At 36.8% G+C, this 60,948-nt stretch overlaps 1 long non-coding RNA gene across 1 annotated transcript; it reads right to left on the bottom strand.

Moving 5' to 3' along the window:
* Window positions 1-4,087: 4,087 nt before the first annotated feature.
* Window positions 4,088-41,011, bottom strand: LOC112650940 (uncharacterized). Its single transcript, XR_003130531.3, has 3 exons — window positions 40,373-41,011; window positions 33,187-33,284; window positions 4,088-4,228 (listed from the first exon to the last, which is right to left on the bottom strand). It is a non-coding gene; the product is annotated as an uncharacterized LOC112650940 (long non-coding RNA).
* Between the last annotated feature and the right edge of the window lie 19,937 nt (window positions 41,012-60,948).

Genomic DNA, 60,948 nt, shown 5'->3' with positions numbered 1-60,948 from the left:
ATATTGGTTCAGTAATTATTAGCAAATGCACAATACTGATGTAAGATGTTGGAAATAGAAGACATTGTTTCTGATGACCTGGCCAATTTTGAGGAGTACTGGTCATGCATTTTGTATAGTGTCCTGCTATTGGGATTTTCTGGTGTTTTCCTCATAATTACACTGGAGTCATGGGTTTGGGGGAGGAAGACAACAGAGGAAGAGTGCCATTTTTTATCATATCATATCAAGGGTACATACTACAAATAACTATCAACACGACTTACCACCCACTGCTCCCGTTGACCTTGATCACCTTGATCATCGTCTGTAAGATTTACTCTTTACTCTGCCTCCCTGCACTTCCTTTCCATGCTGTACTTTTTGGAATGAAGTCACTATGTGTAGCCTACACTTACAGAGTGGGAATTCTTTGGAATTCTACAAGGGAGATTTGTCTTTTCTCTTCCATATGCTCTCATATTCAATAAATAGTATATATCAGTATGAACTCATATGCATACTTTTTTCTACGTTGGGAAATAATCTAATTTTGTGCGTTGCTCCTTATTCCAGCTTGGCCATCAGTTGTTTCCTGTATCTCTGACACACCTCCATCAGAAAGAGAGACAGTGTGTGTTTCAGGTTCATCGTATATATTTCCTGCCCCAATTCTAGAATCAGTCATTTCTCTAAGGAGCCTGATTCCTTTTGTTGGAAAATCATATTAGAGACCAAGGTCTGGAACCATGTCTTCTCATTACCATGGGGCATTTTATTCTATTTATTTAAAATTCAAAATGACATAGGGTAAGGTGGCTAGTGGCTTCTGCATTGGACAGTTCAACTCTAGTCTTTATTCTTAGGAATAAGGTTATATGACTACAGGATATGTAAATGCTCAACCTTACAAGATAACTCTTAATTGTTTTCTGAAGTGTATTTGCTACTTTAAACTTCCCACAGCAATGTTTGAATTCTTGTAGCTCCACTTTCTCTCTAATACTGTGTATTCCGAGATTATCACATTTATGCTAGTATGGTGACATCTTTGTTTTTGTGTCTACTTTTTTTTCCCTAAAAAAGCAATTGAGGAAGGAAGTCTTTCAGTTTGTTTTTTTTAAACACTTCTGTACAGATTTGTACATTAGCAATAGAAACAGAAAGATTTTTAACTGCATGTTCATATGCTTCCTTTATTTTGATAAGGAATTAAAGCAATTTACAAAATGGCATGAAATAGAGAAGTATTTACTTTGGTCTAATCTGCCTCCACAGGGAGCACCCTTTTCTTTAGAGAAGTAATTGTCTACTACAATAATAGCCTTATGTCAGTGGTATTTTGGAGCGATGAAAAAAATCTGAGTGTTGCCCTACATTCAGTATGGCTGTAAAGAAAGTGTCAGCACTACAAGAAAGCAAGATGATCTATACACTGAATTAATAGGCTAGAAACAGAAATTGGGAAGCATTCTTGTCTTAAGGAAATGGAAGATTTTGTATATGTCTCCACTTCTTTTTCCCCATCCTCCAACATCTGGAAAGGGCTGGCTTGGGCTTGGGGATAATAGTGTTTGAAACTCACATGACAGGATGATGTCAGCTTTTACTGGTTTAAAAATACATGCTATGACAAGATAAAGCAACATCAACAATAAATTGTTGGAATAGGGATAGAGTAAAATTGGAGGGGAAAAAGTGAAATAAAACAAGGATGAGTATATTTACTGCAAGAAATATGGAGTAAGATGATGCATATATATGAAAAGTAACCAACTGAACAGGGAACATAATGGATTACACTCCGTAGTGACCATGAAATTAAGAAATAAAAACAAAAAAAGAAACAAGCTCCCTACCCGCCCCCCCTCCCCCCCCCCGACTGCTCAGGAAAAACACAATTTTTCTAGAGGCACAAATAAATAATAGAAAATAGAAGCCAAAAAAGAAGAACAATAAAAAAAAAGGTGTTGCCAAAAAAAAAAAAAAAAAAAAGGTGTTGCCTAGTAAAAATCATTTACTTCTAAATCCATGTCAAATTTTATTCCTCAGTTCTTCCTCCATATAACTGAGTGCCAAACACACAAGCTGAGTAGTAGCTGGACACCTTTGGAGAGCAGTTGCAAGCATCACCTTCATTTCCAACTTCAACACTTTACCCAAAACTGCATTTTTACAAAGCACAGATTCTCATTTATGTGGAAAATAGTTTTATTATACATAGTGGGAAAACTGTATACTGGGTCGGACAATGTAGATTGCTTAATTTATTGGCTAGAAGAATGTTACTTAGATTATAAATGTTTGTAATTAAGAAACCATTAATATCAGAGTCTATTTTTGAAGTAGAAATCCTCTTTCATCTCTTCAAAATTCATTATGAAATTACCACCAGTTGGATCTAGATCCCAAGCAGACAACCTGCAGTTCCTTAATCAGCTTTCTGACCACTGACATGTATGATTGATACAAATGTGATTGTATGGGGAAAACAAGTATGATGCTTAACTGTAAGTTTGTCCTACATACTTTTTATCAAGTGAGGACATTCCTTTCTATTCCTAGTTTGCTTAAGATTTTTTTTTTTTTTAATGAGGAATGGATTTTAGATCTTGGCAAATGCTTTCCTGCCTCTATTGAAATGACTGCATGATTTTCTTTTTTAGTTTGCTAATATAAATTACATTACTTTTTAAACAGCTTTACCTATATATCAAACAATTCAATAGAATGGTTTTTACATTCAGACTTGTACAACCATTACCAATTTTAGATAATTTTTACCATTCCCTCCCAATTTTCTCTTTCTTATGTCACCACCCCCCATGCAACCACTGATCTATTTTCTGTGTAATGTCTTTGCTTATTCTAGATATTTCATATATGTAGAGTTTTATAATATGTGGCCTTTGTGATTGGTTTACTTCATGAGGCATAATATCTTTAATTTTCATCCACGGGGTAGCATATACTTCATTTCTATTTTTGCTAATAGTCCACTGTATGGCTATACCATGTTTCATTTATCATGCATCTGTTGATACACTGATTGACTTTTGAACATAAACTAGCTTTGCATTCCTGGGATAAACCCTACTGGGTTGGGATATTACCATTTTTACATATTGCTTGATTCAATTTTTCATCTATGCCATGAGGAATGTTAGTCTGCAGTTTTCTTTTGTAATATTTATGCTTAGTTTTGGTATGATAATGCTGACTTCATAAAATAAGTTGGGAAATGTTCCCTCCTCTACACTTTTTTAGAAGAGTATACATAGGCTTGGTATTATGTCTTCTTGAGATGTCTGGTACCATTCATCAGTGAAAATATCTGGATTTGGAGTTTTATTTATGGGAGGGATGTTAACTCTAACTCTTTCAATAGATGGAATATCTTCCAAGGTCTGTGGGAAAATGATTAGGAATCTTAGGTATTTTTTCTTAACCCTGACATTTTTGTTCTTCTCATGCATGAGCCTTTATTATTTTTATTTTTAATATCTACACTTCTTATAATTAATTTAAGGAAAGGGTTTCCAGGTTCACCATATAACCTGACAACTTGACTTCTCTTGTAGCATGTCTGCAGGGAAAAGTACAAAGACCAAAGGATTTGAGTGGTGGGTCCCCTCCAAAGTCATTTTTTCTTACCATAAATCAATAAATTGATATTTTTATTTTATATGTTAGTTTTGTGAGCTTGAGTAATGTGCCTGCCCCCCATCTTTGCACTGACAAATCAACAGCATCAACCTACAAGAACTTGGGCTATAGCAAATTATTTAAGAGTCTGCAACCATATAAACCACTGGGGAGTTGAGAAGGGACCTTTCTTTAGCTTATTCAACTCCTTTCCCTCTATGTTTCTCTCCCCAATCAAATCCCTTACCTATTTGAAATTCTAAACCTATAATATGAAATATAATTCCGAGGGAAAATGGTTTAGCCCTGCTTTTGATTTGAAGGAAGGGGACAATATATGTAAAAGTCTTGAAAATAAGTATTCAGCAGATAAAAATTCAAATTCTTCTTGGATCTGTGTTCTGCTTAAGGCATTACTACATGAAAAGATATTGCCCTGAAAAGAGAAATCAATACTAACCTGAGAAAAACCCAAGTGAAAACATCCTGAATGAAGTCTGGCATTCAATAGAAAGTTCACAGTCATGGACCTCTAATTGTCCAGTGAAAGGAATACTGATTCTTGACCTTCTTTAGATTATAGACCATTAGAAGAGTTTTGTAACTGTAAACAAGAAAGGAAGGATCAAAATGAGAAATTGAAGAACCCTCTAACAAGCTACTGAAAGTTAGAAGACAAAAAATGTTCAGAATAAAACTCCAAACGTATCAAAATATTAAGTTCTAATATGTTTTCTAAATAGTAAGCACAAGAATAAATTACTTTTATCATAGTTAATTGATCTGTCTTACATAATGTATTGAGACTTGTAATTGTCAGGAGACATGTGTACGACACATAAAGCACACACACACATTAAAGGATTTTATCTTAGAGCATTCCTTTGAATTGCAAAGGGAATTTATAATGCCACTCATGTCAAAGTCCTTAAAATGGATGTTTAATATTTCCTCATTTTCTTATACTTAGATGCCTTTCAAAGTTTTATCATTATTATTTTTTATTTTACCCCAAATATGTCCAATTCTCCTTTTCATCTCTTTCTGCTATCTGCAAAGTATGGTACAAAAAACAAACTACATCTCATTACCATAATACATACTTAAAGAAAAAGAAAACTAGCTAGCTCTTTTAAAATTATAAAGTTGGACCCTTCTATGTATTGGTGAGGATTTTCAAACCTCAGAAAATCTCTTATGTCTGTGAGTAGGAGTATAAACTGGCAAGTGAATTTGAAGAATAATTTAGTAGTATCTAGCAAGGTTGAAGATGCACATATCCTATGACTGGCAATTATGTAATTTATGCCCATGAACTAAGAAGATATATAGACACTAGAATATTATTACTATGTTGTTTGCAAGTCATCTGAAAACGACATAAATTCTCATCATTATGAGACTAAATTATCATATATTCTTATAAGTGACTTTTACCAACAGCAGCTTAAATAAATAAACCAGAACTATGAGTGTCAATATGTATAAACCTCAAAAACAAAACTTGAAGCAAATAAAGCAAGTTGTATAAGGCCATATAAAGAATGATACAATTTATATGTAGTTAGGATAATTTCTTTTTTAAAAAAGATTTTATTTATTTATTCATGAGAGACACAGAGAGGGAGAGGAGGCAGATACACAGTTCAGAGGGAAAGGAGGCTCTTCGCAGGGAGTCCAATATGGGACTCCATCCCCAGACCCCAGGATTATGCCCTGAGCTGCCAAAGGCAGATGCTCAACCACTGAGCCACCCAGTAGTCCCAGTTTGGATACTTTCAAACACTTTCTAGTCAAAGTATGAAGACAGGAAAGGAATGAAAAATGTTCAAACCAGGGTAGTGATTTGAGAGGTGCTACATTTGTATCTGTAATGTTTTGTTTGTTAATTTTCAGGGGTACACCTTGTTGATTATGTTATTTTTTCTTTTCTTTTTTTTTTTAAGATTTTATTTACTTATTTATTTATTCATGAGAGACACAGAGAGAGCGAGAGAGAGGAAGAGATGAAGCAGGCTGTATGCAGGGAGCCAGACGTGGGACTCGATCCCAGGTCTCCAGGATCATGCCCTGGGCTGAAGGCAGCACTAAACCGCTGAGCCATCCAGGCTGCCCGATTATGTTATTTTCTATACACGTTGTGTGACTGAAAATATTTCATAATAGGAAAAAAATTTCTTTTAGGCTATGATTCCTGTAGGGCATGTTGCCTCAAGTAAAAGTATTTGCTTTATAGGGAGTTAATTCTCTGGCCCTGAAATATGAAAGACCTACTCTGTTAGGATATGTATTTGTGATGAAATACAGGAAACTTGAAAAATGTAACTCTGAAATACCGTTATTGAAAAATATTTCATAATATTCCAATGGTCTCTATTAACTTAGATACAAGTAAGGCGAAGAGGGGATGTCTTTTCATCAATTTGCCTCTCCTTACTTTTATTGCTTGAGACGGTACAGCCATCCAACACATATATGTACCAAAGCAAGCACAAGACATTATTTTAAGTGACATGATGCACATAAATGTGAAGAATGACTAAACAGATGGTTTGTCTTTTGTACCATTGTTTTTATATTCTCTCTCTCCACTCCGGTCAATCTCTGCCTTCCCAAAGTTTAAGGTTCTCAGACTTGTACACTTTCCAATATCCCATGTTCTAAACTTATCATCACCCCTTTATGCGCAGGGAACGAATCTAGTGCTGTGCTGGAGGCCTCTCCTCACTGCTAGACTGGAGCTGGGCTCCCTCAGGCCTGGGGATGGGGTCCCTCTTCCTAGGATCACCTGCCAGGCCTTGTGACTGTGAATCCTTACATCATGATTTAATGTGATGTCTCCTGGGAGACCCTGGCCCCTTGGGGAAAGAACAGTGCTAGACTCCCTTCCTCTTCCATGGAGAGAAGAGTGGTCTGACTTTTCCTGGGATCTCCGTGAATGTCCAATTATGGTCCTGAGGAAGTATGTTTGGTGAAGCAACCTCCCTGGGTACTTTTGCCAGTGCTGGAGTAGCTTCCTCTTCTGTACCTGGCTCAGGGGGCTGAGGTTTTGATACATTTTCTAATAAAGAACTTTGTCTTGCCTCTAAAAAAATATTAAACTTATCACCCGTTTACTAGGAAATGAAGTTCAATGAAGGAGTTAAGCAGGAAGATTTCCTAGGAGGATAGACCTCCGTTAGCATTGAGACAAAGTACCTTGGGATGCACACTATAAATCTGACAAATTTAATGGACTAATTAATATGACAACTAATTGTTCTCTTAGTGGAAAAAATTGGAAATCAGACTAGGTAAACTAAGATATTTTCCAGCTCCAAAATTTACATAATTCCACTTTATTTCCCCCATCTGCAATATCCTACAATATTACCAGGTAGTGGTAAGTAAATATGGTAGAAGAGACAGAGATTTAAGAGTATGAGTCACAAAATCTTTTTTCAAGGGACTTGCATCCGGGAACAGATAAACAAAACAAAAGATACACAACAACACACAATAAAATATGTGATATACTGCTAATTCTCCAAAGTGATTTGCTATTATTAATCCTAAGTACCCTATCCTGGGCACCTTTATAAGCCTTGGAATCCTGAGAGACGCATATTAATTATCCCCATTTTATGTTGGTAAAGTGAAGACTCAAATAAATTTAAGAAAAGATAAGTTACCCAGATAATAGGATGCAGAGCTACAGTTTAATTCGGGTTGTCTGGATACAGATGATGTTTTGTTCACTTGCGTTACATACACTCTCCAATGGATCTCTTAAAATTATTTTTAAATAAGAAAAGTAATCTGAGACTACGTGCCTATGGCTATTAAACACAAATAGCAACAAACACAGGCGTGCAAGCAAGGTGCCCTTCACATTCTCCTTCACCTCAGCCTCCTCACCTTTTTGCTTCACTATTTGGGATCGTGCTATACATACTATTCTGTGACCTCTTTTTAATGGAGGAAAACACATCTTGTAGTTATTTCCTATTTGTTCATATAAACCTATCTCCATATTCTATAGCATAACTTAAACACTTCCTTATGTTTGGACATAAGCTGTTTTCCAATTTTTTCTTGTAAACAATGCTGTCATGAACATTTTTACTTATTTCACTTGGACTTCTCTATGCAGACATCTATGCACAACATTTTCCTGGAAGCAAGGTAGTGCGTCCTTTGATCTTATGAACAGCAAATCCTATTCTCGCCATCTCACTCACCCCAAATTTAATTCTTTAATTTTCCTGTTCTTTTTCCTCCCTCCTCCCTCCTTTCTTCCTGCCTTCCTTTTTTCTTTTGTGAAGATTTCTCCCTAATGTCACGCTCTGAAGTATGCTTTTTCACTAAATTCTTTCTCAACATCTCTTGAAAACTTGCCCTGGGATGAATTGCCACTTCAAATATTTTGTCTTAAAATTTAATTTTTTTTTAATTGTCTTAAAATTTAATGTTAAAAATGGTCACAGAGCAAACCAGTGTTGAGGGTTAATGCTTTATACTCATTATTATATAAACAAGATTTGTTTTCCCGAGGGGAATTATGAAGAATTGATAAATAAGGATTCTCCCCCCTTGAACATACAATATCCATTGGTAAATGTGAGTTTCTTTGAGTGTATAGAATTTCAAAAATGTTTTGAAGAAGAAAGCATACAGTGGAAGTAGTGAATACAAAGTGGATTTCTGAGTCAGAATTTCAGCTCTGCTACCCATTGGTGGTATGGATTTGGGCAAATCATTTATTTCATTGCCTTCGTGTTCTATATGTAAAGTAAGAATAACAATAACAATAATAATATTAAATGTTTTCAAATTTGGCTTAAGGCAGCATTTTCCACAGTGGTTTCACTTAAACCTAAAAGTTTCATGATCAAGTCAACATAAGAGACTCTGGGGAAAATAGCTTTTGCATTGTTTTGTTTTCACTGTAGATTTCCTCAGATGATTTAATATGTGAGTGTGTTTGGGGAATTGGAAAGTCAAGATACAATGTGAAGCAGTTCCTAAATTACCTAATTCCCCAAATCCTATTCTTTGAAAAGAATGCTTTGGAGGACTTGAGTTGCAAAAAACATATTTTGGGCAAATGCCTGTTTAAGATTAAAAAATAATGCCTACAAAACTTCTGGAATATTTTAGATACTCAATAATGCTTATTATTACTATCCTAAATCAACTTTTAAATATAAAGCAAAGGGCTATATAGAAGAGCCAGAGAAGAGGGGATGCAGCGAATAATAATTAATAAAGAACCCTTTTCCCAGAAGATTTTAAGAAAAACCTTACGCAATAAGTACACTTTAAAATGTAGCAGAGATTTAGAGAATTTAGAAAGTGAATGTCAGAGGAATTAGTCTTCCACACAGACATATTGAACTCCCCCTGTCTTTTCTACCATGGTCCCATGTGTGAGCATATTAGCTTGAGAGTAAAGAGCTCTAAATAGTCTGTGAGCACAAAGAACAAAGTAGTAGACTGATGGCCTCAATGACAAGGAACAGAACAGACATGAAAACAGCCATGTTGAGAGTGGGATATTGAACAAAGAAATTGTAGGTGCTGTTTATTCTGAGGGTTTGATCTATTTTTTTTTCACACATGGACAAATTCTGGTGAAATAATGATCTCTGTTGATAATTTATTAATTCAGGGCATTTGCTTTAAATACAGTAGGAGTCTATGGATTATTTCTGGTATCTTCTAATTGTCTGGTGCCCCTGATATTATTCTATTGATTGCACTTTTCCATTGTGTGTCCCAAAGGCAGAGAAGGGCAAACAGCAATCATGAAATATGAATGAGATGCCTCATTAACCTTTGGGCTTTTGAGTGCTTGGAAGCATCTAATCTATGTCATCGGCAAGAAGAGTCTGGAAGCACTGTAGGGGGTTGTGGGGCGAGAGGAAGGGCAGTTTACTTTGTGGTTGGTAAACTCTATGCCAAGCGCTGGCATGGTGCCTGCTCTGACACAACGGGATCCTGCATTGCACTAGAGATGCTGAGATTTTAGCAAACACAAATGTAATATAGAAAGCTTGCTGAAATTCAGAATATCAGGCTCATCTCCAAAGATTCTGACACAGCAGCTCAGGCCAGATTTCAGGCATCTGCATTTTAACAAGCACGGAGGTGATTCTGATGCAGGTGATTTGTGGACCACACTTTGAGAAACATCACATTAGACCCATTCAACAAAGAGTGAGTAAGCTGACAAAATTTAGATTTCTTGTAGTTTTTACCAGCGTACGTAGACCTGTCTCCTTTGCATCTCTTTTTCATTTAGAATAAATTTCCAACCGAAGTATGTGATACTAGCATTACGGCTGTTTATTCCATATCAACAGAAGCTACTTTGTCAACATTGGGTTGTCATTGAGACCATTTAGGGCTTTTTCCTTCAAAATTTACAGTGTCCTTACAGCTCTACAGTCATAGTGCTATGATGTAAATAGGACAGTGTCTATTTGCATCACATAATGTGTTACAGGCAGAGGACTCAAGAGTTTAAACATTTTCAAATGTTAAGAATGCCACATGACTCTGAAACTTGATTATATATAATCAAATGGTAGATAGCATATTATGATTCCATGTTGACCACAAGAACAGCACAAGAAGACTGGAAGGCCAATTTCCGAAAGAGCCAGTAGAAAGACTTAAAGAACATGAAAGGGAAAATTATTTCCAATCATCTGTCCTGAAGCAGCTCTACCTTTCCTTCTGGTTCCCTCAGAACACACCCACAGCATCTTGGACCAATGTCACCCAGGGTGGTGATGGTCACCCAGTACCCCCTTCCCATCTTCTCTTTTCTTTGTTTTCAGAAATCCCACCAAGTCCATAGCCTAGTCCTTTTATGGCTGCAAGCTTAGTTAATTCCTTGTAAACAGTTACTTTCTTATACCACCAATACAAACTGTTACTGTTGGCTTCAGTTGTCTCCTGGCCCCCTTGCAAGCCTGCCACACGCCTCGGGACAATCTGTAATCATCTTCATCTTTCTCTCTTCAATTGAGAAGGTCAATGAATGACTTAGCATGACTGTTACACGTAGAAATTATGACAGAGAGGTACATTAGAACCAGAAAAAGGAAAGTCATACATTGAGAAATATTAGATGTAATAATAATTACAAGCAAAAGAGTGTCATCAGGACATAAAAGGCCTGGAAAATGCTCAGAACATTTTCAGAATTCCTAAAATAGTTTCCATCTACCAGCTCATTCTCCACTAATTAAAATTACTTTGCCTCAAGGAGCTGCTTCCAAGATAAACTATGTTTGGTTAGATAAGCTATATTCAATTTTATTATTTTTCATTTTAATTCAATTCCAAGTTGTGTTGCTTGGTTTCACACAAACACACACACACACACACTCTCTCTCTCTCTCTCTCTCTGGTTTCTTTTAATACATTAAATTCAGGATAGACCAGGTTTTCTTGGGACAGTTGAGAGATTTTGCTTCACTCAGAAACACTGACTCTGCAGGAAAAACCGTTCCAGTTCTAAAAGCTATCTTTCAATAAATTCCTTAATACAACATAGGAGAAAATCCAAGAGGTTCAGAAAGGACATGAGGACTCATCTAACTGAGCTCCTTCATTCCATGGAAACTGAGTATCAGAAAGGTTAAGGTCGCACCACTAATTAGTTTCAGAGCTGGCAGTAGAACCCACGATATCTCTACACCACGCTTCGCATTTGTACACTGGGTTTGTCTATCGAGGAATCATCTTGATTAATTATTTATTGCATACACCAAACAATGATTGTGCTACTACTACGTGTATGGATCTGTGCTGAGCATCTGAAACACCAGGATGGGGCAAACAAAACAATTTCTGCTTTCATGTCTTTCACAAGGGGATTTACAATATGTTTTTTTTTTTTTCAGATAAAAAGGAATCTGTATCTGAGTGCATGTATTTTCAAGCAACCACTTCCAGAGCCCAATAATAAATGAGTCCATGTTCAGACAAAATTATAACCAAAACCTGTGGTTTAGGGCAACTGTAGAGATTTTTTTGATCTGGCTCAAAACCTCTTTTAAAAAATTATTTCATCAATTAATTAATATAACTCACCTTATTCTTGAAATATTTTGGTTATATACAAACATTTCTTTTTCTTCCTTTTTATATGAGTCAAGTGTTGCCTGGGAGAAGCATGGAGGAAGTAGCTCAGAAGATTTAACATGATGAATGAACAAATACTTATCAATGCTTATTATATGGTCCAGAGACTTCTGTAACTGAAAGAGACATGCCCCCAACCCCACCACCTCCATGGAGCTTGTGTTCTAGAAATGGAGACAGTTAATGAATAAGAAAAAAAAAAAAAAACATTTAAAAATGACGAAACAAACAAAGAGATTTCAAATTCTCATAACTGTTGTAAAGTGACAAGCAAGGTAATGTGGCAGAGGGAAGGCCAAATAAGAGGAATTTGCTCTAGATTAGATGTTAAGGAAGGGTGTCGAAGAGACGACAGTAAAGTGGAGATGTGAAGGATAAGAAGGAACCAACCAAATAAACACCTGGGGGGAAAGATCTTCCAGGAGTTTAATGGCAAGTGGAAAAGCATGAAATGGGAAAGGGATGGGTGGCTGGGGCTTCCTGGGCCCGGAGGTGAGGATGGAGCCAGAGGTAGAGAGGAGCCACACAGCTGCAGGGCATGGAAATCAACTCCCATTTTATTCTAAGTGTTGTAGAGGCTGTTGGTAATTTTTTTTGTTTCATTTTACTTTAGATGCAGTAAAACAGACTCTTTGAGACATGCAGTCCTGTGATTTTGGCAAATGCACGAAGTGGTGTACTGACCCCCAGAGTCACGAAGCAGGCATCATTTTACCCCTCAGCATCCTCACATGGCCCATCTGTCCTCAGCTCCTTCCTTCTCTTTCAATCTGTGACAATCCTGGATCTCTGTCCCTACCTGCAGTTTTGTCTTTTACAGAACACCATGCAAATGGAGTCACAGGATACATAGCCTTTTGGATACAACTTCTTGTTCTTGGAACAATGCATTTGAAATTCATCCATGTTGGGTGAATGAAGTCCCTTCTTTTCAACTGTTCATTAACACTGTATTGAATGGATGTCCCGGATTTGATCAATTTACCCTTTGAAGAGTACCTGAATTATCTTTTAAAATATTTTATTTATTTATTCATGAGAGACAGAGAGACAGAAACACAGGCAGAGGGAGAAGCAGGCTCCATGCAGGAAGCCCGATGTGGGACTCGATCCCGGGTCTCCAGGATTATGCCCTGGCGTGAAGGCAGGCGCTAAACCACTGAGACACCCAGGAATCCTCGTCTTTGGAGTTTAAAAACAAAAACCATGAGGCATATCTGGATGGCTCAATCGGTTAAGTGTCCAACTCTTGACTTCGACTCAGGTCATGATTTCAGGGTCATGAGATCAAGCCCTGTATTATGCTCTGCACTGGGTGTAGAGCCTGCTTGGGATTCTCTCTCTCCCTCTCCACCTACTCCCCCAACTGCAGTCTCATGAGTGCATACTTTCTCTCTAAAAAAAAAAAAAAACACCCAAAAACCAGAAACCCAATCTATGAATGTTTATGTAAAAGGTATTTGTATGAACATTATTTCTAGTTTTCTTAGGTAAACACTAGAACTGAGGTTGTTAAGTCTTATTGTAAGTACATGTTTAGCTTTAAGAAAATGTCAAAGTATTTTCTAAAGTAGCTATAGCATTTCATATGCCCAATGTTTGAGAGTTCCATTGCTCTGCATCCTTCTAAGTATGATATTAACAATTAAAAAATTTTTTAGGGGGATCCCTGGGTGGCTCAGCGGTTTAGCGCCTGCCTTTGGCCCAGGGCCTGATCCTGGAGTCCCAGGATGAAGTCCCACGTCGGGCTCCCTGCATGGAGCCTGCTTCTCCCTCCTCCTGTGTCTCTGCCTCTCTCTCTCTCTATGTCTATCATAAATAAATAAATAAATAAATAAATAAATAAATAACTCTTTGAAAAAAATTTTTTTTAGTCATTCTAAAAAGTAATTGGTATCTCATTGTGGTTTTGTTTTACATTAATGATATTGAGTATTTTTTTCTATCCTTATTTGCTATCTATAGATCTTCTTTGATGCAACATCCACATCTGTGGCACATTTCTTATTGAGGTGTTTGCTTTCTTACTGTTGAGTATTGAGATCCAAGTCCTTCTGAAGACTTTTCGTTGACTGATCTTCAAGTTTACTGACTATTCTCAGCTGTGTCATGTCTATGAAAGGCATTCTTCACTGCTGTTATGGTTTTTTTCTCTCTCCCCCACTTCATCCCTCCTTCTTTTTCTCTTTTCCCCTTCTCCCTTTCTTTCCCTAGCTCCCTCCCTTCCTCCCCCTCTCCTTCCCTTTTTCCCTCTTTCCTTCCCTCCCTCCCTCTCATCCTTCCTTTCTTCCTTCCTTCCTCTGGTAACACTTGTCATCTGATCTTGAATTTGTAAGAATATTTTGGAGCTATTTACAGAGTTAAATTCCCCATTAGGTAGTTCCAATATCTGTGTCGTATCTGAGTATGGTTGTATAGATTGTTTTGTATTTTGGCAGTATGTTATTCCTTGTTGTCTTTTTATTTACCTCATGATTTTTGTTGAAAGCTGGATATTTTGTCGGGGACAGTGGAGTCTGACATAGGTTTTATGCCCCGTAGTGAGTATGCCTTTCCTTCCACACCTGGTGGGTTTAAAGCCATGAACTTGAAATTTGCTTAGATTTTGTGTCATATATGGATGGGAGTGATGATCCTTCCTGGTCTTTATATCCTGAGAAGAAACCCAGAAGCAAGCCCCCATATTAAAACATTGTAAGCATGGAAATTACACGATTTGGTTGATTTACATTTAAAAATTATACTGGCTCAGTGTTGACTGGATTGAAGCTGGGCAAAAGTGAAAATAGGAACACCAATTAATTTAATAAATTACTGAAGTAGTTAAGGTGATGAATAATCATGGTTTGGGTTCAGCAACATGTTGTTTATAAAATTCAGTCTATTTATCAAATTGACTTAACAGCACTGCATAGGATTAGTAAATATAAGCCAGTTGAGTGTTGAGATGTCTGCCAAAAAACCCTCCATGATTCTATTTCCAGAAAAGTTGATCTGTAACCCCTATTCATAGCAACAATTACATAGGAGTAAGCTGTCTGTCAAAAATCACTCCTAATTAATGGGAATAAAACCACATCACTTGCCTAAATCAGAGTATCAATCCTCCCTCTGCATCCCTCAAGGGCTGCTCATGTAAGTTCAGATGGTATCCAAATACTTGGTCCAGAATTGGGGCCCTTTTACCTATCTGCTCTCATCTGTCACTCTTCCTTTTGTTCACTAAGCCCCAGCCACACCAGCTTCCTTACAGGCTTGCAACATCATAAGTCGATTATCACTGTAGAGTCTTTGCTACAGCCAGCCAACCCCTTGGCCTGGGCTATTTATACCTCTGACAAAAGATACTGAGATTTATAATATATCCAGAAGAAAGTGGATATCAGATTTCCATGAAACATCTTATTAGCTGATAAAGCTATAATATGGAAGCTGTTATACATTGCCACATGCTTTATTCAGCCAACCAGCCACAGATGACCATGAGCACAGTGTTGAAGAAAGTAAATAATCTGGAAAGAGTTGATTAGATCAACCAGTGACTGTGGTTCCTGGACCATTATGGATCTTCTTCAACTGCTTTAGGGAGCCTGATACAGGGCTTGATCCCAGGACCCCAGTATCATGACCTGAGCCAAAGGCAGACACTTAACTGGCTGAGTCACCCAGGTGCCCCTCCCTCAATATTTTCCTTTTTTCTCCCTCAGCATTCTTATCTCAATTTTGTGTCAGAATCTGTTCTTATTCCTGATCCTTAGGGATAAAATCAAGATTCCCTAGAGGATGTATTATGACAATAAAATTTTTTTAAAAAATATTTTTATTTATTCATGAGAGACACACAGAGAGAGAGGCAGAGACACAGGCAGAGGGAGAAGCAGGCTCCATGCAGGGAGCTTGATGTGGGACTCGATCCCGGGTCTCCAGGGTCATGCCCTGAGCTGAAGGCAGGCGCTGAACCGCTGAGCCACCTGGGCTGCACTATGACAATAAAATTAAACATTTTTGTATTTGGTAAAAGCCAAGGCTGCATCTTCTTGTGATTTTTTCATCTGCCTCCCTACCCCTACTACTTCTTACACAGGAGCACCACTGTTTAATATGAATGGCTAATGGTTGGAGTTGATATGGGGTACTAAGTAGCATAAGTTGGGTTGCCAGATAAAATTGTAATCACTCCATTTTGAATGGAGCAACAAATGAAGCAACAAATGCTTCTATAGTAAAATCATGTTCCAACTATTTATTTTATTTCTTAAATATTTACTTATTTATTTTAGAGAGAGAGAAAGCATGAGCACATAGAAGAGGGGAGGGGCAGAGGGAGAGGGAAAGAAACCCAAGCAGACTCTTTGTTGAGCATGGAGTCCTACCTGGGGCTCAATCCAAGGACCCTGAGATCATGACCTGAGCCAAAACTGAGAGTCAGATGCTTAACTGACTATACCACCTAGACGGCCCTGTTTCAAATATTTAAATGGACTTAGTAGTAGAAAGAGTTCAATTTTCTTTGAGGTGAAATATTTTCAAAAGAGTTATAAAAATCAGCCAAAATAAAATTTTTTCACCCCACACACAAAAACATATTCATTGTTTATCTGAGACTCACATTTAACTGGGAGCCCTATTTTTCTATTTGATAATCTGGGAACTTTAGCCACATACACTGTGTAAGCTAGCTTCAAGAAACTTACCAAGCAAGGATCCTTTTAAATTTAGCTTTCTGTTATTTCGTTTAAAAAAATGAGTGCGTCAATTACATTGTGTCATCAAGAATCTAAATTGACATATGTCAATTAAAAAAAATCAACTTATTCTGTTTTTGTAATCAGTCAAATATTTAGATTTCTCATGTTCCCATCTAGATCTATTCTGTGGCCATATATAATTTCATTACAGACATACTGTAGAACTTGTCATATCCTCTTTCAATTAACATCACATTATAAACATTTTCCACTTTGCTAAATAGTTTCATATTTTTAAATTTAACAGCTCAATGTTTTTATGATTTTTGTATTTAGTGAAAAACCTATTATTAGATATTTTGGTTCTTTATAGTATGATATACTATTGCAAATAATGCTATACAATAATATTACATACTGTAATTCTAGTATTGAATGTTTCTATGCATGTGGTTTGCTTTTACTTTTGGATAATGTATTCAGAATACCAACAAATATAAATATTTGATCAAGGGTTATAATCATTTTAATAAATCTTTCTAGATCAATTCCTAAAATGTTACACTAACTTTCACTTCTACCTGCATTATATAAGAGTTTCAGTTCATATATATATTTTATCAGCAGACTCACTGATGTTATATATATATTTGATAACTATAGTTTTAAGATGTTCTTGAATCACCTTTTGGGATTTAAATATTTTTATTTACATTTTGATTGAGTATGTATTCAATATTTAATGTATTATAAAGAAATTTTCTTAAGAAGTTGTCTCTTTGATTTTTAAGTGTTAAACACTTTTATATTACTTCTTTCAATTATCTACCTTCAGAATTAAGAAACTTATATTTTTAAAGACTAAATAAGCCTAAAATTTATCTTCTGGGATTTAGGATTTTATTTTATTTTATTTTATTTTATTTTTTTGGGATTTAGGATTTTAATTTTCATGTTTAACCATTCAACTTTTTTGGAGTTTAATATAAACTCCTCAATACCATTTTTCAAATGCAAAAATATTTCTGTGTAGTTTAGAAAATTAATATTTTGAAAGTAAGAAGAAGGTGGGGTTTTTTGGACATAAAGGTGGTGTGGTTTGATGAGCAACAGTCATTTGGAAATGGCAGCCTATGGTACATGTTGACAGATTTATTAAGAGGAAGTGGATAAAAACAAAAAAATCCAAGAGAAACTTGTTTGTAGTACTATTACAAAAAAAATCCAAAAAAAAAAAAATCCATGTATAAAAATTATACCTGCAGTCCTCAGAAATCTTTTCAGAAATAACCCATTCTACACTGAGATTTAAAAAGTTCCATCATTATATTTAAATATGCTTCCCTAAACATCAGAAAGAATTAAATTAAAATCACTTTAAAAAAGTTAATAATTTTTAGAGTGTGTAAGGAAAGGAAAAATTGTGATGGAATCTAGAGAAAGTGTAGTCACTGAGTATAAATCTTTTCAAAGTATCCTCATACATATATAGTTTCCTTCCTTCTTTCCTTTCTTCTTTCCTTCCTCCCTCTCATCCTTCTTCCCTCCCTCCCTATTTAATATTTATTGACAGCCAGCTACATGCCAGTGTTTGAAGGTATGCAAATGATGGATACAGCCTAGTTAGGGAAAGGCAGGTAAAGGAAGGATTACAATATGGTAAAATAAAAATAAACACTTGGCAATGAGTAGAGAGGATGGGTTTGGGTGGCTTTTGGGAGATTATGCCTCAAGTAACTTTAGAATATGAAGACCATGGAGAATCTATGCAGAAGAGAACAGTAAATCAGACCCCTGTTATTCCATCTTGCCCAGAAACCAAGAATCATTTTATGATCAGGAAAACTGAATTAAAATCACCTTTCTTATTTTTCCTGTTTTTATTCACTGCTTAGCTTTATTGTTTTCATGCATTCTTTGTCTTCCAACAAAAAGACAGAACTGAGTGATCTGAGATTAGGGGACAGAGACCTTTCTCATCAACGACAGATGTGTTTGCGTTCTAACTTATCCATCAGGGTTCTGTTTTGTTTTGTTTTTCATTTTGTTGTTGAGTCAATGAGTCCATGAGATCTAACTATTTTTTGTGGATCAAGATACAGTTTCTCTAAACGATAGGTGATATTTGGGGGGGAAAATTCTACATCTGATGCCCAACTGAGCTTCCTTTCACCTCATAGTATCACCTACTTTGTAGGCTCTGGCATGATTACAGAAACCCCTGAGGGAAATGCCTTCAACACAGAAAAACAGAACATCTGAGCAGTTTGAGTTAAGGGACTCTGCTATTCTATCCATAACTGAGACAAAAAGAGAATGTAATCCTTGCTTAAGAAAGAGAACTGAGACAAGCTGGAAAAAGTCTTGAGGGAGGAAAAATCTTTAAACTAAAAATAATTCGATTTTAAATCCCATGTTGAACAAGTGAAAAGACGAGGAAAAGGCAAGAGTCTTGAGCACGGAGGTTATGCGAATGAATACTTTATAAGCTTTACTGATCAAAAAGGTAACTCCTCATTTCAACCTACTGGCAGAATTGAGAATACTGGAATTCAAAAAGAAATCTTTTCAAGATATTTGGACTTGACTAAAATATAAAACAGTTTTCCCATTACCGTTCTCTGTTAGGGCAAATCGATTCACTTGAACATAGCCTCATATTCCTTGAAGTTTTGATGTCCATTTATTGGACAAGTGGTCCTCATCTTCGAAGCCAAAAGGAACAAATAGCAATTGATCTCTCCTTTCGTTAGGAGAGTCTACACTGTGGAAGAGGCATACGTGAATGTTACATTTATCTTCTTTTTGAAGCAATGATGCACTTTAGAAGCATCATTAGTAATTAACTAAATCCAGTAGAGTGCTTGGTATATAGTGACATTCAGAGGCTTCTCCAATGAATCAAAATGTGAATGAATGCTAGTAAAACACAAGTTCATTTCTATGAGCTGATTATTATTTCCTTCATCAAGAAATCTTATCTTTTTATTTAGGACCATAAAAAAATTTTTGTTAGGTTACATAAAGTCCAATGTAATATCCTGGGGACTTTATTAGACACCTCATCATATTTAGATTTTATTTAAAATTGTATTGCATTGAAAATAATTGTTTTAATTTGGGGGAAAATTATGTATAGGACTGGTGATAATCTTTCCCTAAATCTCAATTACTGTAATGCAGATCTATTTTAATTTTGATATATAAAATGAATTTCTAATTTTGATACACAAAATGTTTTTTTTTTAATTTTCTGATAACTTATTATTGTCTAAACTTTTTTCAATCTCAGTAATCTCCTTATTGCTTTAATTTTTCAATATTTCAATATGAGTTTTGCTGGAAATCTCGGTTTGATTTATGACTCCCTAAATCTCATTATATTTACTCTCTAAGCACTTCAGAGCATCTTGGTGGGCAATTACTTAGGGAGCTATGCTAAACGTAGGAAGAGGGGAAAAAACCCACATTTGTTTGTTTACTTTCTTGTACAGCATTTTACATATACTATCTCATTTCAGTATTTAAATGTTCCTATGCAATATTATCATCTTTATTTTATGGATGAGGAAATTGATGTGTAGAAGTTAAATAACTTAGCCCACAATATATAAAGTGGCAGAGTCCTTATTCAAACCCTGGTGTCCTTGAATCCAAAACCTATTTTTTTAAAAAATCACTTTGCTCTACTGTCTCATTATATGGCCAAAGATGCTTTCATGTGGGCACTAAAGTATACTGTCTTGCCCCACCTCCCACAAATACTCCATGTAAGGTTATGATTTTACTCAAGTTTCTTAAGGCTCTGATAAGACTATCCATGTGCACCCAGGTGAACGTTTCATTCAAAAGGGTTTAATAAAAAGGCATTTCTTTAATAAACAATATGAGGCACATCCTCGTATTATGTGGCACATCCTGAGCCTTACATGGTGAAAGATTAATGATGAGATAGATACAGTACTAGCTCTCAAACGATTTCTATTCTATTTTGGTTAAGTTAGGTAAGTCAGTTCAAGAAGATATTATGGATTATAGCAAACAATTTTGGGAGGTTTTTCCTGCTTAAAATGTTGCCCAATTTTCTGAAAAATTTTCTTTATCCACAGGGTTTGGGTCCTGACACTCATGTTATAACTTTGTTGCTTAGCTACTAGTGGTTGATCCTGGGGTCCACCTGATTCTAGCTGGGTCAATCATCCTCTTTCAGTATGACAATGAGCTCTGAATGCTACTAAATCTCTGTATGTGTTTAGACTGTAAAATTAACCACTAAAACTGTGTGGCAGTCACAATACAGTATGTAGACAGAGGGAAAAAAGATAAGACTGGTTTGTAGAGCTAGAAAATAATAAAACAGAAATGAAAAAAAAACAAGATGAGAAAGAGACTTCAACATCTTTCTTTTTAGCTCAACTTCTATTTTGAGGATGGCTACATTCATGTCTTTTCTATTTTTATAATTACTCCTTAAATTTTTCTGTAGCTGTTTTCATACATTACAACCCCAAAAGCCTCAAATAATACATACTATGATTAACAGCCTGGCCTGGATATAGAAGGCAGTGAAGGCTGGGAGATGGGCAAGATTCCTTAATTCTAGCTGAGTTCTGAACAATGGGTAGTGTTTATCAGCTGGATAGACTGGGAAGTTGGGAAGAGAATTCTAAAGACAATTGGATAGAAAAGCAAGAACCCAGAACTTGATGTAATGATTTAGTGACTGAACTCTCTGCCTGCTAATCCTTAACATCCTCAACCTGAATTATTATGTTCTTGGGTATGTAGACAGGGCATAGAAAAAATGGCTTTAAAAGAATAAAAAGCTCCAGTCATTCATTACATAGAAGTGCTGGCCTGAACCTGAATGATGGGTTCTGGTAAGGCACAAAATCCAGGAAATAAATCAAATGGCCATAGTGAGTTGAAAGGTGAGTGCATTTTATATACACGAGAGGCGAAAAAAACCCCACATAGGTGTTTTCCATTCTTGTCCTCTGTTGATCTAAGCAACAACCTAGATCCTAGAATGTCCAAGACATTCTCATTCTAGTGATTTCCAGATTTTCTTTGGTCAATACCTGGCTCAGTTACTAAATGGAAGAATATGATTGAGCTTTCTGGATTCTATAAGATTTTTTAAAGCTGAGATATATAGAAACAGCCAGAGAAGATCAACAAGATTCTTGTCTCTAACATATTTTACTATATTTCACAGAGTATTATGTGTCAAAGTTTACTTTCTACTTCTCTCCTGCTTCGCATTCATTTCTGAAGTGAGGAGCGCCTTGGAATAAATATGCAACATTTTGTAGTAGAATAAATGTAGTTGATTTATGCTGTGAAAGGCTGTCAATAATAATTTAATGTCTCATAGATAGATAGATAGATATTCTACTCTTAAGAATCTGAATATCTGATTCTATCCAGTGATTCACTGAATAGATTCAGCAGCAGAGTCCCTCACATAACTCCTCCAAATGCAGCCTTGAGTCCTGGGGTCAAGGGGAAATAGTAGAAAAGACTCAAGGAACATGAAAGGAGAGAAGAGAAATGATTTGAGGGAAGTAAACAACACGTAGGCAGCAGAGGTGCATCTGTATGGGCTAAAGAAGATACCTGCACATTCTCATTACTCTGTGCTCTCATGATTATCTAATAGCAAAGCTGTTTGTTCTTCTGGTAATGAGTTGCCCTGCAGGTCCTTCCAGACATTAGCAACTGAAAAGAGAATAGACTCTCTTCTTCCATGATACAATCTCCTTCCTGTCTCTGTCTTTCATCTTGTGATTAACCCTGTCCTTTTGGAATGTTCACATTCTGGTGGAGCTAATGGCAAGCAAATAGGTAGGTACCAATTGACATAAGTTCAATTTAAATTGAAACTGCCATTAAGAATGGCTAAGGAGTCTCTCAGTGTTATTGCCACTTTAAAACTATGCAGTGGCAACCTGTGAAATGTTTACCAGTGTGATAGTAGTTCATTTTAATTTGCATTTCTTTAATGTCCTGAGTTTTAACATCTTTTCAAATGTTTACAGGCCATTTCTGTTATTCTTTGTATTTGCCTTTTATATCAGTTACCTTTTCATATTCTTTATAAGATTTTCTATCACATTTTTTTCCTTATTGGTTTGTCAGGTTTTATTTTTTTTTTTTAATGTGTTAAGAAATATATTTTTATTTTTTATTTTATTTTATTTTTTAATCTCTTTTTGATTTATTTATGACAGTCACACACAGAGAGAGAGAGGCAGAGATACAGGCAGAGGGAGAAGCAGGCTCCATGCACCGGGAGCCCGACGTGGGATTCGATCCCGGGTCTCCAGGATCGCGCCCTGGGCCAAAGGCAGACGCTAAACCGCTGCGCCACCCAGGGATCCCAAGAAATATATTTTTAATCTGTCATTTTGTTATAAATATTTTTTTCTCCTGGATTGTTTTGTCTTTTGACTTATTATGAATATACACCCTGGAATAAATCTAGTAAGATTAATATAAGAAGGTGGTAAGCTAGCTGAATAAAAAATAGCCTTACAAAATTCATTAGGTTTTATCTGTACTGGAAATAATTCGTTTGTATGGAAAATGAAAAAAAAAATCAAACAATAACAAAATTGTAAAATACTTTGGAATAAACTTAGATTGCTTTGTAGCTCTATACAAAAAATATCTATACATTGTATTAAGAAATATAAAATGATCTGAACAATGCTCAACTCATGCTATGTTCCAGAATGTAAAAAAATTATTTTGTATCCCCAAATATATGCATTTAACAAAGTGCCACTTCATGTGTTTTTATTTTTGAGACAGAATACCAAATCTAAAATTCTAATGGACAAATAAATATTGGAGAATAGCTCCCAAAGTTACGAAAGAATCACATAGTGAAAGAGTTCTTGGGTTATCAGATACTGAAACTATCTACAGAATCAGAGTAATAAAGAAGTATGATAATAGAAAAGCAATAGCTAAATAAAGTAGTAGAAAAAACAACATCCAGAAATATATCTAGTATATACAGACATGTAATATGTGACAAATGTGTTACTTTAATTCAGTAATTGAAGAGGGTGACTTATTTCATAAGTGGTGCTGACAAAGATGGCTCTTCATGTGGAAGAACAGAAGCATAGACTCCTACCTCACAGTATGCAGAAAATAGAATGTAGCATGGATAATAATGTTAAAATGAAACAAAAAGTCTAGAAGAAAACATAGACACTGAAAAATTGTGGAGTGAAGGATACTGTTTAAAGCAAGAATGCAATTCTGGAATCTTTATTTAATTTTTATTTTTTAAAGATTTTACTTATTTATTCATGAGAGATACAGAAAGAGAGAGAGAGAGAGAGAGGCAGAGACACAGGCAGAGGGAGAAGCAGGCTCCATGCAGGGAGCCTGACATAGGACTCGATCCCTGGTCTCCAGGATCACTGAAGGCAGGCGCTAAACCGCTGAGCCACCCAGGGATCTCATGGAATCTTTAAAACAAGAGGCAAATTTGACTGCACAATGATTAAAATTTGTGTAAATCCAAAGAAAGTATGTTAAATGAAAAGCAATAGTGTGGGGGAACCATGTCCAGTATTTATGTCAGATTAAGGTTAAGATGCAGAATTTAAAAAATATATATTTATTTACTTATTGAGAGACAGGGTAGGGACAAGAGAGGGAGAGAATCCTCAAGCAGAACTCCCTGCAGAACACAGAGCCCAATGGAGGGCTCAATCCCAGGACACTGGGATCATGATCTGAGTTGAAATCAAGAGTTGGATGTTCAATTACTGAGCCACCCAGGTGCCCCAATATGCAAAAGCTATGTACTGACAAGAAAAAGAGAAATAAGTAATACAAAAGAGGCAAAGTATATAAATAGGCAACTCAGCCAAGAGGAAATCCAAGTGCCAGTAAATTAGTGAAAAGATGTTTATCCTCCATTTTAGCAGTAATATGCAATTAGAAAATACAAATTCTACTTTTTGCCCATTAGATTATCAAAAAATAGGATGTGATGAAAATTCATGCCGTCAAAAAGGTGGGCAACAGGCACTCTCATGTCACTGGTAGTTGGAGTCTCTCAGGTAATAACAATAAAAATTAGTAATTAAAAAATACATGTACCCTTTGAAATAGCAATCCCATTTTTTGGTGACCATTTCTTATAGAAATAAAGACACTGATTTTAAATGCTAATTAGTAGATAATTGCAATTTTATTCTGTAAAAGGATATAAGAATATTACCTTACAATAAAATTTATTGAATTATTTTTGTGGTGACAAAAACCCAAGAAACATTAACATTAACTCATACAGAAATGGTTTAGAAATTGCTCAGCAGGTTTGAGAATCAATTGGAATAAACCAGGGTTTTTTTTTTTTTTTTCTTTTCTTTTTTCTTTTTTTTCTTTATTTTTTAGAAGACCATTCTAACTGATCAATGTCCAGAAAAAACAAAAACAATTTTTTCCAGTTTTACTGAGATACAATTGACATTTACCAATTGTTTGTTATTTTGAATGTCATTGGTAAATTATATGTGATATCACATAGTTATCACAAAATGAGTTTGATCTATATGTATTGACCTTAAGGGATGCCCATGTTTCTGAGTGGGAAAACTAACAGAGAAATGACTATTTTATGATCTTGTGTTTACAACAGAAGATTAAGAAAAAATTAGATATAATTCCTAGATGGGATCTAGGAAAAGACAGGGTGAAGAAAGGAAAAACGCTTTAGCCAAATGGAAAAAATGGCACAATGCTAGGAAGAAGTTCTACCTATGATATTACTTCTTATGTGCATATTGACAAGAGTAGAAGGCATAAAATGAACACATGGAGAAAGCACACTGGCATGTTTAAAGCTGTGAACTCTTCTGTACTTTGAAAACTCCAGGTTAACTTGATTTTACCCAATATTTCTCAAACTTATTTCACCGTAGCTTTTTTTTTAAAATCAAATAACATTTAATATCCAGTTGAAGGGCACACTGTGAAAATGCTGCTCTGAAAAGTGGTGATTATGTGATGATACGTCCCCTCTATGCCCACATTCCAATGTGAATCCCCTAGTAGGCATCTGTTAATATTTCTTAGCTTATAAACTTGCAGTTACCTTTCAGCTTCATAATGACTCCCAACCCTAAAACAGGCCATGCAATAGTTGTTTCAAGCAACAGCAGTGCAGACTTGGAGTAAAGGGCACAGCCTGGGTTACTTAACCTTCTCTAAGTTTCAGTTTCTTCATCTGTACAATGGGAATGATAATCCCTTGGTTTTGTTGTAAGGACTCAATAATGGAGCACATGTAATTCTCCTGACACAAAGGAAGTGGTCAGAAAGTAACAGCAATTACTGTTGAGACCTATGTTTCCCGTCTCCCTGGTTGTATTTTCAACAACTTCTTGGATAAGGAATCAGAGAAAGCCATCATCAATACTCCCCCAGCTACGTTCTCCACAACCAGTTTTATTGGCCAGACATTACATGAAAGAGAATACACTAAGTAGCTGGGTTGGAAATCTCACTGTGATGGGATCATTAGCAGTATTTATTTTATTGATCACCCTGTGGCAAAGACTGCAGTTTGCTCCCTAGTATCTGTTATCCCTGTCTCCTTAGTAAAATAATTCCAGTTTTATTCTGGATGGCAATGTACCCAGCTAGATGACCACACTGCCCTACTTCTCCTGCAGCATCGTAGACTTATAGCAATGTGGAACTCTTGGGACTTCCTTGAGGACACCTAAAAAGAACTGGGAGAAATCTCTATTTTGCTTTCCCCTCCTTACTGGGTAACAGAAATGCTTATGCAAACACTGGAACTCCAACAATACTATAGGATGAGATAATCTTATAAATAAAAGCCACCTGCTAGGATAGTATAACAGGTTCACAAACCCTATGCCCCTTTTTTTTTTTTTTTACAATGGAGCTGCCATATCAGCTCTGTTATGCCCATTTCTGGATGTCTCTTATACAAAGGAGAAATAATCTGTAGTATCTAGGCTGTTCTTATTTTGGGGTTCTTGTTATATGCGGCCATAACTAATGTAGCTGATATATTACCACTTCCTGAAGTCCTGAAGTTTAAAGGCTGTTCAGGAACAAGGAAGAGGTTTAAAAAATTATACTGAAATGTGTTAAATATTTTCTGAGAAGAGCAATACAAAATTAAAAATTATGATATCAACCACAATAATTCATGGCACAATTTTGGCAAAACTGTTGGCTATGCCAGAGCAGGGTCTGGATCAATTTTGCCACAAAGTGTTCTAGAAATGTTCAATTGAGGTCAAGGCTTTCAAGCCAGCTGCAATGGTAATACAACAGAGGGTAGCAAACAGACAACCATGTAGGCTGCAAGGGCTGGTGTCCTAATGTTTCCTGAAGCTTCAGGAACTCAAGGCTCAGGAGGAAAAGTAAAAAGGATACGAGACAGTAAGTGAAAAAGATACAAGTAAGAAAGTGAAGGCTTATAGGGGTGAACCAGCTTAAACCTAGGATCAGACTGATTTACTTCCAGCAGCACCCAGGACAGCGACAAGGAATATATGGAAACTTGGATCCTAGAAAGCAATAAAGGTAACTTTTATTAAGCTAATTGGTTACCATTACCCATCAGAACCTCTGGTATGAGGTTAAGAACACAGATCCCTGGGCTCCAAGCCAGATCTATTTAATTAGAATCTCTGAGAATATATTCTATGAATTTTAAAGTTTTCCAGAAGACTCTGCTGTACAACCAGGCAGAGAATCACTTAGTTCATGTACAGTTTGTCCCTCTTTAATTCTCTTGTTTAAGCCTACAAAAACCACATGAGGCTAATTTGTTTTCTCCATTTTGGAGATTAAAAAAATAGAGCCCAAAGGAATTAATGTAACATCTCGAATAATCCAGAAAAATGTAGCATTGCTTATGGGTTATTTGCTTCTAGAATCCTTTGCAAGCAGAGTAGGTTATACACAGGTTAATTTATCTGGGCTTATATCAATTTATTAGGTTTTTAGGGGTGAGAGAATCTTGAGTTTGTTGTGGAAATTCAAGTGTAAAAATGCAGTTTTACCAACTTTAGCATTTTTCCAATGGTTTTCAGGTTCTGATGAGGGTTATGAAGAAAGAGCATGAAGTAACAAAATTATAGAAGGAGGATCCATTGTTGCATCGTATTTGTTATTGGGAATTTAAATTATGAAGCAAAGAAATCTCATTTTAATAGAGAGACTGCACTGTCTTACCACTTGCAATCTGGTAAAAAAGAAAGAGTTGCTTATTGGTCAATGTTGATTTTAAAAATACTAAGTGTGGGTTTATCTTTGATCACATACAAATGTGCCAGAGAAAATAAGGCCAATATCATGCAACCTCCAAATGGGCCTATGAGAATAATTACACTTACAAAATATATAATGGATAGCTGTAACTAAGGATGGACGGTGTTGAGAAAGAGTTCAGCCGGACAGGTTCAGTTCTCATAAACTCCACTGAGGCAATTATAAATAGTTTTCCATTTCCTGTAAGGGGTATAGTGCCCAAGTGTGTCAGTTTTGTTCATCAGAGAGATCTGCTCCAACACATCAGTAATAAAACCTCTCTTGATCTGAAGACTAATATTTCAATTGCCTGAAAGTTTCAACTCCTATTGAGTTATATTTTAACAATTTTTATAGTCTCTTTAGTAATCTACTGATACATATGTACTTTGCTCACCATGAAGAACAGGCTATGAGTGAAGCTGTAGATCTGTCTCTGCTATTTCTGAGAGCCTGGAACGGCTGTCACCATTCAGCATGAAGCCCAACACAAACACCTAGTCTTCCCAAATCCGAGTCATTTCATTTGCAAAGTCAAACATGAGATCAAAGATAAACCCACACTTAGCGTTTTTAAAATCAACATTGACCAGTAAGCAATCCTTAGAGCATTATGGACTAAGAGGGGGAAAAAAATCTATTGAGATGAAAGTTTCTATAATGAGAAATTCATATATGCAGAATTCTCCTGTGTATACTGTATACTCACAGTGAGAGTATATAGCAGGATGATATAAAACTATAAACTGATATGAACTCAAGATACAAAACACATTCATGTAAATACATGTTTATGTAGCAAAACAAACTAGAAACCACTAGAGTGAGAAAGATGTAACACATTTAAAAAAAACTTTTTTGTCATTATATAATTAATTCCATATCTTCTTTTATTTCTTGACATACATATTTCTATTTATTGCTGGTAGTTTTAGAGAAAGTTGCCTCTGGTATTTTAATTGACTGTAAATAATGAATATGAATATAGTCTTTGACTATGAATTGAATTATTATTTTCCATTCATAATGCAAGATTCTTAACTCATTCTCTTTATTTCATGCAATATTCTTCAAGTCGGAGTCTTCAAAGAAAACTTCACATGAACCAGAATATATTTTCTAATTTATTTGGCCAAATTAAAATATATGACATAATTTTACACCTAATGTTAGATGATATTCTTCTACACAGTTTTCAGAGAGACTATATGGTATTTGGTAAATATCAGAAGTCACTGTAAGTTTTACTGCAATGAAAATCAATGGGAAAAGTCTTGTATTTTTCCAAATTTATTGATATATAATTGACATATACCATTTGGAAGTTTAAGATGTACAACATGCTGATTTGATCGTTGTATATATTGCAAAATGATTGCCACTAGAAAATTAGTTAACACATTCATCGTCTCACAAATTACCTTCTTTTGATGGTCAGAATACTTAAGATCTATTTTCTTAATAATTTTCAAGTATACAACATAGTGTTGTTAACTATAGTCATCATTCTGTATACTAGATTCCTAGAACTTATGAATCTTAGAATTGGAAGTTTATAATCTTTGACCAATACCATTTCCCTTGCCCCCCAGCCCCTGGCAAGCACCAGTCTACTATCTGTTTCTCTGAGTTTGGCTTTTTTAAGATTCTGCATGTAAAGGAGATCATACAATATTTGTCTTTTCTTTGATTTATTTCACTTAGCATAATGCCCTTAGATTCATCCACATTGTTGCAAATGGCAGGATTTCCTTTCTATTTTTGGCTGAATAATAAGGCTGATCTATTCTATATCTATATAGAGATATAAAATCACATTGTCCTTATTTCTTTATCTATTTATTGTTGATGTACACTTAGGTTTCCATGTCTTGGCTATTATGAATAATAATGGCAATGAACATGGGTGCAGACAACTCTTGGAGACAGTGATTTCATTTTCTTATATATTTCTGGATATATACCCAGAAATGGGATTGCTGGATCATATGGAAGTTCCATTTTTAACTTTTTGAAGAACTTCAATACTGGTTTTCTCAATGGCTATACCTATTTGCATTCCCATCAATGCTGCACAAAGGTTCCATAACATCACCAGTACTTGTTTTCTCTTGCCTTTTGATAACAGACATTCTAACAGGTGTGAGATGTCATCTCATTGGGGTTGTAATTTGCATTTTCCTGATGTTCAGTGATGTTGAGCTCCTTTTCATGTACCTGTTGGCCATTTATGTCTTCTCTAGAGAAATATCTATTCAGATCCTTTGCCTGTTTTTTAATTATTTGTTTCTCTGCTATTGAGTTGATGAGTTCTTCCATATTTTGGATATTATCACTTATCAGATATATGGTTTGCAAATATTTTCTCTATACTGTGTTGCCTTTTTGTTTTGTTTGTATTGCTGCACCGAAGCCTTCTAGTTTGATGTGGTTCCACTTGATTTTTCCTTTTGCTGCTTATGTTTTTGTTTTCATATTCAAAAAATCACTGCCAAGACCAAAGTTGGGAAGCTCTTCCCTGTGTTTTCTTCTAAAGTTTTATAGTTTCAGGTCTTACATTTAAGAACTTGATCTACCACAAACTAATTTTTCTGACTGGTGTTAAGATAGGGGTCCAATTTCATTCTTTTGCATATAATATATCCTGTTCTCTCAACACCATTTATTGAAGAAACTACCCTTTCCCCATTGAGTATTCTTGGATTTCTAGTCAAATATTAGTTGACTGTATATGTGTAGGTTTATTTCTGGGCTCTCAATTCTGTTCCATTAGTCTATGTTTGCCGATATCTGTTTTCATCTATGTCTTTTTTTTTTTTTTGCCAATACCATACTATTTTGATTATAATAGTTTTGTAATATAATTTGAAACCAGGAGGTGTGATATCTCCCGCTTTGTTCTTTCTCAGGATTGCTTTGGCTATTAGGGGACTTTGTTGTTACACATAATTCATAGAATTATTTTTTTTCTATTTCTGTGAAATATGTTATTGAAATTTTGATAGAGATTCCACTGACTCTATAAATAGCTTTGGGCAGTATGGACATTGGATATATGATTATTAATTCATCTCCTGTTTATAGCTCTTAAAGTTTTATTTAACTTTTCATTATATATATATACATATATATAATTTTTATATTATAAGCAATGATAGAACTCTTTCAGTTTGCTTGTCTTTCCCACTTGACAGTTGAAACACTCTGTTTTTTATATATCCACTTTTATATAAATCTTTACATATATTTTTTTTTGAGAGAGAGAGAAAGAGAGAGAAGGGAGAGAGAAAAGGGGGAAGAGGTGGAGGCAGAAGGGGAGAGAGAAACCCAAGCAGGCTCCATGCCCAGCACAGAGCCCAACAAAGGGCTCAGTCTCACGACCCTGAGATCATGACTTGAGCTGAAATCAAGAATTAGATGTTTAACCAACAAAGTCACCTAGGTACCCCAACTCACTTTTATATTCTTAAAAAGTTAAGCTGCACTTAGTATATATTAGGACCTCAACTTATATAGGTTTAATAAATGAATGAATGAATGAATTCATTACTCTCATGTTGAGCATATTTAACTGATAAACTCTGTTGAGCATATTTAACTGAATGCTTAGTGAGATAGAGATAGATCTAATGAAAGATATAGAGTGAAAGAAATTGTACTCTATGAAACACTGATTTGAGTATGAAGAGCATATAAATAACAGAAATCTGTTCACAGTACCATTAAGTATGAGAATATTTCTTGGCTATACATGCACACAAAACCTCCTGAAAATGGGAAGTACTTGAGCAATTTAGTAAATACATATGTGATTTGCCTGGGTATGTCTATATTGAAAGTGGAAGTAAGTAGGATACTACCAGTTTAATCTTAGGAACAGAATGATTTACCATGGCTTGCAAAAGCAAGCTCAAGAATATGCATTTTGCATTAGCATAGTTTATGTTCACCTTGATGATATAATTTTAAGGCCTTGGTAATACCCCCCTCATAGAAATATCCCTCCAAGAGCTTATCACTGATGCCCAACATTCCACTGTTGTCAGATAATCCCTTTAGGTTACTAAATTACCTTTGAAATGTGTATACTCTTGAGAAATTATTTTAATAACTACAAGACATTTCAAGTGAGAGACATAATGATGACAGCTATGGAGGATACAGGAGAGAAGAAGAAAAGTAATTTGTGTCTGAGAATGAGGAATCAATGGCAGTACTATCTGTCACCAGATTCCATAGGCCAGAAGAGACCATGGGTCTATGTGCTACCTTAATAAATGCGACCCTTGGTGCTCACCTTTAGTATTAATGATTCATCGATTGCAAAAGAGAAGTACATGCTGATCCCTCACAAATCCCTAGCTCCAGTTCCAACCTCTCTTCCAAACCGTATGTGCCTTTTGATGCTCTTCAGGATACCTCTATTGGGATGAGGTACAGATAGGTCAGACTCAAACTTCCTTCGACAAACTTTGAATTTCAAATATCTATTACAACGGACCTTACAATGCTTTTTATGTAACATTTGCTTAATACATATTTATTGAATGAATGAATATAGGACTTTTGTTTAAATTAACCAGCTTGGACCAGAGGTTATTTTTGGATGACATGTGAACCTGCTAAATCATAGATTGCCAAATCCAGAGAAGATTTCAGCAATCATCTAATTCAGCCCCCGCCTTTCACTTGTGAAGAAACTGTGCACTTGGAGGCAAGTAAATTTCATCAGGTGGCAGACATGGGAATAGAATGTGGATCTTTTGACTCTAAATCACAAGTACACAGTCATTTGGATCATTCATTGCCTAATTAGTTTCTGGTTTAATCCTTCCTTCATACCCAAAAGCATTATTCAGCTTCACAGCTAATTTATATCAATATCAACTTAGGTTATTAATCCCTTTGCTGATTTTAGATTCAATTTACATCATGAAGTCTCATTTTTTACACTATTTCCCTTTTCAGAAAAAGCACACTGAAATTATTCAAAATGTCCCTTAGTTAACGATACAATTTTTGAATCTCCCCAGAAAATATGCTCAATTTAAATGGTACCAATTTCATCTCAATGCACAGAAGTCCTTGTCACTTTGTAAAATATCTTGTGCAGTGGGAATCACTTTTTAAAAAGGTCAAAAATCTTTAGGGTTTAGTGAATCAATACCATCTATTGAGGGATGAACTAGTGCTTGCCTATTCATGACAGAAGATGGACACATTATTAAAAGCAATATAAGATGTCTCTAGGAGAGTGGTGACACATTTTAATTTCATGTAGAACTGGATACAAGCTTGCTACACTTGAACAGATAAAGAGATAAAATGTAAGCCTAAGAATTTTGGAGAACAGGAAGCCTGAGGCCAATGGCAAGAGAGGATAAGTGTTATAAAAGAAAGCTGATTAAAAACTCACTTTGTAACCTGCGATCACTTCTTCTCTTGAAGCAATCAAATGTTCCAAGCATATGCTGGTGCCATGCTCTGTGAACACTGAGGTAGGTCATTGGTGAACTGTGAAAAACATATTGATGAAATATATAAGTAGAAGTATAAATGATTTAAATCTAATTCCTGTCTAACTCTGAACGAATCTAAGAAAGTTTAGCTTATGGCAGTTTGTCACAAGAGGGTATGTTTAAGTTATTTTTTATTAAAAATAAAACATGAAATTTAATAAAAACATGTTGGAAGTAAAATGTTTGTTTTTACTTTTTTAGTCTATTGTACCCATGGATTATTATTTTAAAACTCTTAAAAAAACTCCACCTTCCTTTTTAATTCTTCCCATGGTTATAAACAGTAGTATTTTCCCCAGAGCTAAATTCATGCTTCCATATTCCAACCTAAACCCTAATATTATTAGACAGGTAGGAAATAGAACAATACTTAAAGGTCACTGTCAAAATTTAGGGGTAAGTATTCCTTTATTGTTTACAGTTTGAGGTGCATGGCCTCTCAGATCACGTTTTCTGAATGTCAACTTTGTGCACAAGAATTACACTTTGAAGGACATAGGCTGTCTCCTTTTGGGAAAAGAATGGAACTGCATCTGTGCCACACAAATAGTATATTAGAATAATAGGCTAAAATTGAATTCAATGAACTTAACTGTAATTATTTTAATGTTCAAATTCCCCCCAGCTTTTAGAATCCTAGAAGTCATGGGCTGATAAGACCTCTATGGTTTTCTGCTTTTCTGTAATTTTCCAGCTCCAATGTCCAACTTCTGCTTGGGACACCTTTAGTGATGGGTGGTAATGACTTCTCAAACAGACCCATCCTTCTTCAGACAATCTGCATTTTAGAACTCTCTGCCTTGATTTTTTAAAAAATTACTGACCAGTGTTGTCTAATTGGCATGATGGTAAATCTCTGAGACACATCAGAAGCCTTTTTTTTTTTTTTTTTTTTAATTCTGTGAGACCAAGCTGAGATATAACAAAAAGAAAAACTTGGACTTCCTGGAGGATAGGATATATAGTCAACATGATAAAGTATAAATCATGCTAAATGAAGCTAACAGATCTGACCAAACATAGATCCTCCTTCCCCTCCAAATACATAAACAGTCTGGTCATCAGAATACAATTTACACACAAATATCTGGTCTAGTCAATCCAAGGACATCCCCAAGAGACCAAGGAGTCTTAAAGCTTCCCAAGGTCTCTCAATCTCTCCTCCTGAAACAGAAACCTCCACCTCTTCATTATCTCACAGGAAAGCTATTTAGATGTTGACTAGCAGCCCCATGGAGCTCTCTCATTTCAACCTATGAAATCTCCTTGTTTGAATTTTCTTTTGGTAGGTACAGTCATTTCTTTGCTGTTGAGAAGAATGGAATGATGCATGTTAGCATATGTCCAACCATCACCCTACTTTTAGGATTAACCTCTTCTTTAGGTTACTGTCTCCCTCATGTTGCCCATTCTATTTGTCCCCTTCTCCACCTCTGGATAGTAGAGAAGAAGTTCACAGCTTTGGCCCAGCAGGAAGCGAGCAGGTGATTAGCAAGTAGGGCAGGATTGCAGAGCCATGGGTTCCAGAGGCTCAGTAGGAACCTATAGGGCACAAGAGGGGCAGAGGGTTGTGGGGGCCGCAGAGGGAATTGGGGTATGAGGCTTCTACAGTGCTGGTGCTCTTAGAGGGGCTCAGGTTCCCATGGAAAGGCCACACCATGTGGAGGCTGCAAGGTGGATGGATAGACAAAGAAGCACTCTGTATCAGTGTCTCTGGCAGAACCAGGCTGATACCCTCACACCCACACAGAGACCCCAAAGAAGAGTGTCCCTCCTGCATCCTCAGATGCTGTGTTCACTCTGAAAGAGAAGTGCTCAAAGGGCTAACAATAACAGTATCATAGAGCAGATAGGGAAGGATGCATTTCAAATTGAGAGCTACTGATTTGATGACTGGCAAGGAAGATGAGGTGCAAAGGGATTCAAATTGACCTTCTTGCCCTGCAGGGTGCCCTTTGTGGAATCCGAACTTCCTGCTGGAGGCCTTATCTCCCACTGAACTTAGGAGGTCAGCACGAGGCCAGAATTGGACAGAATGTGAGCAAGATTATAAGCAATTGGAGAGTTAGAAAACGTAATATGTGGAAATATGAGACATTTTACTCTGTTTGAATAGATCTTCCTCAAAGAACTGTGCATTTGTTTGATTTTTTGGAACAACGTCAACAAATCTTTAATGATAGTGGATAGGTCCATGACAGTTCTGGTTGTAATACATCCAATTCTAGGTTTAAATCTGACTGTAGATTAATCTGTGAATCAACTATAAGTAATAGTGTTACTATGAGAAAATAAGCTTTATGTTTAAAAATCATCAATTTGTGAATAGAATATAGTCCGTTTTTAGCCTGGGGAATGCCTTTCATATCAACTAAATATATGGTTGATATGATTCAAGTGTAAATCAAAGCTACCAGAATACAATAACAATGCAGTAAATACCAAGTTGTTATTCATTAAAATTTGATTTGGGGGAATATCACACATTGTTTTCCAGTAGTGAGGTTCAAACAATAACATAATTGTGATGATTGATAGGGGCACCATTAAAACTTCAGAATGACTTTTCTTCATGGAATAAAGGTTCTAAACTTCTCCATAAAATGTTGTTGTTATTCTGAGCAACTGCTGCCACCTTTTAACAGTCTCTAGCCCAGAACAATAAAAGAAAACAATATTTCAAGAAGTAATAAAACTATATGACAAGTAATAAAGAAAAAAATGCAAAATTCTAAGGTGCTGTATTACTGAATACAGACATTCAAGTTTAAAGCATTAAAAAAAATGCCGTTTCAATAGGTTGAAGCCAAAAAGAAGCACAAATTTAGAAATTAAGACTCAAGCTAAATTCCAAACTCAATATAGAAATTATGGTACATGGATCCTCAAACTGTATAAATGAATTGCACTGAGGTGATGTAGAATATGATGTAGTGAGATAAAACTCATTTGTTGATACCTGGAATCTGGGAGTTTTACTGCCTCACTTCATCTCTAGACACAACAGGACAGAAGGTGCCCACAACTGATGGTGTACTTCAAAGCAATTTCTAATGTATAAATTTCAGGTATCTAAGTTTTGATTATTAAAAGATATTGGTTTCTTTGTTCTTTTTATTTAAATTAAAAAAAGATTTATTTGAGAGAGAAGAGAGAGAGAGAGAGAGCATGCATGAGTGGAGGGAGGGGCAAAGGGAGAGCAGGAAAGAGAAGCAGACCCCTACTGAGTGTGGAGCCCAACATGGGGCTTGATCTTGCCACCCTAAGATAATGACCTGAATCAGAAGTTAGAGTTGGATGCTTAATTGCCTGAGCCACCCAGGTGCCCCTATTAATTCTTTTAAATTTTTCTCTAAAAATTTATTTTGAAATTATTTTTCTTAAAATATTTATTTACTTAGAGAGAGAGACAGAGAGAGAAAGAGAGAGAGAGAACATGAGAGAGCATGAGCAAGGAGAGGGGCAAAGGAAGAAGCCAGCTCTCTGCTGAGCAGGGAGTCCAAGGTGGATTTGGGGCTCGATCCCAGGACCCTGGAATCCTGACCTGACCTGAAGGCAGATGCTTTACTGACTGAGCCACCAAGTGCCCCTGAAATTCTTTTATATTCATAGGAAATTGGAAAGATAGTACAGAGTGTTTCTGGTACCCTTCACCCAGTTTCCCCTAATGGTTCTATCTGACATAGTTATTACAATATCAAAACCATGAAATTGAAATTGGTCCATTGTATGTATAGTTTTGTATCATTTTATCACATTTGTAACTTTGTGTAGCCACCACTGCAGTCAAGATATAAAACTACTCCATTACCACAAAGATCTCTCTCTTGCTACTCTGTAGAGTCATACCTGCCTCCTCCTCCCTGCCAATCATGAACTGCTTTTCATCTCTATGATTTTGTCATTTGGGGAATGTTATATAAATGGAATCATACAGTGGATGACCTTTGAGTGTGGCTTTTTTCCCTCATAATCATGTCCTTGAGATGTATCTAAGTTATGTGTATCAATAGTTTGCTTATTTTTAGTGCTGAGTATTACTTATTCTCACAATGGCTTTTGACTGATTTAGATTTTGGTTCTTGGCATGATCTCTCTTGCTCTAATGAGGTGTGGGAAGATTTATCCAGGTATCACTAGCAATTCAGCGGACTACAACAGCCAGAAGAAACAAAATACTAGGAGAAATGAAGATGTATTTCAAAATCTTCCAGGTTTGGAAGGCAAAAGTTGTTGAAGGCTAAAAAGTCATAGGTAAATATTTAAAATATTGCTTTGAAATTTAGAATTCAAGAAGTGTTAGAAGGAATATTCTATATGATATTTATATAAAGAACAGGGTTGGATTAAACTGTTTTTTATAACAAAGGTTAGTGAGAAGGATATTTCCCTTAGAAATTACGTATCAAACCGATTCAACGTCACTTGTATTCCTTCTTAGGACACATTTAAATATTTGCACTTTAAAGGAAAACATTTCTTTTCATAAATAATATGAACAGAAACATCAGTGGATAAACTTTGAATCTCTTTCAAAATATGCAATATTATAGTTGAGACCTTAGGAATGATACTGAGATCCACTACCCAGTGGCAGTATATCCTAACTGCATACTTCAAACTTGTGGACCTTGTGAATTGGGGTAGGAGAGGGTGGAAGCTTCTACAGATCTAAACCTGTAAACCCTGAGGTTCAGAGGTGGCATAAACTTCACACTAGCTAGTTGTGGTCGCTAGGTTGTTCCTATCTGTGATTAGGCAAAGGATGTTGAACACATAGGGTTACTTTTTTTTTTTTTTTAATATTTTATTTATTTATTCATGAGAGACACAGAGAGAGGAGAGACATAGGCAGAGGAGAAGCAGGCTCCCTGCAGGAAGCAGGGAGCCTGCTGCAGGGAGTCTGATGCAGGATCTGATCCCAGGACCTTGGGATCACAACCCGAGCCAAAGACAGACGCTCAACCACTGAGCCACTCAGATGTCCCAACATCACTGATCTTCTAATAAAATGCTTAGTCTCCTCCCCTCATAATAAAGATTATTTATTTATTTGAGAGAGAGAGAAAGAGAGAGAGAGAGAGAGCACAAGCAGAGGGAGGAACAGAAAGAAGAAGGGCAAGCAGACTCCATGCTGAGAACAGAGCCCAAGACGAGGCTCAAACTCAAGACCCTATGATCATGACCTGAGCAGATCAAGAGTCGTTTGCTCAACCAACTGCGCCACCTAGGTGCCTCTGCTCATCTCACAATAAAATTCATGCTTTGAGTCTTAGCCCATGTATTATTGAGTCCATTCTTACTTTCTTACTCTTAAATTAAAACAGACAACTTAGACTTGGCAGATAGCTGAGGAAAACCTCTTTTATTAAAGAGAGAGGGAGAGATTAAACAGATGAAGAAGGGAAAAAGGAAACTTGGAGGAAACAGAGGAAATGATTAGAATACACACAAAGAGGAGATGATTTAAAAAACATCATGACTATCCTGAAAGAACTAAAGGAGCTATTATAACCATGAAACAAGAACAGATGAAACTAAAAATGCTGACATAGGAAACAAAGACCTCAAAATTAAAAAATAAGACAGCAGAAAAAAATAACTCAACAGTAGACACTGGAAAATAAAATTAATTTCCCAGAAAACAGAGCTAAGAAATGGAAAATAGGAGAAATAATAAATAAGTTAGAGAACTACAGCAGATACATTATATAAATAATAGAAGTTTCAGAAAGAAAACAGAAAATGAAGGGAAAAAATTATCAGGCAATGATTTTTTTTTTCAGGCAATGATTTAAAGAATTTTTCCTGATCTGATATACATGAGTTATTAAGCAAATAGGCCCAATGAGTGTCTAGAAAAATGGGCAAAATTTCACCTTCACCAAGGAAAATTATCTAGACATACCAGAACCCTTGGGGGGGGGGGGGGAACCCAACTAGACACTAAAAGCTGGAGAACAAAATTCTAAAGGAAAATGATTTCCAATCTTATAATTCTATACTCAGGCAAGTTATCAATGGAGTATGAAAAAAAAGTAGGTATTGCTAGATATGTCAGTTCTCAAAAATTTACTACTAGTGCATCCTATCTTGGGAGATACTGGAAAATATCCTTTATCAAAATAAGAAAGTAACCCAGGAATGAGGAAGGTATAAAATAAAAAACAATAAAAAAACTCATTGAGAGGAGAGAAAAGGGAATCTTTAGGAGGGGATGGAGGTTTAGTAAACAACTGGTCCATATGGGAACACCTCAGATGACTCCAGAGGATATTTCTTAAAGAAGATGAAATTGATAGACTACCTTATATATTTGTTATTTACTAAGGAGAGATACAGGATTGCCTGAATATTTAAGGTTAAATTGATAATTACCTAGAAAATTAGACAAGTATGCAATTATTAACCCAGGAAAAACAAAGAGGTGTACAGTGAGGTTGAGTAATCATAGTTTATTGTGCAACTCAGCTGGGAATAGTGTTTACATAGTCCTATCAACGTATATGTTGACTATTGATTTATATTATGATTAAACTATAACAAGAGTACATGGAGATGAGGGACAGGCAAGTACAGAGTGGTGGGAGAGAAAATAAAGATTCATCCTCATCCTCTGTAATGGGTATCCTTTTGAAAACACTAAAGCTAAATAGTCAAGAATTAGTAAGCATGCTATTTAATAATATCAAAGTAATTTTTTTAAAATGTCAGCTTGGAAAGAATTGAATGTGGCTACCTAAGGAGAGGAGGGAATGGGACAAAGGAGAATTGGTCAGGGAAGTTATTTTATATAACAATAGTACAGAAATATTTAAGTTTAAAACATAGGCATATAATTTTGATAAAAATAAAAACTTTATTAAACAAAATTTAGAATTGGGCTCATCTGAGGAATACTCATGTCCAAATTCTGCATGTAATTCTACGTTTACTGACCTACAGGCCTGATAAGGCCCAGTCTGCTGTTTATCAAGGAAAACAGTGGCATGCATTTTAGGCAGACTATATGATAAAATGATTAAAATGATGAGTCTACAATTTTGGCAGAAGTAAGTACTGAGTGACTCTTTTAAAACTTACATAGACTATCCTTTGCATCCATGTAGCTGGAACCATGCCAACAGTGCGGATAAAAAGAAATGACCAGCCAATAATTAAAGCCCATGGTTCAAAGAACTCCTTGATCAGTTCTTGGGTAAGAACATCTTCCCCAGGCATTTGTTTCTCTTTCTGTTTTTTTCCAATTAGGCTTTTAAATGAAATTTTTTAAAATCAGAAAGCATTGTAAGAACTCAGAAAACAACTTGCTTCCATATAATTGAAAGAATATGCATCTGTCTCAGTTGAGGAGAAACTATGCATGTATCATAAAATCTTCTCTCTGGAATGTGACAATTTCTTGGTAAATCATAAGTTGCAATTTCCTTTGAAGTTAATCGTTTAGGAAATAAGATGCTTTTCCGTGATTTCTTGTACTGTCTTAAATTAGTAACTGAATATAACTAGGAATTCTTTCAGGTCATTAAGAAACATTTAAATAAATTTTGCTTTTAGAGGAAAATAAAGTCAATAAGTTGGTCAGAAGCATTAGGCCAAAGGGGTAGACTGAGTCCATGTTTAGGTCACTTTGTATATCCTTCTATGCCTAGCCAGTTACTTCAAAGGGAATGAAGTGGAAGGATACAAATGATCAGTACAAACATATCAGTGCTCTTCATGGACTAGGGATGTTCTATTAGAATGTGTGTTCCTATGGAAAAGAGAATAACACTCAGGTCATTGTTATGGCCTTAAATGGGGGTTCTGTTACTTCAGCAAAATTCTGTGCTTATGTATAAACTGCTATTTTATAGTACTGGCCCACTGAAATCTCTGCAAAGCTATTTTTTTTTTTTTGCATTCTATTAAAGCTTAAATTTGTTTATATATAGAGTCCATGTCAAACATTGAGGGCTTTTAAAAGTTTATTGATTTATTAATTTTTTTAGTGGGGAGAGGGGCAGAGGAAGAGAGAGAACCCGAAGCATGCTACATGCCCGGCACAGATCTCAATGTAGGACTCAGTCTCAGAACCTGGGGATCATGACCTGAGACAAAATCAAGAGTCGGATGCTTAACCAACCAAGTCACCCATGTGTCCTGAGGGCTTTTAAAAATCAGATTTATTTCTTGCATTAGAAATGGTCTTAAAAAACCAAAGGGTTGACTATTAATACTTGAGCCTGGTAGTCTTTCCACATGGGAAATTACCAACAGGGTTTCTTCTTAAGAGGCAACATATTAATTGCAGATTACTGCCCCCTTCCCCCACCATAGATTCCTGATCTGTGGGTATGTTTCTCATACCACAGATTTTCCTCAGTGGTATGAGGGGAAAGTCTGCCCTTACTATGGCTTATTGGAAACAACAGTGGAATTAGAATCAAGCGGGTTTGCTGTGTGATCCTGGCCAAAACACATAAGCCTCTCTGGGTTTTTAAGAAAATGAAAAGCCACAGACTGAAAAATATATTTTCAAAATAGGTACTTAACATATCATTTGTGTTAAACATTTAAAACTCTTATACCTCAATAATAAGAATATATAAAAAAAAAACAAAATCTGCAAAAGATTTGAATGTCACTTCACCAAAAGAAGATATTCAAATGACCAAGAAACACATGGAAAAATGTTCATTGACATTCGTCATTATATGGAAATTCAAGTTAACTCCATGATAAGACAAAAAAACTACATAGTAGGGTTCACCAGAAGGGATATAAAGTGCAAAAACCCACAAATAATTTGATTTTCATCTAGGACTTTATAGATTTAGGTTTTCTTTCTGAAATTATATTCTCCCCAGAAGAATATTCAGGGCTCCTTTAGGAAGAACATTTCTATCCATCGCGATACAGAATTTTCCTAAAGAGAACCGAAAAATTGATCTAAAGCAAAAATGTTTCTTCTCTTTAGGGTCTGGTATGTTTTTTATCCTGGGATTTTCCCAATATAGTTCCCCACATAAATAAACACCCATCTCTCAGAATCTGGATCAAATTTTCCTTGGAACCTTCACCTTAACCCTTCCAATGAGTGAAGGGGGTCAGTGTATTCCAACACTTGGAGGACCTGGATGGTCCTCTGAGAAGGGAACTGTCACAATCCAGAAAATTGATTGAGTGTGCAAGTGTAACTAGAATTTTTCTCTGGTTCACTGCTATATTATTAATCATAAGGTCTATAACTGGCAGCAGGTCTATAACCACCTGATTTCTTCAGGATTCAGGCCAGGGGCAGTGAATGGAGGGTCCTGCCCTAGCTTTGAATTTGCAAAACCTTCAGGCTCATGGTACATGTGTATAATATGTGCAAAGGTTATAAATGTCAAAATGTGTCTCTCTCTACATAAGATGAGAGACCCTCCCTTATGAAGGGAAGCCTACCTGGGAAGAACAAAATCTTTTAAGGATTAACCTATAGGTTAAATTGAGTGTTTCAAGTTTGTTTTTGAACGTTCTTCATTAGAGGTGTGAGGTCTAGATCTGTTTGGAAATGCCGGAGAAGTAAGCCTAAGGACAACTCCAGAAATAAACCTGCACCCTCCTCTATTTTTTGATAATTCAGACTCATTACACAATTTACACAGAAGGGGACCAAGGTTCTCACCAAATGTTATAAAAGGGTATAGAAAAGAATAAGAGAAGAGGTGCAATTGGGAAAATATATTTTAAAAATTGTAAGAACATAAAATGTTGAGAAGAAATGTTAAACAGATGGGAGTATGTTACTAACTCTTAATTCCCATAAACATAGGAGAGCTGAGCTCTAATATGAAAGTTAAACATTAAAGCTAAAATTTAAAACTTCAGTTAAAATAGATTCAATTCGAAATAAATGCTAAGACCAAATCCTAAAAACATTAGTATAGAAGCAGTAAAAAATTTAAGCACAATGATAAAAAGCAATGGCATGGAAACCTTAAACTGTTATTCTAGATGGATTTGAGGAGAAGGAAGAGTTAAGAGCAAAAATATGAAAGTAAGAAAAAAAACTTAAAGGAGAAAAATGATTGTGAGAATATTTAAGATGAAGTAGAGAATAAATCACTTGGGCATATCGCCACCAGAATTATTCTTCAAGCTGGAATAATTTGACAAGGATTTATAAAATGGTGAACCTCTTAAAAATTCCAGAACAGCAATTATAGAAAGATGGTGTGAGCCACTGGATTGCAAATGGCAGGTCAGAGGTGTCATGTGCCCCAACCCAGTGTGCGCAGATGGGGCAGAGAGAGGCAGGTGGAGGAGCCACACGGAGGACAGAGGGAGCATCCAGAGTCCTGATGGAAAGCCTGACTTCATGATAACTCTGGATTGATTTTATATTCTGGTGGGCCATGGAAAACCGATTGTAGTGCAAATATGTATTCCATTCCATTTCTCTCTATATTATATATGCATTCCATTTCTGAGTTCATACCATGGAAAGAAAAAATTAAAAATAACATAACGAATACACCTAGAACACGTTTGGGCTCACTCATGCCTCTTTTTCTACTATTCTGCTCTTTTGGAGAACTCTCCTCTAAGCACTAGAGGTTTTAAGACAGGAGAAGTCAATTTCAGACATCGTGGATTAACAATATTCAAGTAAGTGGAGTTTTTGAATAAGTGGAGTTTGAAGATGAGACACGGAGACACAGCTGTCTGAGATGCGGAGAGAGAGTAAGGAAGAAAGAGAGAAAGAGAAGGGAGGGAGGGAAAGAGAAAGGGAGAGAAAGAGAAAGAGAGAGAGAGAAAAAAAAAAAAAAGAAGAGGAAGCAGTAAAATCCTGGAAGAGCTGGGCCAAGGCTTTGGAAGCAAGCTCCATGGGTGCACCTGACGTCTACAAGCAGAGAGGTTTGTTGAAGTAGAAGGAGCCGGGACCCCGTGGCAGTTTTCTGTCCTTGCTTTCTTCTTCTGTGTTTTGTTCTTAGAGGCTTCTAGCCCTCAGCAGCATTTATAAAGACAAGAGGATGAAGGAGTGGGAGGGGTGTGGCCCTGGTTTCTCAATACAAACAAACAAACAAACAAACAAACAAACAGGTGAATTTTCTGGCCACGCTACCTGCGCATTTGGATTCTTCCATTCATGTATAGAACTTGCTGTAGAGAAGTGATCACAATCGAAATATTTATACACGTGCAGACATTACAAAATCAAGCATCAAAAGCTAAAATATGTTTTTCCCTGAAAACAGTAAGCAAAGAAAACACCAAATAACTCTGTTATTAGGACAGCTCTGGGTAACAAGCAATTAGTGGAGGGCAGCCATGCTTCAGGAGAATTATTTAAATAAGGCTGTCTTGTATAGTACTGTTTCAAAGAACTGACATTTTCTGAATTGGCCTGACGAAGTTGTGAAATCCGGGCAGCTGGTGTTCAGTAGCTCTGATCTTTCCCTTCTTTAAAGCTCCTCTGTCCCCCTGGGGTACTCCATCCTCCTCCACACTGTGTTATGGCACCCACTGCCCTCAGGAGCTCAGGCTTTTGCAATATCTGCCCACCAAATGGGGAATTCTTTTATACTTTTGTATAAAGGAATTAAAAATTACTGTCTCTACTGTATATTTTAAGACAGCTGTTTTTGTACATAAAACATTGCTTCTGTGCAAGGGCTTTCGCTCACCTACAAGGGGTTGAGCAGAGGGAATTTCAGAAGGCTGGGGGGTGGGGCCCTTCCGCTGGTCCTAAAACTATACCTCATAGAGCCCATTTTGCTAATGATGAAGGCTAGCAATGGGACTTTCATTTTCTGAAAATCAAACAAATAAAAAAAATCAGAGGATACTAAATATAAGTAGATACACATAAAATATATGTAATCCGTATATACATATTATGTATGGAAAATATACATAAAACATATAATACATACATATGATGAAATGTTGATCTTCTAGATGGTTTGTACACGAGCTAAAACTTAATAAGTTATTTAGTCTCTTTGGGTCATTGTAGTCGATCGCAGCATTCTGCAGAGGCAAGGGGCTTAGATGAAGATCTTTCTTTCATTCCGGACCAGATTTTTGAGTGCTGTGTTCAATGCCAGCATATACTAAAGCTGCTGAATGCATTCTCAAGTTTGAAATGTCTGTTAAATGTCACAGTAGCAAAATGGTGCTTTGAGGGAGGTACTCTCGAAGCACTTGATACCTAGGAAATAGATTTCAAGTCCTCGCCATATAACACGAGAAGTACTAGACTCTTCCAGCGCATTCTCTGCCACAGCCCTCCTAAGGACCTCAGGACTCCCCGCCAGTACCTGCTGTGCCTGAGACATGGTGGCAGCAAGTCAGCCTCCTGCTGTCTGCACTGTTTGGGGCCACCAGTTGGTTGTAGGGCTCAGAGTGAGGCCGAGCTGAGAATGAGCCACTAGAGCATTGTTTACAGAACAGGACAAACTATATGGAGTGTCTATGAAAATGAAAAGACATTAAAAATGATATTTTATCTGCAAATAAAAAAATTAAGGAAATGGAACTAAGAGAATTTGATCATGAGTGCATACCTCTATTATGTGGGAGTTTGCATGAAATATCTCTGCCTGGGGCATATTTGCTTCATTATGTTCCCCTCCATCACCCACGAACTCAGCTCAGCTTCTTATTATATCAATAAGTCAGTGAATCAGGTATTTATCTAAGTCTTATTATAGGGCCAGTGCTGTGCTGGGGACTATGGAGACATTTTAGAAAGTTCAATGATGTATTTCCTTGCTAATGAAATTACAAGCCTGTTAGGGTGAAGAGGGAACCTTTACTAGACTCAGGTTAGATCTTGTTTTGCAAATCAACCTCTGGGAATTTTGTGGCATTTCAGCTGCTCTTCAACGTCTATTCTCACAATTGTTCCTTGCTCTAAGGGCGATAGGAAAAGGTGCACGTGAATTTCCCAGAGCCTCTGGTTATCTGTGAAGATAACTGGGGGGAGAGCAGTGACTGGCTTCCTCTCAAAGGCAACTTTGCCTTCTTTGTCTGCTAGGACCTGGGGCTGTTTCCATCACAGTGGAAAGAAACATCAGGGACTGAAGCTCCTTTGCTCGCATGCTGGGGACTCGTGAAAAGTGTTGTTGCAATTTCTGATCCTTATTCTGTGTGGTACTTTCACAAAGATCACATTTGGGGGCTCAAAAAGTCTCTATTTCTACCTGGTACTCCAGCCTTCATTGGCTTTAAGGCAGAAGTTCTCGAAGTATAGTTTGTGGATTTCTGAGGGACTCTGAGACCTGTTTCCAGTTATTTTCATAATAATATAAGATGTGATTTTCCCCTTTTACACCGTTGATACTTGCACCAGTGATGCCAACATCAATGGTTGGCAGTGCTGCTGATGCCTTGGTACAAATCAAATAAGCACCGACCTGTACTTGTATTCTCTACTGCCAGACACTCAGAGGGGAAAAAGTTAAGAATATCCTGATGAAATAAAAGTATTCATTTCTGATCTGGTAAAATAGTGTCACTCTGCTGTTCACTGTCTCGAAAATATAGCTATTTTCCATAAGACGTTATTTGTGTTACACTTTACTCAGCATTTTCAATATTCTGTGTGCTGAAATGGGAAGTGTACATGTAATACCTTTTGCTGCATACCAAAGCATGAAGGTTGTCTTCAGGATTGAGTTTTTCTAGTCATTTATTTTTTTTCCCCACAGTAGCATTTTACTTGAAAGAACAACAGCTGGACAAACTCTGGTCATTGAGACTTGGGAACTTGGCAGACATTTTATTGCAAATGAATGAAGCAAACCTGTCACCTTAAGGAAAATTGATGGAATTTGTTTATTACGACAAAATTTAAGCCTTAAAGCAACAATTAGCATTCTGGAAAATGCTTAACTGCACTGTGCACTGCAGCTTCTAAATCCCTAAAGACCTTTCTGAGAAGATCAGTGGTGATCATAATGAATAAGTTTTTTTTGCTATTGTATAACGAAATGAGTCCATATTAAGAAGATACTATAAAATCCAGAACCGGCAAAAAGATGTATTCAAAATGCAAGACAGGCAAATGGGTTATTAAGTAACTAAGTATGAAAGGTTCACTGATACAGTTTCGGATTCCACACTGAAACTCACATTTGAAAAGTCACTACTTGTTGAATTTTGGTGTAGTATCAAAGAACAGCAATTATCTGAAAACGATATGAAACATTTACCTTTTCCAATTACATATCTGTGTAAAGTAAATTTTTTCTAACTACTTCAACTAAAATAGCAGATTGAATAGAAAAGATATGGTGCACATCAGAGACTTCCGGTTGGTCCCTTCTCTCTCTATAGGTCCCGGTTGGGCCAGATCCTAAGTATATTAATTCCAGTCATAGATTAGGAGAGTGGGGAAAAAAACTACACAATAGGTTTATAGACCCAGTGATCCACTGTGATACCTCATTGGGATAGGATTTCATTTATCCTCTGGCCTCCATAAGCCCCCACTCTTGCAGGCAATATGATGGCTTTTGGGTTCCCAGGTATTGGTGTCAGAGCAGATGGTATATTCAGTAATCCTCAAAATATTGGGTATTTCCCTTTCTCGAGCACACAGTTACTCTGGGATATGCCTAATGTTCCCTTTGGGGAATGATTGGGGCAATATTGATTTTACACACTTCTAGAAACTTTTCAGAGTCCTTTCTGAACATCACCTCCTCATCAATTAATGGGCCCTGGGTCTGTGAACTTGATCAGATTTGGGAATGGAATGAGAGATTACAAACCTTCCAGTGTGGTAGCTGACATTAACATTCTGCTAAACAATTCTCAATTGTTTCTTAAATGACGTAAATGGTTGGTTCCCTATATTTTTAATTCCTCAGAATATTACACTTTGTCATAGATCTTTGTGGATCAAAGTACCCCAGTTGCCACTTAAGGCTCATTGCCCATTACAGGACTGCATGCATCTTACCTTGGTCAGTTGAGGACTTCCAGCTAGTCTCTCATTCCAGAATCCTCTCATTCCCACTGATTAACTAGACCTTAGTTCTAGGATAGCCATCACCATATCATCAAAGTGGGCAAGCCATCTGTACTTGTGATTCTTTATTGTGTTAGTAAAGGGCTTGTTCTCTGGGCCCTCCTGGGAAATATGATCAGATGGCATCTTCTCCAGTCTTGTGTAAAAGGTCCATTCTGACATCCCCACACCTCTGAGGTGTTCCCTGGTACTCTGCCAGGGCAATTTCTACAAAATTTGTTACAGGCCAATGTTATGTCCTAACTTTAAGGACCAAACATAAACATATTTAGGCTGGTGCTAAGTGTCCTTGTCAATGCATAAAACTCTAAATTCTAAATCATGAGTCTTCCTATGTCAATACATTATTGCCTGACCAGATTTCAGTCTTTTCTGATTGGATACCCTCAAAAGCCACTCTGTTCCTGTTTGCTACCCATGCAAACTTAGCCAGGCCTCATAACTGAGAGGATGTCTACCTCTCTTAGAGAAAGCACTTTATTTCCCTATCGAGGCTGTGCTATGTTCCAACCACAATTATTAACCTGGAAGCAATGGGAGTCCACATGGATTGTTCTAAAGGAGGAAGCTACGAGCATCATGTAGCAAGACATCTACTTCAGGTAAGGTATTTGCAGCCTGTCCAGGTAAGGGATACTTCCTTTGCTAACAATGGGGAGATAGTTAATTCTGCTAACCTAAATAGAATGCAAAAGATCCTGGGCACTCAAAAATCTTAATTTTATATATCCCAAAGCCTCATCTCTTAGATCTATTACTTTCCTATCAGCTGTTGAGCTTATGCATATAGTCTGTTCTCGGCTCTGTTGCCCTCACAAATATGTCCTGGATATAATTTTCAGCCTTGTTTGTCTCATGAGTCTACAACATAAAGGTTTCTTTTCACACTGCATCGAAGTTTTCTGACTTTCACAGCATGCTTTGAGTTGTAAGTGTACTAATTCTGACCCTGTAAATATCTTTTTCAAGGCTTTTGAAGTAGTTAACAAAAGAGGCCAACTCCACACTCTTAAAATTACTTTTGCCCCATACTGTTCATTGCCACAACTATTGTGTTCCCACCGTGGGCAACTGAGGCTAGACCATCCTGGGATTCTTAAGGAGTTGTGTATAACGAATCTCAAAATTTTCCACTTGATGAACAGAACACAGAGCCAGTTATCCACAGCCATTCTCCCATGGATTTGGACTTGCTGTGCTCTTTGAGCCTCTCACCCCTCCCTAGCAGGGTTCCAGACTCTGGGAAGACGCAGAGTATAGTACAGTGGAGACAAAGTGCTGTCCATCATGCATCCTAAGAATGGTGGCAGCATTGGAGGCTGGAGTACACAGTGGAATGAGAGGATACAAGATGGGGTACAATGGAGTCCGAAATGTGATCTTAACCTTGATGATTTTCAGTTTTTTTCCACTTCTGTCTCCTGTGATCTTTCTCTAAAACTGCCTTACCCTGAAATGATTAGCTCCCATCCCTTATTCTCTGATTATTGCAAAGCATTTTTAACCAATATTGCACAGTATAGTACCTCTTGATAATAAAAGGAGAGATAATAAAAAATAAACATATACAAGTTGGCATCAGAAGCTTTTTAGGAAACATCTTTAGACCTCCCTCATGTATTATTTCCAAAGCTATAATTCAGTGAGCTTGACTTTAGTCATTCATAATACTGTAATTTTGAACCTAATAAAAGCCAGGCACTATGCCAGTCACATGAGAGTATGAAACAAATGTGACCAAAAAAAAGTTTGTAGTGCTGACAATACTGCAAAGCATGAATACAGGCATGCAAGTAAATTATTTCAGAAGAGTATTAAGAGTTCCACCATAAAAAAAATATGCACATTAGTTTGGGATCACACTGAGGAACCAACATTGGTCCAAAAGGCAGATAGAAGGTTCCATGCAAGAGTTGAAGTTTCAGGTGGATTTTGAAGAATGGGTTGAGTCTGGGTAGATGGGGAAGTAACAACAACATTTGCAAAAGCACAGAAGCATAAAGAAGCATGCCATGTTCATCACGTGAGGGGTTGAAACAGCATCTCTTGGAGGGGGCGGTTATCTGGGAGGGTAGAAATTTGAGATTTAAATTAAGTATGGTATGGGATGTTAGAAACCAACTGTAAGAGATCTTGTATAGTATGCCAGGGAGTTCTCTTATTGCCAGGAAACAGATTTTATATTTTAGTTTCATGATAGGAAGATAAATTCGAAAAGAGGGTTGGAGCTAGGAGATTATTATGATAAACCAAGTAAGAGAAAATCTGTGAACTAGGGCATAGGCAGTAGGAACAGGGCCAATGGATGGACTTCTGAGATTTATATGAAATAGAATCAACAGAATTTGTGTAATTGTTGGACTCTCCTGGCTCCCATTTGTTAGGACTATTGTCTTTATCTTGCTCCCATCTGGGTAACTTGATATTGATGTAGGAAAGGCAGGAAGAGTCAAAGTTTCTATTTGGATGACTGGTAGACAGTACCATTAATTAAGATAAAATTGTTAAGGTGAAACCTGTATTTGGAGATGATGAAGAAAATGAATATTTTTTCCGGAATGCTGAAGTACAAGTAAGGCAACCCATATTATGATGCCCAATAAAGGACTGTATGCTGTTTCTAGAAGAAGTCACCTACTTCCATGATCTCAGCTACCAACCACATATTAAGACTGCCATATTTACATGAATAGGACTAGCTGTCCTCTTGAGTTCAAAACAGTGCCTCATCTGACTCATCATATACCCAAACTATACTTATTTTTCTCCAAATCCTTTTCCTACCAGTGTTATTTATATTAGAAAATGGTATTACCATTCCATAGTTCATTCATTTTATAAGTTTATTCAGGAAATATTTACCACCATGTGCCCAGCACTGTTTTAGGACTCTACAATGCAGTTGGTGATCAAAAGCAAGTCGCTCTGATTGACAAATAAAGACAATGAACACAAATGCATAATAGGTTAATTGATGAAACAGCTATTAAGAAGAATAAAGCAACTGAGAGTGAGAGGATTATTCTAGATAGGATGGTCAGGAAAGGTTTCTTAATGAGGTTAGATTTCAGGAGAGCTTTAGAGAAAGGGAAGGTGTACCTTGTGAGAAACATGGAATAACTGTGCTATGGTTGCTATGATAAATCACCAAAAACTCAGCAACAGTTCTAGAGGTCAGAAGTCCAAAAAGGCTCTTCCGGGGCTAAAATCAAGGTGCAGGCAGAGCTGCTTTCTTTCTGGAGGGTGAGAGTGAGTTTGTTCCTTATGATTTCCACTGTTAGACATTGGCTACATTCCTTGGTTTGTTGGTTCTTCTCTCTGTCTCTTATAAGGACCCTTGTGATTATATTGGATCCACCTGAATAATCAATAGTAACCCCCATCTGAGGATCCTTAATGTTATCACATTTGCAAAGAACCTTTGTCAGGTTAGGTGTTCATAGGTTTTGGGGACTAAGATGTAGACGTCTTTGTGTGTGTGTGTGCATGTGTGTGTGTCTGGTGGCATTCCATATCTAGTAATCTGTATTCCATTAAGTGGGAAAATACATGTCAAAGCTCTGAGGTAAGAGCACACTTGGGGCTTATGCTAGGATGCTGGGCATCTTACATATAATTAATCTTTAAGTCTTTTCAATTAAATTTTCTAACCATTTCTTGATTGTGTATATTTTTCTCTATCTCCCCTGTCAGAATCTCTGATCCAAACAGAACAATCTTTTACGTGGACAACTATAACCATCTCTGAAACCACGTCCTGAATCCAGCCTTGATTCTTATAATCTACTCCTTTCAAAGAAGTAAGGATCTTTTCAAAATGCAAATTGAATCATATCAACCCTCTGCCTAAATTCTTATGTGAATTTCCAGTTTTTCCTCAGGTAATCGGCTACCTATATCCAAATTTCTTTCTTTTTTTTTTTTTTTAAAGGTTTTGTTTATTTATTCATGAGAGACACAGAGAGATAGAGGTAGAGACACAGGCAGAGGGAGAAGCAGGCTTCCTGCAAGGAGCCCGATGGGGGACTCAATCCCAGGACCCCAGGATCACTCCCTGAGCTGAAGGCAGATGCTCAACCACTGAGCCACCCAGGTGTCCCTATATCCAAATTTCTTTGCGCATTTTCATAACAACTGGTCAGGTTAATAAGGAGCATGCAAAAATTTCACTGCATAAATAACAACAGAACTATCACTGGAGCCTCTGATGCCACTGCTGGCCTGTGCACATGGAGAGCAGGAGAGGGTGAGCTGAGTGGCAGCAAATAGAAGTCTAAGGACACAGACCAATTGCACTCCAAGTCACCCCTAGAAAAAGCCCAGTGCTGAGTGTAAAGATACTCACCACAGCTCTGGTTATAGGGAAGGGTCTCAGAAATGTGTGGGCCTGAGTGGCTGCTTTAGAAAGCAACCCTTCTCAAGAAAGTAAATAGATAGCAGGGGGCATCTTTATAAATATGTGGTGGAAGGAGAGCACAATGTCTGAGGAGGAAAGGAAGGATACTGCAGAAATGATAGAGAACCACAAGACAACCAACTTGCCCCTATACTAACCATGTTATCCAAGAATGAAGCTATAGTTCACTCTAATTGAAGAGGGCACTTTCGAATAAGGAATTCTGTCCAGAAAATGAATTGGAAAAGGAAGAGCAGATCACATTCATACAGAGTTACTATAAGGAAGATAGAAAAAATGAAAATCACAACACCACAGCTATTGAAAATTCCCCCCATGAAACCCAATCACAAAGTAGAAGAAAACAGCAATGCCATTCTCTAAACTAGATAGCCTCAAACAAGCATTTCATGATTTTTACCATAACTAAATATAATTAAGTAACCAACTAAATAAGTAATTAGGAAGGAACAGCTCTTCCTTTTAGCAGAATGCCAAATAACAAATACATATTGAATGATGAAGTTAGAAAACTAGTTTTGCAATGATCATCCTTATAATTTAGGCAAGAATTTTCAAAAGGTGCTAAAACTAGCAGGTGGAAATTTTAGGAGGAGCAGGATATTTGCATAAAATCAAGATATTGCTACATCAGAGTTTTTATTGCAAAAGGAAAAATAGTAAGGACATAGTGGAGAAACTTACTAGTTTAGGCTACTAGCTTAACTCAGTGATGGAAGTGAGCATACCTAAAATGGTTACATGGATGTCAAATGTATCTTGATGTGATGCAATAAAAACACACAACAGCCATTCAGCACTCCAGCTCCAAATGCATAAACTGACTCTGATCAGGAGGAAATGTTAGATAAAACTCAAATGGAGGTGGGCACTTGGTGGGATGAGCACTGGGTGTTATTCTATATGTTGACAAATTGAACACCAATAAAAAATAAATTTATAAAAAAAAACTCAAATGGAAGAACTGTCCTCTAAAAATGTCAATGGGTCTGCCTGTGTCTCTGCCTCTCTCTCTCTCTCTCTCTGTGCTTCTCATTAATAAGTACATTTAAAAAAAATCTTTAAAAAAATGTCAATGGGGGTGCCGGTGTGGTTCAGTCAGTTAAGCATCTGATTCTTGATTTTGGCTCAGGTCATGATCTCAGGGTTGTGAGACTAAGCCCCATATCGGGCTCCATGCTCAGTGCAGAGTCTGCTTGAGATTCTCTTTCTCCCTCTGCCCCTCCTCTGCTCATGAGCTCTAAATAAATAAAAAAGTAAATAAAATCTTAAAAAAAAAAATGTCAATGTTCAGCAGGGAGAATGGTAAAGGAATTATTTTAGATTAAATGAAATACAGGGGACATGATAAATAAGTACAATGCATAATGCTGGGTTGGATCCTAGGTGGGAAAAAAACAACATGATGTAGGACATTATTGGACATCAAGTGGTCAAGCAGGCCGTACGCAGCAGCATAGTAGGTGCTGAGGCCAAAAGGATCACTCCTGCAGCTGTTGAGCTGATCTGCCACACTTGCATGGATCTGGCCAGTAAGGAGATAACAGGCCCAATAGATTCAGGCAGTTTGTTACGTACATGCCATGGACAAGGTCACCATGGTGTCAGCTCCCCGTGTCCCTCACAAGATGACACCAGCTGCAGTGGCCAGGTAACAGGTGGCATGGGTGGTGGATGTCTGAGGAGCCAAGTAGTTATGTAGACTTACTCAGACACCTACAGCTATGTGGCAAGGGTGGGTGGGGGGAGCAGAAAGAGCCTTACTCAACTGAAACTAGGGAGAGGGATGAGGAGCAGATTCATGGAAGCTTCTCCCAAGGCTGCACCTTTCTTCAATCCAGGAGGAATCTAGGACATCTGCCAGGACTCAAGGCCATCTTGCCTATATGGCCCAGGTGGAGATATGCAAGGTGCTAGGGCGCCAAGTGGCAGAGCTATTACCCTGTGCTGTAGATAGGATAATGCCCCTCCCCTAAGATGTCTACTTCCTGATCCTGGAACCTGGGAATGCCTTACTTTCCATGGCTGAGAGATTTTTCAGGGGTGATTAAGGTTCCATATGTTGATCAGGTGAGATTATCCTGATTATCTGGTGGGCTCAATCTAATTACTAGTCCTTAAAAGTCAGAATCTTCCTATGGTTAGAGAAAGAGAAAGAGAGAGAGAAAGAGAAAGAGAGACAGACAGACAACAGTTCTGGACCATCCTTGAAGGCCATGAAGATGGAGGTGGGGGGTCACAAGCCAGTAAGTGAAATGCTCTCTAGAATCTGGGAGTGGCTTCTTGAGCAGCCAGCAAGGAAACAGGGATCTAGGTCCTACAATGTCAAGGAACTGAATTCTGCTGACAACTCAAATGAGTGAGGGAGGAATCCTCCAGAAAGGAACCCAGTCTGCCAATGACTTGATTGTGGTCCGGTGAGACTTGTACCAACTTTGTAACCTACAGAACTGTGAGAAATAAACTTGTATTGTTTTAAGCCACTACATTTGTGGTAACTTGTTAGAGCAATGATAGAATATGAATATAGCCCAACATGGGTGAATTGACTAAATTGGAACATGGGTTGTGGTATTGTTAACACTTACTATTTGCAGAATTTGATACTGTCCTGGTGCAAGATAATTCCTTTGTTCTTAGGAAATCCTTGGAGATAATTAGGGAAATGGGAATAATATAGACAATTTATACTCTAACAATTCAGGAGAAAAATGACAAATGGGACAAAATGTTAATCTGAGTCAAGGATAGCATTCAAACACAATTCCTGCAACTGTTCTTTACATTTGAAATTATTTCCAAATAAAATTTTTAAAAATAAGTACTAAGTGGCTTCCTTCTTCCTTTCGAAGGCTCCACATAAGCCTTCACATGCCCTACCAGCTCCATGGGATGTGGCTCTGGTTTACGTTTTCAGCAATATCTAGTTTGTTCTTCCCCTTACTGACCGTGGCCCAGCTGCATTGCTCTTCCTCAGAGCCCTCACAGGCTGATCTTCTTGCCTGGTACACACTTTGCCCTTTTTTGTTTGACAGCAGTGATACCAAAGAAAGCTAAAACAGAAAAAAAATACAGCAAAACTCTCTCAACCATTAATGTGTATACAAGACAAAATTAATACTATACCAAGAGACTAAATAAACTTTTAAATGCATTTAGAAATATTTAAATTCCTAATTTAATAAATAACTAATGTCAGGAACAGATGTTTTTCCAATTAAAGATCTGCATTTTTTTTCTGTATAAATAGGTAATTTTTGGTTTTCCTACTATCTAATGCCATATACCATTATGGCTACTTACAAAGGTCAAATGCCCGTTACTCTACACACTTTGGAGATTCTCCTGCCACATCCCAACTTGACAATAGGGGCTCATTTCTTGCTTAATCCATCCATATTCATGGAACAAACACTGATAGCACTCTGCCTGGGACAAACACTTGCTTTCTTAAATGTCCAAAGCACATGTACTGCAAAGGGATAAAGCGAGGAGGAAATCAAGATAGATGAAGTTACCAGAAAGTGTTAAAAAGTTTTATTTATTTATTTTTTTTACTGAGGTTAATATATGTCTTTGCTAATTTTACCCTGAATGCACACATGAGGTGCTTTGGATCAGAGACTGAGTCCTTAGTAACTACCTCCCTGCACCCTGCTCCACACCTTCCCCCCTTGACCATACAATGAGGAGCAATGGAAATTCTTCAAATAGGAGTTAGATGGATACTCTATGGGTGAGGAACAAAGGACAGTGGATTAATAATGGATTCCCCCTTCACTCCTGAAAGGACAGAGAGGGGGAGAAAAACAAAACAATTTAACTATGTTCCTTTGAGAAGAGACAAGAAGATCCTGGCTTCTCACCCTAACCCTTTGTTATTGCAAATATGTCTTTCAGAGGCCAAATAAACTTTGGGAATCTCTGACTGTATTGACCTAGAAATGTCTCCAAGGTCTGGATTCCATACCTTTTGAAATGTAAATATTTAGGGAGATAGCACCTGAATCTTCTGGACACCTTGGGAGCTTAATTTAAGGACCTACTTCAGGTGATAAGAGAAGCTGTATCCTTCTTCCTCATTTCAGAACAACTCAGAACAATTAGCTAAACCAATGAATACAGACCTAGTTTTCATCACATGTGAAGACTCTAGGCTTTTTATACAAGCACTGAGAAATCCAAGTTTTATTTCCCCACAGAAGTGATAAAGAAGTTCAAATGAAAGAGACATACTTAGGGATTATGATAATATGATATGCAAGTGAAATGCAAAATCTTAATGGAAAAGTTTCAGCTGAGGGTTGAATAGTGAATATAATTTCAGTAAGTGCAAATAGGAGATGGTGGTGATTTCTTCTAATTTATGAATAATAAAAGTTCTCATGTATAAATTATAAAGATTCTGTTAATAATTTATACAGGTTGGAAACAATACAATGTTTACAAATGGCCCATTTTTTGTTATTATATACCTGAATAAACTTTGCAAAAATGAGAATCTTAGCAGTAATACATTATCAACTATATATATAAACGAAATAATGAAATGATCATTGAATTTGAGTTTATTTGATAACAAACTTATGTGAAAAAATATATAATTTTGTTCTCCGGTGATATCTTTTGTCAGCTCATCAAAGCGAACACCTGTCTTTTATTTATTTTTCCACTTGGGAGTAGACTGAAGCAAAGCAGATAGTGTTTTGTTTTTCTAAATTAAGTAGCTAGAATGAACTGTCTTCTAGCTAATTAGGTTTTTCTTCCCTCACTTCCTCATTCCTTTGGACGACTTAGGGAGTAAGAATGTTCTCTGGATTTATTGGTACAAAACACTTGGGATGACAAGATATACATAATGAGAAAAGATCTTTGAGAGAATGATTGGTGCAGAATAAAGATCCATTTTCCCATAGAAATAGATGAAAATGTATTATTACATAATACTTAGAAATTTCTTATGACTAAGTAATTATCTAATGCTAAAGATAGTTGTAATTTTATTTTTATTTTTTTGATAGTTGTAATTTTAAACAGGCCCATTGAAAAAGAGTACAGTGCTAATTAAAGAAATGGAGGTTGAAAACAATTTGAAATTGAACATATCTATGAAAAATAAAATATATATTCTTAAAGGTGACCAAACTTAAAATGTATTATGAAAGGCATTTTGAACACAGTATCATGAAGTATTCAATTAGAAATTCAAAATCGGAAACACCTGGACATAAACTTCCACTCATGCCTTTTATTTTTTCACTCCTTAAATATTATATATACAATGTTTTGTTTACTTTAGTAAAGTAATAATAGACTCAACAATAGTTACATTTTAGAAAAGATTTCTAAATTTAGTTTCTTAAAATTAAATGTTATGTCTAGATATTTAGTTAAAAATCACTTAAGGGGTCCCCGGGTGGCTCAGTTGATTAAGCATCTGCCTTTGAATCAGGTCATGATCCCAGTGTCCTGGGGTGGAGCCCCATATTGGGCTGGCTCCCTCCTCAGCAGGGAGTCTGCTTCTCTGTCTCCCTCTACTGCCCCCCCACCCCCTGCTCGTGCTCTCTCTCTCTCTCAAATTAATACATCTTTAAAAAAATCATTTAGGGATCCCTGGGTGGCGCAGCGGTTTGGCGCCTGCCTTTGGCCCAGGGCGCGATCCTGGAGACCCGGGATCGAGTCCCACGTCGGGCTCCCGGTGCATGGAGCCTGCTTCTCCCTCTGCCTATGTCTCTGCCTCTCTCTCTGTGTGTGTGACTATCATAAATAAATAAAAATTAAAAAAAAATCATTTAAAAACAGAATAATGTTGATTAAATAATCTGATTTTGGGGGGCACCCTATAGTAAAATCTTTCTTTAGCTTGTCAAAATTCAACTATTTTGTCCAAAATACAACTTAAATGTTCTTTTAAAGTTGTAATTTATAGGGGCACCTGCGTTGTTCAGTGGGTTGGGCATCCGACTCTTAATGTCCGCTCAGGTCATAATCTCAGCTTCCTGAGATTGAGTCCTGTGTGTGTGTGTGTGTGTGTGGGGGGGGGGGTCCATGCTCAGCAGGGAGTCCACTTGAGATTCTCTCTTCCTCTGCCCCTCCTCCTACTCTCACTCCCTCTCAAATAAATAAATCTTTAAAAAATAGAATTTATATTGTGTTGTGCATACATTGTAGTAACACTGCTGTATTTTTTTTCTAAAACAAAGCATCACTTACCCCTAAGCTGAAAAACAAACTTGACTATGAACTTAAATTTCCATCTTATCAGGTGCTTTTAAATGCAAAGCTTACTGTGTACAAGGAACATTCATGCAGAAATGAACGGTAAATAACCAGTGCTACAGGGTTTTGGATACCTGCCTTCTCACTATAAACCTTTGTTGACCTTACATAAATTACTCATTCCACAATTCATTGATAAAATATCAGTCCTCTGCCAGTTGTCTTTAAAATCTGATCGGCAATACAGTGCAATGGCAATATTTCCTCACTGTTATGCTTGCTTTAGAAAAAAAAATCCCACTAACTGGGAGATCTAAATTGCCTAAACCCCAAAGATTGTTTGATTTTTAAACTGTGTTTAATGCCGAAGTGAAACATATTCCATGTCCAGGGAAATCATTCTGGTGATGAAATCCTTCGAAACTTAAAAGAATGTTGAATAGGAAACCTGCCTGCCTTCTAGAATTAGACCGTATGAAGGTAATTGAGCCAAATGGCAGTTTTATTCCCAAGTGAAATTACTTCCACTGCATGGAGTATAAGGCATTTGAAGATTTATCTGACATTTCTGATACCTCAGCAGTGACACTGATATTGGATGACACATTCGGCATAAGGGAAGGATCATTTCTCTTTAGAATCTTCTATATTTGTTAATTAAATGATCATCGCTGGATGCATCCTCTTCATGAATATGAATTACTAGCCCAGCAAAGGGCTCATATTTGTATGGCATCGTTTATTATGAAGCATTTTCCAGGGTGCAATGAACCCATTTTACATTGCCACTTGACATATTTAGGGATTGCTTTACCCAGCACTGCAACATTGCCCTTAAGTAAGTGTGTTACATTCAGGATGTAGTTCAGTAAATATAACTGCTCTTCTGACTTGGGTAGGTTAACTTCTTTTTTTCTTTTTTTTTTTTTTTTTTTTTTTTTTTTTTACTTTCATTTTTTTTTATTGGTGTTCAATTTACTAACATACAGAATAACACCCAGTGCCCGTCACCCATTCACTCCCACCTCCCGCCCTCCTCCCCTTCTACCGCCCCTAGTTCGTTTCCCAGAGTTAGCAGTCTTTACGTTCTGTCTCCCTTTCTGATATTTCCCACACATTTCTTCTCCCTTCCCTTATTTTCCCTTTCACTATTATTTATATTCCCCAAATGAATGAGAACATATAATGTTTGTCCTTCTCCGACTGACTTACTTCACTCAGCATAATACCCTCCAGTTCCATCCACGTTGAAGCAAATGGTGGGTATTTGTCATTTCTAATAGCTGAGGAATATTCCATTGTATACATAAACCACATCTTCTTTATCCATTCATCTTTCGTCGGACACCGAGGCTCCTTCCACAGTTTGGCTATCGTGGCCATTGCTGCTAGAAACATCGGGGTGCAGGTGTCCCGGCGTTTCATTGCATTTGTATCTTTGGGGTAAATCCCCAACAGTGCAATTGCTGGGTCGTAGGGCAGGTCTATTTTTAACTCTTTGAGGAACCTCCACACAGTTTTCCAGAGTGGCTGCACCAGTTCACATTCCCACCAACAGTGTAAGAGGGTTCCCTTTTCTCCGCATCCTCTCCAACATTTGTTGTTTCCTGCCTTGTTAATTTTCCCCATTCTCACTGGTGTGAGGTGGTATCTCATTGTAGTTTTGATTTGTATTTCCCTGATGGCAAGTGATGCAGAGCATTTTCTCATATGCATGTTGGCCATGTCTATGTCTTCCTCTGTGAGATTTCTGTTCATGTCTTTTGCCCATTTCATGATTGGATTGTTTGTTTCTTTGGTGTTGAGTTTAATAAGTTCTTTATAGATCTTGGAAACTAGCCCTTTATCTGATATGTCATTTGCAAATATCTTCTCCCATTCTGTAGGTTGTCTTTGAGTTTTGTTGACTGTATCCTTTGCTGTGCAAAAGCTTCTTATCTTGATGAAGTCCCAATAGTTCATTTTTGCTTTTGTTTCTTTTGCCTTCGTGGATGTATCTTGCAAGAAGTTACTATG

This window comes from Canis lupus, chromosome 16, assembly GCF_003254725.2.
Source record: "Canis lupus dingo isolate Sandy chromosome 16, ASM325472v2, whole genome shotgun sequence".
In the NCBI taxonomy this organism is placed as follows: domain Eukaryota; kingdom Metazoa; phylum Chordata; class Mammalia; order Carnivora; family Canidae; genus Canis; species Canis lupus.
Note: the sequence above shows the minus strand (reverse complement) of the source record. Positions and strands in the feature narration are given on the sequence as shown.